Source organism: Arachis hypogaea, chromosome 12 (genome assembly GCF_003086295.3).
Source record: "Arachis hypogaea cultivar Tifrunner chromosome 12, arahy.Tifrunner.gnm2.J5K5, whole genome shotgun sequence".
In the NCBI taxonomy this organism is placed as follows: Eukaryota; Viridiplantae; Streptophyta; class Magnoliopsida; order Fabales; family Fabaceae; genus Arachis; species Arachis hypogaea.
The window spans coordinates 20,389,407-20,460,738 of NC_092047.1; the positions used below are offsets into that span (position 1 = coordinate 20,389,407).

Sequence of the window (71,332 nt, forward strand, 5' to 3'; positions counted from 1 at the left end):
TGAACATGGTGAACCAAAATTAATACACGGGGCGAACCGAAAGTTTGAAACACACTGAACCCCTGTACACTGAACCCTGAACCCATAAACCCTAAACCTTAAAACCCTAAACCCTGAAACCCTATCATCATTCTTTTGTTGTTGTTGCTGCTGTATTTTTTTGTCTTTTCCTCCTTTTCTCTCTGGTGAAGAAGCAGTAGAAGGTGAGGAAGAAGAGTTTTGAATAGTGCAGAATGAACCGAACACAGTACTCATGGTGAACCAAAATCTTAGTTATGGTGAACCGAAATCTTAATTACGGTGAAACAATTATATAGTGCTTAGGGAAGAAAACAAAACATATTGGTCTAATTTTTGTTAGACTCCTTTCTGCGGACCGAACCGAAAACATGAAAGTGATGAACCACCTCTTTAGTCCTTACCGAACCAAAAAGTTACTCACATTTACTCAGAGAAGAAGAAGAGTTTTGAATAGTGCAGAATGAACCGAACACAGTACTCATGGTGAACCGAACACAGTACTCATGGTGAACCGAAATCTTAGTTATGGTGAACCAAAATCTTAATTATGGTGAAACAATTATATAGTGCTTAGAGAAGAAAACATAACATATTGGTCTAATTTTTGTTAGACTCCTTTCTGCGGACCGAACCGAAAACATGAAAGTGATGAATCTCCTCTTTAGTACTTACCGAACCGAAAAGTTACTCACATTTACTCAGAGTTACTCACAATTACTCACAGTTACATATTATCAATTCAATTGAATTCAATTCAGATGTAGATCACTTCAGTCTATTCAATTCACTTCAAATAAAATTAAAAATTTCATTCCATTAAATTCGATTCAGAATTCAACAATCCAAACCTCATCAAATTGATGCGTTTGAGAAGAATCATCAAAATCGCACTCATTCAACTGATTTGAAGTTGATTCATTTATTGTTTCAATTCAAAAGTGCAGATCGAAGAAAAAAATGAAGAAGAAGATGAACGACAAAGATAATTGCGTTGAATCAATCCAGATCCATAATGCAGAGAAGAAAAACCCGAAAGAGGAGAACAACGAATTTAATTAGGTTGAAGGAGAAGAAGAAGAAGAAGAACGCGAAAAGAGGTGGTTAACCGGAAACCGGTCAGCTAGCCGGTTCAGTCCACCTACAAAACTGCGCTGCAAAAAATCGGCAGAAAAACTGGCCGAACCGGTGGTTAACCGACGAACCGGGCAAACCGGCTCGGTTTCAGAAAGTACCGGTTCTTCCCCGCAGCTTATGAAACGGTGTCGTTTGGCTTTTTTTTTAAAAAAAAAAGAAGGCTGAAGAAGTTCAACGCGTGATCCAATTTACCCTAAATCCCTAATCCCCCAAGATCTTCGAAGAACACTCCCAGTCTCCCACTCCCAACCCTAAGCTCGAGGCTGGAGCTTCTGCAGACGACGGACAACCGACGCCGTGAATCGAAATAGACGCCGGAGCAAGCTCACTGTTGCGGGTCGTCGCTCACCGTTGCGGGTCATCGCTCACCGTCGCGGGTCGTTTTGTTCTCTACTTCGAGGCTCGAGCTTCTGGCCTTCGATTCTCTACTTCTCTTGTGATAAGTTCTGGCCATAATTATCAAACCCGACTCGACCCAGCCGGTTCGACCAAAAATCCGGTCACCCGATCACCTGGCCGGGCCGAGCCACTCGTCGAACCGGACAAACAATGGACCCGGTAAAACCGGTTTGACCCGACCAGTTTTTTATTAGAGAAAATGACAAATAGGTCCCTGATCTTTTGCCCCGCGGACATTTTCGTCCCTGACCATTGAAAAATACTTTTAAGTCCCTGACCTTCACAAAACTTGGACGGATCAGTCCCTCACGGAGACATTTGAACGGATCAGTCCTTGACGGAGGCATTTGGGCGGAGGGACTGATCCGTCCAAGTTTTGTGAAGGTCAGGAACTTAAAAGTATTTTTCAATAATCAGGAACAAAAATGCCCGCAGAACAAAAGGTCAGGGACCTAGTTGTCCTTTTCTCTTTTTATTAAAACCGGTGACCCGGCCGGTTAATTTAACCCGGTCCGGGTCATGGTTTTTTTGTTCAAAATGCCTGAAATGGGGCGTCGTTTCACTCCAGTCCTTCACCCCCTGTTGATTTGCATGAAATGAAAGCATGAACCCTAATGGCTAATGTCCGTAATCTGAATGGAATTGGAATCCCCCTAACCCCCAGCCAGCCTTGTGTCTCTTCTCTCTCGAGCTCGACAGTCCATCACTCATGGCGGCTCACGGTGGCTCACGGCGTCACCTTCACTTCGTCACTCACTCGTCGCTCCCCTCACCTCGTCGGTCGTCACACTCAGTCTCTCACGGCCTTACCTCGTCGCGGTCTCGGTCTCTCACCTCGTCCCCTCACCTCGGTCGTCGTCGCGGTTCCGTGCACCTGCGCTCGCTTCGTCGTCTTCTTGCTTCTCAAGGTCTCTGTCTCGCACCTGGTCTCGATCTCTCCCTTCCATGCGCTCTTCGTCGCCGGTAGCAGAGGCAACAGATCCCGGTGGGCTGATCTTTGTTGTCGGCTTCTTGCTTTGAGCCTTGCCGTCAGCTTCTCCCTCGCCATCAGCTTCTCCTTCGCCGTCAACTTCCTTCGTGCAACACGATTTGGTGAGTTTCCCCTGGTCTTTCTGCTTCAATTTTGGTGCTGCATCAATGCACTTTGATTTTGTTGCTGAAAGTAATTTGTTGCTGAAAGTTGAATGTGCTGCTGAAATTTGTTACTGATTATCATGAACCTTGAATTTGTTGTTGACATGCCAAAATAATCACTTAGCTTAAGTTTGTTCATCGCCGAAAATCATTGCTGAGTTTATTGAACCTTGAATTTGGTGCTGTTTTGCAGAATAATCACTTAGTTAAGTTTTGCTTCATCTCTCTGCCCAGGTGAGTTTCAGCTTTGGCCTTGTTATTTGATGCTGAACATATCATGAATGTGGTTGTTGCTGAAAGTAAAATTTGTTGCTGGATAACTGAGTTGAGTTGAATTTGTTACTGAACCTTGTTGTTGTGTTGCTTAAAAAATGCTAAATCTTTTGTTGATGTATGTTAAGGGATAAGAGATAAGAGAGTTGGTCACTAACAAAATTAGTTTGGTACAGTTAGTTAGGGTTTGTTATTCTGATTTCTAATCTTTCTCTCTTTTCCAACTCTGTTATAAATGAAGCTCTTGCATCCCTCTAAGAGGTATGTAGAATTGATTCATTGATGGAAGAATAAGATGAAATTAATTTAGTTTGCTAGTTTGTTGTAGCTCTCTCTTCAAACTCTTCTTTCTTTGTTTCTGATGTTCTGCATAATGCAGTGTTTCTTATGGAAGATATAGATGTAAATCAAAATGAGAAAAATGTTGATCAAGCTCCAAATTTGTCCTATGAAGATATAGATGTCGATTTTAAGATCACTTGGACTTGATTTATCGATTGTGTTATCTTTTGCTTGTTCTTGTTTATTTAAATGGTGAAAGTATTTTGTACTAGAAACTAGTTTATTATCTCTTTTTGCATCATTAGTTATGTCTAAAAAATAATATTTGATTATTATTATGTTTGTAAAGACTTGCATTTTAAGTTTTAATACTTAATTTTAATTTTATTTATATAATTTGTATTTTTTTAAATTATGACCGGGTCAACCGGGTGAATCAGTGACCTACCGGTTGAACCAGTGACCTGGTGACCCAGTCATATGACCGGGTTGATTGCCGGTTCGGTTCTGATAACTATGAGTTTCTGGGTTTCTGGCTTCTGTTCGTGCTGTTTTCGTTTTTTGTTCTGGGCTTCTGTTCTTCTATTTTTTAATTTTTTAATTTTGTTTTTTATATGATTAATCAAATGTTGAATAAACTTGTTGTATGTTGAATTTGAGAATAAATTTGATGTATGTTGAATTTGAGAAGTTTGCTCTGCTCTGTTCTTCAATTTTTTTTATCTTTTCAATTCTGCTCTGTTCAATTTTTTGTTAATTTCAATTTTGCTCTCTTGAATGCCATATGAATTGTATGAACTATGAATTGATATATTGGTCTGGATTTTGGAAACCCTATCAGAGCTGCAGCCACCTTAAAAAACTTGGCTTGTTATATTGTGGTTGTACTTTACAGAAAGAGTGCATTGTAATCATGGTCCAGTGGCAAAGGCATTTCTTGCCAGTTTTTCGTCAAATTGCACACTTTGCTACCACCTCATCTCCCCAAGGTTGGTGATTTATGTTTTTAACTATTTCCTTCTTGCAAACTATGTGAAGTTGCTCATGCTTTACTCTTATTTTTTTAGGTTTTATTAAATACTTTAGAAAACCTATTTCTGTACATCGTAGGTAAGGGTCTGACGACGTTGACAGCAAGAACAATACTATTGCCCTCAATTTCAATTCGTAGCCCTGTTTATCATTCTTTCCAATCCCAGGTTTTGATTTACATTGTGACTGATCATATCACGTTATAAGCTCTCTACTTAAACTCTATTGAGAGATAGTTGGAGTTTACACGGTTCTTTTGTTTTAGGGAATTTCGGGTTCTACCTGTTTACTTTCTAAGTCATCAGATCTGGAATAAACACCAACTTCCTCCCCGTTAGCCTTAACTTCCTTTTTGGGTAGCAAAGAAGCTCAAGACCAGAAGCAGACACCTGTTAAGAAAGAAAGAGTTCAAGCAGTAATGTCAAAAATAAAGCAGGTTTGTTTTTTTTCCCTTGTGTAATTCTGTTATCTTGTATTTCTTAAGTAATTGCTCAATTTACATTATGGACATGACACAAATCTTTTGATTTCATTGGTTTTCTTTAATTTATGCTAAAGAGTACTTATCATTCAAATAGTTTAATTCCATTTCATTTTAATAAAAAAGCATGTCTATGATTTCTACTTCTGCCTCTGACTCTGTTTTGAAAATGGTACTTCTTCCAAAAGCAACAACAAACAAACCCCTTTATTAAGACAACCCTATTATGAAGTAGTCTAACAGAAAATGAGAGGACTGAGAGATGCTTCTTATAAGAGAAAAAAAAAACAATAAATATGATTGAAGCGCAGGTTTCTAGTGTCTAAAAACGTCTGAGAGAGAAACTCCTATAAAACATCAATCTTTCATCCTGAAAGGTGCTTTTAACAAAACTATTATGATTTAGACAAGGAAATTGTTCCTGCTTAACAGGTTCAGTCACTGCCATTGTGCTGACTGTATTCATTTCTACATCGATTTATCAGTTTTTGTATGTAATATTCTTTATAATAATTATTTCCATTTTATCTTGAAATAAGATTTTCGAAGATTCCTGAACTTTTGAAATGCCTTATAACCATTGGGCACTTCATGCTTGATGATATGATACACAACTCAACTCAACTCAAATGCTTGCACTAACTATGAAATGCCTTTCATGCCATTCACAATTATTGTTATATTATTATGGATAATTCAGTTTTAACAACATAATATTTGGTGCTGCAGTGATTTTGTCAATGCCAAATTGCCAATATATCGTGAATTGCTTATGGATATCATTTTTTCCCCTGTTAATATGGGTCATTCTGAAGTAACTGCTTAAAATACAATGTTAGCTAGTTCAGACTGCAGCATAGCAATAGTTTGAAAACTGAAAAGTATAACATGATCTGTTTCATCCTGAGACTATTGGTTGAGCATCTCTGAACGTGCCCATAGAGAATACCAGGTCACCAAGTCAAATGGTGCCTCTGCCTACTTTTTGAGAAACTTTCTGTGTTTCTTCAGTCAGCATAATTTTCTGGTCAATGAAAAGCCACCCTTGGATTGAATGCTATGGAAACATGATCATAATTTCTGGGTTTCTGTTTTTCTGTGGTCCAGTTAGCATATATGACTGATTACCTTATTTTTCAACGTGCTTTCTCAGAGTCCTAAGAAGGTCAACTTGGTTGCTGCTTTGGTTCGTGGTATGCTGGTTACAGATGCATTGCTGCAATTGCAAGTGACAGTAAAGCGAGCTTCAAGAACTGTATATCAGGTAATAAGTGGTATTACACTGTATTTTCATTTCTGTGTGTAGACAAAACTAAGAGTATTCAATTGCTTCTTCTAGAGCACCATACAGCATCAAGGCTAGGCTGTTGATTTATCTGTCCTCATTGGTTTCTAACCAAGAGTTCGTATTTCCTTAGAACAAGTTCAGCTGTTGGTGTAGTCGGTCATTAAGCCTTGTATCTTAGCAATATATCTGCAACTCTCTAAAGTCACAGATTCATTCATTCACAAAATAGACCATAAAGATCAACTTCTTTCTTACCTTTAGATACTTTCAGTGTTGTTGTGCTTTTTCTCTAGCTACCTTATGTCCTTCTCTATCATTTTCTACATTCTTTTGGCTTTCTGGATTGTCCAATTTTTTCTCCTCCACTTCGGTCCACAATTTCAAGGGCCTTATTGTTGTTGTTGTTGAGTTGTTTCCGTGTGGCCTCAAGGTCACGGTTTCAAGCTGTGGAATTGGCTACTTATGTAATTATCAGGTTAGGCTGTCTACATTACGCCTTTTTGGTGCGGCCTTTCTAGGATCCTGCATTAACACGAGATGCTTGTCTACAGAGCTGCCTTTATTATTATTATTATTATTACGCACTGCACTTGTAGTTTGTTTCCTACATATATTTCAGCTCCCAAATCTCATCACTTCTTCCCCTTAATATTACCATTATCTAATTCTATGGGATTGTTCCTCCTTTTCCATGATCTGTGCTGGTAAATGCAGAATTGGAAACTTATGTTTTAAAGTTATAAGCACTGCAGGGTATTACTCAAGCCCAAGGAAATGCCGTAAATAATCATGGATTGGATGCAGAGCGCCTCATTGTTGGTACGCTTCAAATTTTGCAATTGTGTAACTTAATTTGTTTAGCCACTTTGTTTAAATCCGTGCTGATGCTGTTTCATATTTCTTGCAGCCGAAGCGTTTGTTGGAAAAGGATTATTCCGGAAGAAAGTTTCTTACCATTCCAAAGGAAGAGCCGGCATCAAAGTCAAACCGGAATGCAGGCTAACAGTTGTAGTAAGAGAAATAACTGCTGAAGAAGAGGCGAAGATTGCGAGGTTGAAGGTTCACAATTTCCGCAAGCTCACGAAGCGTGAGAAACGGCTTGTGCCGCATCAGCTTATTGTGTCCAATCCTGTTTGGGGCCGCAAAAACAAATCTAGCGATCGCACTGCTGCATGAGCTTCTTAAATATTTCAGAGTTTCAAAATAGTTGTTTAATGGTTGTGGCATATTCTTGTTATCCATCTTCATGTGATAGAAATAGTTGTTAAGAAATATCCTGGCTAGTTTCACATCGAGAGTAACTCCAAATGTTAGGATATGTATGGAGAAATTTGTCTACCCCTTAATTCTAAGGTGGTTACTCCAATGAAGACATTGTGAACTGTTAGATAGTTTAATATATTTGATTGAACTATTTAACGGTTCATAATATCATTTTCACAAAAATGCTTTTATGGAAACAGCCACCTCATTCGAATAATAAAATTGTGTTTGAACAATTCCCCTCTTTTATTATTATTTCCCAATTCATCCTTCTCAAAATATCCCAGGATTCCTTTCTCTTGTCCTTTCGTTTTAACCCAAAAACCAATGGCACAAAAGGCTCTTGCTTTTATTTTGAATTATTTGTAAGGGGTACTATGTAATTTTATTGAACATGAAGTAGCAAATGGCTTTTTTATTTTTTTGTCATGGTAGCAAATGGAGAAATCTTGTTGGACCGTGATGATGGGTTTGCAAAAATACTTTTTGGATCTTTAAAGAAAGTAAAAACATTTTGGAATAGAGGAGTGAACTGACTGGCTATAGAAAGTTTCAAGATACATCTCTTTAATTTTGTTGGTTTGCATAAAAATCTGTTACTTCCTCTCTTCTCAGATTCAGCAAAACCTAAACTCTTTCACAGATTCTCTCCACTTCTATTACCACCGTCCGCCACCCTCCTCCTCCCTCACCGCCGCGCTCTCCCTTCTCACTGCTTCCTGCTTCCCCCTCTCACTCTGAAGGTCACCGCAGCACCGTCGTCGTGCACCTGAGAAACATGTTCGAGGAGAACGTTGTCATCGCGTGCCTCACCCAGCCCGAGGAGAATCGTCATGTCAGAGGAGAATCATCTTCATCGCCGTCAAGCAAGATCGTCAGAGTTAGAATCGTGTTTGTTCGTTCTCTATCGCCGTTGGCAGCCTCTTCTCTGTTGGCCGCTCTTCCTTCCGGTAAGTCAACCTCTGTGATTTTTGTGATTTTCATTTATCTTGAAGTATTTGTTAATTATTATAGCATTGTTGTGATATCTGTCATTTTATATTTCTGTGATTTTTTGTGATTTTATATTAGTTGTTGTCTATGTCCTAATGATGAAAATTCTTGCTTGTGATACCCAATTTCCGACAGATCCGGATCACTGCCAGTCATAAGATGTTACTTCCCAGTAGCCCTATAAAACTCTAGACTCGATAATATTTACTACATATAAGCCTTTCGTATTAACGGAATCGCATATGTTAACTTATTTTTATCATATAGCTTTTTTTAACAAACCTATTAACAAAACCATGAACATCTTCAGAGATATACAATATAAAATAAACACCAGACTAACAGCAAAGTCAAATAACAACAAGATTACAGAAAAGATTTCATACATATATATGTCTTAAGTTAGTTCATACAAACTTGACATGCTTAGATAGATATATATATATATACATATAGACTTATATACAACTAACAACTTTCCAGATACCTGGTTCATAAAGAAAACTCCTAAGCTGGTACCCGGGCTAAAAGAAAAGAAAATATCAAGTCCTGTCCCTCAAAAATGCTACAGAAGTGAGGAAAAGCAAAGTCTAAGGAATGAATACCATCTATCATACATTCTTTCTACCGTCGAGGCACAACTTTGCAACCATCAGCTCAAGACTAGTTTCGAGCATCTCCTGTAGGGTCCGACAACACATGCTCCTCTGGTACCTCTCTGAATATAACTCCTGTGGTGGTGATTAAGTCTGGATCTTCCATCTGTGGGGAAAGGGAAAAGGAAGGGGTGAGAACCTATATGGTTCCCAGTAAGGTGACATCGTGAAAGCGCATCTCTCTCGTGAAACCTAGAGTTTTGTCTCTATCGTAATAACTCGCTTACTAAGTCTCTCGGCTACTTCCGTATCGTGGGCTCTGACATAACTCTTTCTTGGCATCTTTCTTTGGGATGAATGCCGTTCTCACGCTATTCTCTATGACTATTATTCCTAACTCTATTATCTTATTCTAAGCTTTGAGAAGGTTACGTCATAATCTTAAAATACAAACAAGAATCAGAAAATAGAGAATTAACAAGAAGCAGATGACACATTACAGAAAGAATGAACAGTAAACAATCACAATCAAATGTGCAAACAATTTATGATGCATGCCTGTTCCTAGTGCAAGTCATGAGCTCATGCGTCAATTGTCTACCCGCAACCTGACATTACTCGGGGTGAACCCCGAATATGGTTCCTTTACTGTGTCAGTTAGACACCTTGGCATCACGGTTATCCGTGTCAGTTAGGCCTCATCATAATAACATTTTAATGTGTATCACAGTAAGAAACAGTGCTATCAGTTAGGCAAACATTTTCGCATTAGCAATCTCAGAGTATCAGTTAGGCGGACACTTTCGCATTAGCAATTTGGCACAAAGGCCCATTCAACATACAATATGCTATCAGTTAGGCAGACAACCCGTAAGGGTGGTTTTAGTGCTATTTTAGAGGAGATTATGTCCGAATTTCTATAAAAGTTCTGGAACTTAGTTAAATATAAATGTGTAAGTTGTCCCTAAGAAGGTTTAAGGTTAATGGGTGATGCGAAGGTATGTATAATTAGACGGTGGTGCGGAGGTATGTATAGTTAGGCGGTGATACAGAGGTATGTTTTATAGTGTTGGTGATGCGGAGGCATGATAAGAGAAAGTAAATGAGAAACCATGTTTGAAAGAGATAATTGAAATGAATAAGTAAATTATGAAAAGTGTATGTTGAATGGGCCTTGTGCCAAACTGCTAATGCGAAAGTGTCCGCCTAACGGATAGCCTGAGATTGCTAATGCGGGAATGTTCGCCTAACTGATAGCACTGTTCCTTACTGTGATACACATTGAAATGTTATTATAATGAGGCCTAATTGACACGGGTAACCGTGATGCCAAGGTGTCTAATTGACACAGTAAAGGGACCATATTCGGGGTTCTCTCCGAGTAACATCGGGTTGCGGGTAGACAACCGACGCATGAGCTCATGGCCTGCGCTAGGAACAGGCATGCATAATCTTGTTTGCGCATATGAACTTCTTGTGAATTATTTACTGCCAACACCAATTAATAGCACAAGAAACAGATCAACACACAAACAAATTGCAAGAAGACAAACAGCAGAATCATAGAGAAACAAGAAAAGCAAACACAATCGAATGCAAATGTGCAAACAATATGATGCATGCCTGTTCCTAGCGCAGGCCATGAGCTCATGCGTCGGTTGTCTACCCGCAACTCGACGTTACTCGGAGTGAACCTCGAATATGGTTCCTTTACTGTGTCAGTTAGACACCTTGACATCACGGTTACCCGTGTCAGTTAGGCCTCATCATAATGTGCATCACAGTAAGAAACAGTGCTATCAGTTAGGCGAACATTCCCGCATTAACAACCTTAGGCTATCCGTTAGGCGGACACTTTCGCATTAGCAGTTTGGCACAAAGGCCCATTTAAACATACAATATGCTATCAGTTAGGCGGACATTCCTGCATTAGCAGTCTTAGGCTATCAGTTAGGCGGATACTTCTGCATTAGCACTCGGCACAAAGGCCCATTCAATATAATTCTCAACTCTTATTTCATTCCTTGTTCCTCATTTTTCTTTCTTCACTATATCTCTCAATATCATTGTCTTTAATTGAAGCTATAGTATTTGCTTTAATTAATCAATTCTGCACTATTATCCAACTAATTACTAATTCATGCACAGCGGCTGAAGGAAAATTGGAATTGAATGGTTGAAGTTATTGTGGATTTGTAATGACAATTGAGGATTATTTTTTTATTTTAAATTTTTCTGTTTTTTTTTTTTCGATTTTCTTTAGCTTTTAAAATACGCGGATAACTTTGGAGACTCCGATCCCCGACGGATACCGACGCCCGATGCCCGATGCCCGATGCCCTAGGCGGGGGCGGGACCGGGGCCGGACTATGGGCTGCATTTGTTTACAGAGACAGGGACACTGAGACACAAAATCGTGTTTGACAGAAGAGACGTGGACAGAGACAATGTGTCCAGAGACACTGAATTAGTGTATTTTGTGTCCATCCTGACAGGAAGGACACATAGACACTAGCAAGGGACACAACTTATTTTTTATTTTTTCTTTCATTATTCTTGTTAATTTTTTATAATTATATTTTTTATTATTATATTTTTCATCTCAAATTTTTTGAATAAAAAAAATGAGAATAAATTGGATTTTCATAATTTGTTTTAGTTTATCACCAAACAGAATACAAGAACACAAAATTTTGTGTCTTTGTCCATTAGTGTCTTGTCCTGTCCTATTCTCAATGTCTTGTCCTGTCCTGTTCTCAGAAACAAACACAGCCATGGGGACGAGACGGAGTATGTCCCCGCCCCCCATGGGACCCATTGCCATCACTAGGTTCTACGGTGCCATTTGAGCCGCTAGTTGCATTAAAAGAAAAAAACTTGATAACGCAAAATAAGGATTCGTTATATAGGTTATAAGAGGTGCGTGTAAAACAAACGGGGTGTCGGGCGTGGAGTGAAAGCTATTTGGATACCATCTATGTAATTTTTACATGGATGTAGAGCTTTTCCCATAATAAAAAATGGTCATGAATTAAAAAATCTCTTTGTTTTTTTATGTGTTAATTTGTTTGAGAGATAAAAAATATGACAGTATTATCTATGTAAATTAGTAATTTTGGAGTTAATAAATTGTGAGTATTATATTTTTAAGAGAAAAATTTTTGAGGATCAATAATTTTTAGTATTTTTAGCTATTATTTGATCAACATAAATACTAAAATTTTTTTAATAAATAAATTTTTACTAATTCATATGTGCAAAATCTGAAAAATTTAAGTACAAACTATATTAATTTATGTGTGTAAAATTTTTGGTAAATATTGGTGTAAATTATATATTTCTTGTGTGTAAAACATTTATAAATATAGCCAATGAGTTATAGTTCAAATGATATAGTCTCCCCATACTCATCTAAGAGATTGCGGGTTCGAGTCTTCTATTTTTGATAATGTATATATATATATATATATATATATATATAGATGCAACTGTTGATCAAAAATGATAATATTTACTAACCATGTAGCATTGCTCTTTTTAATATAATAAATCAATAAATTTTTTATTTTTTATTAGATTAAATAATTTTACTATTTAAATCTTATTACAATTTTATAATTTATGCATTTAATTTATTTTATCTAGATTTCCTCTACCTTGCACGTAGATAAAACACTAATAATAGGATAAAGATTAAAGAGAGCATAACAATAGAATAATAGAATAAAATTATTAATTTCAAAAGGAATATATTAACTTTTTGAAAAGGAAAAAAATTTAGAATATTTGACTAAATTTCAAATTGTGTGTTATAACAAGTCTTAGCTCTCTGCTTCTCCCACCATTACTTGCTCTCAGATTCTGATTCTGATTCACTTTGTCTCCAATCCCAATCCCAATCCCTCTCTTCTCTCAACCACTTCTCCGCCTTCGATGTTCGCTTCAATTTCCTTTCTTTCTTTTCTTTCATGTTTCTCTGTTTCACTGCTTTTGGCGACAATTGGCGGGAACCAACTGTGGATTCCTATACCCTTTGATTCCATTCACAAGGTTAGCCTCTAAAGATTCATTCTTGGAATCTTCTAAGAAAAGGGTGCGTTTCGTTTCAATGGCTACCTATCCTCCTTCTTCCTCCTCCTTCTCGCACTTCAGTGCTTGGAACCATGTTGTTCCATCACCATCTTCCTCATGTAGCTATGGCGGGAATTCCATGGCTCCCGCCGCTTCCGCTTCGGCCATAGAGCAGACTCTGAGGCACATTCCTGGTGTAGCAGTTGAATGGAACCTTGAAGAACAAGCTATTCTTGAAGATGGACTTGCTAGGTGAGTGATTATGTTACCCTTTATTGATCATATCTATGGTTTTTTGTTTTTGGTATCATAATTAATATACGTATCTATGTTTAGAATGATTTCCTAATTTATATGCAATTTGGGATTCAAACGTTGGGTATGAAGTTGTGTTTAAACTTGGAGAGAACCAAAAATATATGCAACTTTGTAAGTTATTTTGGCTGCTTAAGATGAATATTGTTGTTTCATGTGACGATGATAGTTAATATCTGTTGAGTGGTTCAATATGTTTGACTAAATTGCGTAATATAATGCGTGTTAACATCTTAATTATCGTCTTTTGTACCCTCCAAGTTTGGATTGCATTTTGAGCTTATGTCAAATTCATTTATTTTGTTGTAGGTATGCTGGTGTTGGTTCTAACGTAACAGTCTATGCGACCATAGCACAACAGCTGCAAGATAAGACAGTTAGGGATGTGGCGCTTCGAGTTCGGTGGATGAAGGAAGTAAGCTATGTAATGTTTTTTTCTGTCAATGGTTTATGTAATTGTGATGTGAATCCCAAGAAATTATGTTGCGTGTTGACAATTTTGATGATGATGATGATCCTTTTTTTAATCAAAGATTGTTATAGAAGGCATGAGAATTTCATGAGATTGCTTTAGAATTACTTTTTGCTGGTTTTTGATTTAATTGATAAGAGCCAGTTCTATAGTGACATGCTTAGTTTATATTTTACAGAAAGAAGAAAACATTCAAAATAGCAAGAAGAGGAAGGATGATCTTAAGTTAACCAAGAAAAGTAGAAATAGAAAGGTATTGCATCACTCGATCCTCTTTTTCATTTTACCTTCTTTTTGTTTGGTTATATAGCGCTAGCTCTTTTTAGTTTTTGTTTTCAGTGGAGACACTGTTAACAAGCAGCATGCATTGTTGTTGTTATTTTGCTTATTTTTCTGAATGTTAAATAAGGGGAAATTTCACATGTTGAGTAATAGAATTACTAAGAAATAGTGTGACAAAAAGGAAGTAAACAGAATATACTTTCATAATTTTATTTTGTAGCAGTGGAAACTCAAGTTTCCCTCTTTTTTTTTTTTTGTTTCTTTTGCAGGAGAAAGTTTCAGGCCGTGCAGTGCCTTCTTCTCGCCTTATTGCTCGATCCGATGTTGCCTCATCAGTGCCACGAATGGCTACGATGAAAAGTACTGATTGTACCTCTTACAAAAGTCTGTTTCCATATCATTTTTCATTTTATTTGCCTCTAGAAATGTTCTGTATTTGCATTCCTTGCTTTAATTTTCAAGCATAAAGAACCTCCTCTGAACTTTGCTCTTTTTTGCAGCAATTGGAGGTCTAATAGGTACACTCATGGAGCAAAATGCACAGGCCTTCAACCAAATCTCAAAAAATCTTGCTTCTCGTATGGTGAGTCAAGGGTGTTTGTAACTTGTTGAACAACCTAAGGTGTCTGAATCCTATGGATAAAAAGGGTTATTAAAGCATTTTTTCTATTTAATGTTTATATCAATGTTTATGTATACTCTAATATATTCCCCTGTGAAAACTGCTGAGAGTTGTAATATAGTTTTATTTATGAGACTTAATTTTCTAGTTGATTAGTTCATCATTTCCATTCTTGTTGGCTGCAAAATTAACATATAATTTTTTTTATTCTTTTCAAATTTGTTTACAGCATGGGAAGAATATTGAGATTTTCCACCAAGTGAGAGAGAACTTCAATAAAATTATGAAAGAGTAAGTTATAAACAGCATTTTGACTATGCTTAAGACCAATGTTACTCATAAACTTTTCTGTTCTGCTTTTATTTTTCATTGCAGTTTGAATGAAACACCAGACCCAATGAGCCTAATGCCGCCCCTTCCGAAGTTGCTTGCGTTAGATGAGATGGAAAAGTTATCCAACCGCAAACCGCCATATACCTCTATTTTTCAAGAAACGGATTTCATTTTGTTATAGTATTACTGTAATTTCGAGAATAAGGTGTATGGGGATAGTTATCTTATGATGAGTTGCCATGTACTTTAGCAAAGTTAAATCATTAAAAGATTAAAATACAACTGTCTCCATGCAGTATTGAACTTTGCTCATTTATCAAACTAATTATGCTAATTTAGGGATGACAGAAATTTGGTCTAATTCTTGGTTAGACATTGTCAGTAAGACAGAAAGTGAGTTAAAAGCCAACTCAGACTTAGACTCGTTAATAGCTCAATAAATTAAGATCATGAGTTTGTGAACTTAACTTTAGTCGGAATTTTAGCTAGTATATTAAATGAGTGGAGTTTTAACTTGGATAAACTCTTATATATTGTTTATTATAATTATTTATATTAATAATATAATATGAATGTATACTTTTAATTTATAGTAATAATATATAATTTTAATTACATATACATATAATTTTTACATATAATTATAATGGATGATATAAATTATAATTGATAGATTGACAATATATATAATTGATAATTTTTTTTATATATGTTATAATTTATTTTTTTTATTTAGATTATATATATATCCGAAAAATCCAAAGATATTAAATTTATTCTGTACAGAATCTAGCAACACTAATCACAAAAGAAAAAGAAGGGGGGTGGTAGGTTGGGTAAATTTGCTAATTAATTATAGAATTTATCTATTATGCATTCACACATTAAAATTATAAAATAAAAATTTTTTATTAAAAATATAAAAAATTTAAATTTTTTATGTATTTATTTTATATTTATTATATAAAAATATTTAAAATTTTCTATTAATAATAAGTTTATTATGTGTTAGCTAAATCCTTAATTATAAAAGAGTATAATAAATTTAAAAAAACTCTTGAGATCAATAATTTTTAGTAATTTTGGTTATTATTTATCTCGCATAAACATTAAAATTGTCTTTAACAAATTAATTTTACTAATTTATGAGTATAAATTTAAAAAAAAATATGAGTACAAATTATATTAATTACTGTATATAAAATTTTAATAAATATAAATATAAATTATATATTTTTTGTATATAAAATATTTATAAATATAAATATAAATTATTATTAATTAAATATTAACAAAAAATAATAATATTTACTAGTTATGGAGCATTGTTCTCAATCTATTGCTTTACCTTTTACAATAAACAATAGAAAACTGGATCTTCACATATTAGATTCCAACTTAGCCGTTATTAACATATTTTCTCCGACGCTCCTGTTTTGTTTTAGTCTTCTAGATCAGAAAAAGGGTATTTGGGGAAACTCACCACGAAATTCGACCGTTACATCTGAATTATATTGAAAAAACCCCTAGCACCCTCTTCCTCCTATAACTTCACAAAACTTTCTTTTCCCTCACACTGTTACACTCTCAAATTCAGAATCCCTCTCTTCCTCTCTCTTCAATGGCTGATACAGAACAGAACAACACAGTAAGAAGAAACGCGTCCATAATGGAGTGGAAGCAAATGCACCCACTCCACCAAATCGCAGAGACACCAACGCACAAACTCCTACTAAAGCAATGGCTGAAAGAAGAAGAACTCATCCATGGCCGAATCGCACTGAAAGAAACCCAAATCGACTCGGTTCGCAAAGAAATCACAATGCTCCACATCTTCTTCTTCCTCTTCCACTCCCTGACCCTCATGCTCCTCTTCACATCCTCTTCCTCTGTGTCTTTCTCAGAATCTGAATCTTCTTCGTCCGCGTGCCAGCGCTGGTGGATCCCTTCGCTGTGCTCCTTCGTGTTCTCATTGGGCCTGGTTTGGGCCGTGAGGTACAAGAGCGACGTGGAGAGTCACATGGAGAAGGCGCTTCAGAGAGAGAAAGAAGACAAGATTCTTTTGGGGAAGTGCGTGGAAGAGCTGAAGAAGAAGGGTCTGGAATTCGATCTGTTGAAAGAAGTTGATGCTCTCAGAAGAGCAAAGAGTTTGAGGGTTGTTGAAGGGAAACATCAAGAGATTCGGAAATGGTCTTCCAGAGATTTCGTCTCCTTTTTCTTGTTTTCTATGGCTTGTTTGGTTCTTGCAGTTACCAAAGTTATCTTGTGCGGTTAATTAAAGCTCGGAAGAACAACCGTGGTTTGTTTTGAACTGCGATTGCTAACAGTGTTTACAATTGGGAAATGTGTGCAGAATTTACTGGTTCTGCATTTTATTTTTTGGTGTATTTTGAAAAGTATCAAGTTAAGTTGATGGAATAAATTTACCTTTTGATTTGTTGTTCTATGTTCTGATTTATATTTGGACTTTGATCTTATATGATCAAAGAAGAAAATTAGCTTTTGTAAGATAAAACAAAGCAATCTGGTGTTGTTCAAGTTTCTTATTTAGGACAGGCAGAGAGGAAATTGTAAACAAATATATGAATATAATAAATTGTAAAGAATATATGAGCAATTCACCTATTACTTGGCGACAAATTAAAGCTTATGTATAAATTGGAGAAAAATTCAGAGTACAATTTTCCTCACATAGATTCTGAATATATTTTATTACATATTTATGTACCAAAATGATAAAAAATGTGGTACATTTACTCATTTAGCCACAACATAATTTTCCAAAAATCAATAAATCATGTAATTGTAAAGATATGAAATTTATAACAAGGTGGGTGGGTCACTCGTTTCATTTTGATTTAATTTCCTCGGAATTTTGTCCTTTCTCATCAATGGCAATTGTTGGAGCTGATTGCATGGTACTAACACTATGTTCCCTCAATGTGTTTGTATCAATAGCAACTTCTAAGTCATCTTTTTCAACCTCATCTTCCTCATCCAAAGCATCAATATTGTTGTTATTATTATTCTCTGAGGAACTCAAATCACCTTCTTCAGAGAGATATGCTGATTGGTTGGATTGGCTCTCATGTAACTCTCCTTCTTCATTGTTAACTACACTCTCTTTTGGTTGCATAGTTGTTTTCTCAATCTCTAGAAGCTTTTGAATTGTTTTAGTGGCTGCATCAATGGCCCATCCATCATTATCTGCATCTCTGGAAAATAACATAATGAAACAAATTTGTTGCTCAAGGTCAAGAAGGTGTGAAGTCTAGTTTGCCTTAAATATCATGATATAACCTCTTTTGATTATTGCATGCTTATCTTTTACACAAGAAATTAAATGGAGTAGTACAAATGTAATCACAATTGCATGAAATAGAATTGAGAAGGACTTGAAAACTTAAATAATAAAGGATGAAATCAAATTAGCGCATTTGAAAATTGTTGGTCCATTTTTACATGAAGCTATATTTCCATTATTTTTTCAGTTTAAGAAACATATGTGGCCTGAGATTTTTAAGTTTAAATTTGCAAAACTATGAACAATAAATGATTCTGAATTTTTCAATCTCTGTAACTAGGAAAGCATTACTTGAAAGGGTCAAGTCCTGCAGAATTAAAGGTTGACTTCATGAGAGTGAGAAGAAGCAAAGGATCATTGGAGAAGTATCCTCCATGCATTCCAATCTCCACCAGGAACTGAACATCCATGACAAACTGTACATGGAACAATGAAATGGATGAGAACCACTTAAAATTAGAGGAAACAAATATTGATATTAGTTGTCTTCCTAATTGCCATGGCTTTAGTTCATAGCCTCTTACTATTTAAACATAACCTTATCAAAAGATTTGTTGCTACTTGCTAGATCACTTAGGCTAATATCAGATAATTAGAGAGACCTATTTTTTATTTGCGAAAACATAAATATTCTCTTGTTAAAGACAACTCTATACTCGAAACTACTGACAAATAGGAGTATTTGCTGCCTTAACCAACCATGTGTTTGTACAAAAATCTATGTTTATTATGTCTAAATAGATAGTTTTCCCATTCAAAATAAATGTTACATTTTTTAAATTCAATTTCATCCAAAATAGTTGTTCATTGAAAATCCTATACAATGTTAATTAATTTTTTTCTACTAGCAACCTTATTAAAAGATGGGGGAGAGAGAGAATAAATGGAAAGAAAAAAGTAAATATAAAAATAAAATAATAGGTGTATTTTAAAATCAATCACTAAAATTAACCAATAATATAAAATATATATTGAAATATAAATACAGATTGAAAATGAAATGAACAACACATGTATTTATACGAAAATACATTGGTGACTAATTTTAGTATACAAATAATATTTTTGTATTTTTTTAAATTTAGGTATGTATGTAATTATAACTATATATTTATTTCAAATGGATTGGAGAAAATACACTCTTTTGAGGAGAAATAGGATAAATTATATCATAGAAATTTCTTCAATGAAGACTAAAGTTGGATAAAAAATGAAGATTGTAACTATATATTTTAGAGAAGTGTGTATATTACTTATGATGTCTTTATTTTTTTGGTTATAAAATGAATAATCTTCACTCTTTTATTAAAATTTACTGTTTTCCATATAATTACCCTTATATAATATGCTATTTTGGAAACTGAAAAGCGTGCAAATTACACTTATGCATTTTCTTCTTTAGCCTGTCAGCAAATACACAAAGATTAGGCTAATGAGTTATAGCTCAAATGGCATAGTCTTCTCATACTCACTTAAGAGGTTGCGGTTCGAGTTTCCCTATCTTCGGTAAAAAATAAAATAAAAAAATACACAAAGATTGGACAGAAAAGAGGGAAATTGAAAAAAAAAAAAAAAAACCTGGTTGGTTTCTTGAGTTGCATAGATGTCTTTGTTGTTGGAAATCCAAATAAACATAGATTCCATCAGCTCTCTCAGTAAGCCTATCAACCAATTCACTTCAAACATATTCTCTTCATCAAGTCTTTCTATTTTCCTCAGTTCCAGAAATAGAACCTGCCAAGGACCAAAATATAAGGGATCTTGCATAAGCATACTAGCAAGCTGATTAAAAATTATATATATATATATATATATATATATATATACACACACACATTTGTACTATTTTTCAGTTTCAAACTTGTTTTAAGTAGGAGAACGAGAAATTCTATACACTAAGCAAAAGAACCTATGATTAGCTTCTTCGGAAATTTCCAAATAAACAACTTCAATGAAATCATTCATTGTCTCACTATGTTCAACTCTATGCATTTCAATATTTTTATTATAGAATCACTCTTTTCACACACCTTGAGAAGTCTTAGGATGTTATGTGTAAAGATAATACCTGAAAGATACCAGAGGGCATGGTATATTGGATTCTGTTATCATCAAATTGATCAACATTTTGAATAGCTGAGAAAATCTCATGGCTATGGTAAGTAGCCGATACTTGCGCAATTAATTGCTGGCAAAACACAGTTCTCAGCTTATGTGAGCTCTCTTCAAGAAACAGCATGAACTCTTCAAGTTCTTGACGCTGATCAAAATCTAAATTTTCTTCCATTTCATTAGAATCTTTGCCACCATCATTGCTGCTATATATTCCCTTAACCATGACGAAGAGAAGCTTTGTTAGCGTCGACATATTAGCCAAAATCGAAACCTGCTGCGCAACCGACTCGGCTAACTTGATTCTTGGACTAACTTGATGATCTCCTCCTCTTGTGTCATAGGTAAGAGCTCTTTCAAGAATGGTGACATACTCTGTGATGAGGTTGCTGAGTGCACCAATGATTGAATTTCCCATTTGAAGAGCAACTAAAGGAGAAATATCTTCCACAATGGCCTAACTAACATAGTCACTGAGATATATCATGTCTCATGTGCATAAATAACAAGCTTTATGGTTTTATTTTGGATGATGTTATGAGAAACTATAACAAAATAAAGTTGCACTCTTACTAACAATTATAGCTTTCAGTAATGCTAGAGAGACAATAACCCAAAGTTACTTTATTTAAATTATCATTCATAATTTCATGCATGTAACATCTATAATTACACACTTATTACACCTAAAATTATTCAATTATTCCAGTGGTAACTAAGGTCTAAGGAAAGCAAAATAAGGTAAGCAGTAATTGAGGAATGCAAAATAAGGTCATTTTGAGCTGTTTTGTGCTAATTTTCTATTGTCTCGCAAACATTGTTGTATAGCTTTTGGCCTAGCCGTAATAAGCAACTGATCCAACAAAACTACTTTTCTTTGGTACAAAGAAAAATTTGAGTTGAATCAATGTAATAAGGGCAGGGGAATATTGCCTTTATATGGTAAAAGTAATTGATAAATAATATGTGCAGTTTTAGATTTCTTACCATGTGAAGACATGAATATGATAAACACTCTTAAGAACTGTTGGCATTTATATAGACCAAAGATATAACTTTATGGCTATGGAATTCCATGGCAGTTCCTCTTTTGGTTATACATATCTGATCAAACATATCTTGCCAATGTGGCATTAACATGGTTCAAAATTTCTCATGGCAGTTACTCTTTTTGGTTAGAAAGTAGGTATTTCTCAACTTTTACATATTTTATCAAGGACAAAATTTCTAAATTTACTGGTTCATAAAGTTAGTTGACCAATAATGCACTATGCATTAGTTTCTTTTTGTCTATTTTTATTACATTAGTTTGATTCAGATACATTGATTCAAGAATATACCAAAAGTGACCGAAAAACAATGAAGGTGACAGATAAAGGGAATAGGAGAAGCAGAACATACCTGTAAAAGTGTGAGAAATTTCCGGCCGCTGGTAGTTAGCACGCAATATTCCGGTTGCTCCTCGACATCAAGATTTAAGGATCCTCCACCGAACACTCCAGAAACAAGGTATTTCTCCAGACCCCAAGAATCACTTACTGAGAAGATACCAACAACTTTCTTAAAATGGTTTACATGTGTATTCAGAACCTCTTCAATGCAGGGACATAGAAGCATCACCAAGTAAGGCTGCAAAACCAAACTTTGATCCTCCAACAAGGAACAATACAACACCGCGAACTTCACAGCTTTTATGGCATATGACAAGCTACCATTAGTCGCCGAGATCTTCTTAACATACTCGTCGAACCAAGCAACAAATGACTTTGTTTCCTCACATGACCACATCATAAGTTCTGAGGCATAAGGAGAACTCTCTCCGCATAACATCACAAAGCTCTTAGCTGCTTGTGAAATAATAGAAAACACAAACCTTGCAAGTTCTCTTATATATGCTTCATTCGAAGAAGATTTAGACCACTGCAAATCTTTCGTTCCATCCATAATCCTCGAATGGTAATATTTTAGCAACAATTCTATAGCGAGTTGAGTCTCTCCAAGCCTGCATAGCCCTGATAGCACCTTTTGTAGCTCCGGTCCAGCCATTCTATCATTCTTAGCTATCTGTATCAACCTTTGTTTCAGCATTGACATCTTCTCAGAAATCACAGAGTTGTATAAGTTTATGTCAGAATCCGAGTAGTCTTCAAACTGGATTCCTTGGTAATGTGCATCAGCAGATTCTAGAAGCTCCAAGGCTTCATCTACCTTGTTTTCTGACATGAGAAGATCAAGCTTATCTGAAACATCGGTAATGTGAGCCTCGAATTCACTACGAATTAATGAAGGTTCATTATCTATGTGATCTTCAATGTTTGAGCTTAAGGACAGTATATTTGGATATATACGGTCTATAAGATCCCTCACTAGTCTTTTATGTGAAACAAAATGGTTCTCTAGTTGCACAAGTTCATTTTCCACTCCTGTCACTTCCTCTAGAATTCTACACATATGAGAGCATATATAAATTACAGAACCTCAATAATAATAATAATAAGCAATTCAATTTTGCAATATCAGTATCTAAAAAGTACATCAACAATTATGCTCACTAATTTTTTTTTCCACTTAAATGTATATACTTTCAACAAAAGTTGTTTCTTCGGAATTCTCCACAATATATTTGGTTTCCTACGGAATCCCCAACCTGGGGTCAAGGACTAATCTGTCGCAGATCGGAACTCCATTTAAAGGTTTGCCGCTGTCCAATGAGTTGTTGCATACACAAGGCGGGATTCAAACCCTCCGATATTTGCTTAAGAGGACTAATAAGCTAACCACTAGACCAACCCAAGTTGGCTCTCTCCACAATATATTTGACGTAACCTAACACTAACAATTATTGTTATTTGTTAGAAGTAATCCCTCCTTTGCACAAGATTCAACAAGTATGCCACATTATTTTTGTGATTTTGTAGAATTGTTTAAGATGGAGCAAATATTGTGGAAAATAAAAACAAAACATTACCTAAGGAAGGAAGAATAATTAGCAAAGATGTTTTTCTGCAAATCCTCACTTGCTGCTTCCTTAAGCTCTAAAAGTTCATCACACAGATGCTTGATTCCCTAATCATCAATAAATCAAATTTTTATATTTAAAAAAGAAAAAAGGAAAAATAAAGTGATCAAGAATAACAACAGCAATTAAGTTTTGTTCTACCAACTAAGTTCAACTACATGGATCAGACCACGTTACTATATCTTATATCGACATCATAAAGATTTCGACAAAATCTAAAATTGGCACATTAAGGTTACAAAAAGCGTTTGGACAATTAAAACTACCCTTCCAGTCATGGACTCAATTTCGCGTTCATCAGAATCATGCAGTGAGAGTGCAGAAACATCAGAACTAGGCTCTGATGATGGCACAGAGTTCTGAGATTCAGGTTGGGAGTGGTCTCTGAATCTGAACCTTCTTTGTGTTTTTGATGAAGATTCCATTGAAAGCTCAAAATGAGATATTTCGGAAAATGGAGAAAATGAAAGGGAATCAAGTAACTAAGAAATCTATGAGATATATACAGTGCTTTTTATCGGTGCTTTGGTATTTCCGATTCACACACTGAAGTTTTCATTCTTTATTTTGTCGTTGATGATGTCGTTATTAGAATCAAAACTTGTACTTCAGTTATGAGTAGTATCATTGGTATCTCCACCAAATAGCAATTATCTCAAAGATATTATATAGAGGACACCAAAAAAAAAAGAGAAAGATAATTATATACTCCATCCATCTCAAAATAATTGTTGCTTTCACTTATAAGTTCATACACATTCTTTCAAAACCTTAGCTTAATTATTTCTGGTTTCTCCTATAATGGCGGCAAACAGTGGCAATCGAGATGCCGACTACTTTACAAGTGCCGCCGACAGCATCAACCTCGCACCAACACTTGCGAAAACGTTATCTATGTCCCAACAGTTTGTACCGCCGCTAGATGCTTTTCTGGCTAGGATCGTCTTTGATATCTTGACGAGGCTCCCCGTGAAGTCACTTGGGATATTCAGGTTCATATGGTGGTGAAGGTTGAGAATGAAAATATTGATGTGTAGTGGTGTGTTTGGTGATGGTAGTTTGATTTTGTAAGCCGTGGTGACAGAGGAATTGAATGAGATAATGAAAGTGAAGGAGAAAGATGACAACAAAACAAGAATATAAAAATAAAAACAATGCTAAATAACTAACAAAATTTATCATTTTTTGAGCCAACACCTAACTAACAAACGTATTCTCATACATAATATCTAACAAATATAGTGACCTTAAATTCTAAATTCTAATCTCTAGACCCTAAACCCTAATAGTATAAAAATACTATGTTGGCCTAAAGTGTTGGCTAATAATCTAATATTGATAAAAAAAAGCTAGTTCCATAACTACTAAAACGTACATTTTGAGAATAAAATTAACTCAAATTAAACTAAATATTAAAGTTGTCTCAAACTCTTGCAAAACTTCAGAAACAAAAGCATATTTTACCCCTAAAATTAATGAATACCTCCTTCCAATGCATATGTTGTGTTCTCTAATTATAATCAAACTTGTTATGGTGGCATTTCTTTTTCATGCCAACTTTGAAACATTGGGTTTATCTTGCAGTCACATAGTGGGACCTCAATCATGCTACATTGATAGAGATGCAACACTTTTCTTTATATAAATCATAAAATAAACACACAAATCATAGACATCGAATTTTGTACATAAACAATTTTCAGATTAAGAAAAGCATCTGTTTCAGCTTGTGAAATTGTGTTTTTGCAGATATTTCTTGTTCCTAACATGATTTATCAACCACAGAATAAGCCATCACCAGTTCACCACAGTGCTCATCTTCTATGATTAATAAGCAAGCATACAAGTAATAAAACAATAATGTCACTAAGCAACATCACTAACATGCACTGATGGAATTTCAATATTCAAACTATAAGAATTTTGAGGGAGCATTTTTTTCCTTTTCCAAAATGGGGCATGAATGTGGCAAGAACCAGGGCTAGATGCTCTTTTTGATCTCGAATGAATATTTGAGTTCCATGTGACACCTTCTATCATCATCTTCAAACTGTAACATAGCAAACAAAATTTTACTAAGTTCATCTATCTAGTAGTGCAAATTACACAAAAGAACTTAGACAATACAATTCTATGTGATATAAATCGTAAGCAGACAGATTGAGTTAAAAATGTACCAAATTTCCAAACAGACAGAAAAAATGTACAAGTCAAATTATATAACTAATCCCTACATAGTTGATGCCAGACTAGTTCGATGGTTGTGATGAGGGTGAAAATCTTAGGGATATGTGTTTAAGAAAACAAATTCTACTTTCATTTCACGTTTCAAAGTTTTTTAACTACAAAAAATGGCGTCTTATTTACGTTCCGCGCTTCCGCATCATTTCATGATTTTGTGATGGAAAAACTGAAACCATAATAAAACTTTGCTTTAAATGTTTCATATGGAAAATGTATTACATACAAAAAACACAGACACTGCTAATTCACTTTATAAAGCATAGCATACATGAGTGGTTTTACTTCTCATACCTTAAGTTTGGCTGAGTAAACACCCCTTGCAAGTACACCAGACGGAGTGACCTCTTCTTTCAATGCATGTTCATAAGGTTCTTTTTGAGGCGCGAACGTACCCAACATTCCTTTGCTCTGATCAACTGAAATGCCGAAGAATAATTGAATTGTCGATGCAATGCGCGAAAATTTGAATTGTACTTTATTGACCAATGTCATCTTTCGCGTAAAATATTTCTTATGAAGATAGAGGGAGCCAATAATGCAAATTGACATGAATGTCAATAAATAAAAGTTACATAATGCATTAGCTCCAGAAGCTGAATATCATGTAATTCAGCTTCCAAAAACAAATGAACTTATGTTAGCAAATATCATATGATTATTCTTTGCATTATTCTAAAAGTTAAGAGTCAGATTTATGCAGAATCATGAGATATGACTTTAATAGTTATTAGAACTTCGGTTCTTAGACAACAATTAATTACGAAAACAATAATATTCTGTTTCGAACTCAAGATTATCAAGCAAGGCTTTGACAGAGAAAAAGTTCAAACTAATACCTTGAATCCCTCCTTTCCAAACAGTGTTGAAGTATTTCAAGCCAGACACAATGTTGTGAAGAACACTAAATTTTAGCTTAAGCTGATAATGAGACCCTTCCCGGAGAGTGAATAGAACACGAGCATTTTGATTTTCATTCAATGGTAAAGGAGTCACAACTTCGCCAAAATCCTCAGAGACTATGCCAATGGAGTGGAATTTCACTTCAGGATCCACTTGACCTGTTGATAAAGTAAACAAGTTAAACAAATCCAACTGAAACTTCTGTGATTTATCAACAGTGACAATGATAATAAGCAAGATCAATAAACGAACCGTCAAAATCGCTTTCTAAGCACCCCAACAGCTTCTCCTTCCACCTCCTTAGGCTTTCATCCTCCTGCACAGCACAACCACCATTCATATCAGCAAATCACAAGCATTAACTCACTGTCTTATAAACCATGAATATATTTGAACTTACACAATGTTTTATTAAAAGAACTCTATAAAAGGGTTTGTCAAAATACATTTTTACAAACAGTCCTTCCAGTTAGCTGAACCATCTTATATACAGCTTCTGAAATGCTTCTCTCCCTTTCATCTATTCTAATTTCTACATAGTTAAGGTAGTGAACCTTCCTTTCCCCTTCAGAATTTTTCAAGAATGGTGTGACATGTTCACATATATAAAAGTAGCTCAGACAACTTTTACTTCATCACAAAAATTCTTCTAATTGAGCATTCCGCAATCCCAAAGGGTTTTTTTTTTCCCTTCAACCAAACACATTTTTCTTCAACCCAGTATTTGATTTTCGAAAAGAATACAGCAAAATTTTTTTAAAAAATGAAAAAGAAAAGAAAAAGGAAAACCTTGTCCCGTTCGATTTGGTCCTTGAGAGGAAGAAGAGGGCCAGGTTGAAAGGTGGTATTTTCATGGTGATCAGTTTCAAAGTCTTGTTCATCTTCTTCTTTCTCGTCTTCAGTTTCTTCATCTTCTTCTTCATTTGGGTGATGAGGCATTTCTTGGTTGGTTCCTGCACATGATGGTCCTGCTGCTTCCTCTGCCCTCTTACCACCTTCCATCTTTCTCTCAGTTCTTGTAACTGTAAGCACAAGTGAAGCGTGACGAGCTTTCTATTTTTTTTTTTTTTTTTTGTTCCCCTTTTCCTTTTGTATTGACTACTGTGCGTGAGATTTTCTTTTTTGTAATTTGTTTTTGTTTTCCCACAATATTCAAAAAAGGGTGCTGTCTTGGTTGTCAACCATTTCTCAACTACACTCTACACTCTACACTCGATCAAGACTCCAAATCATACACACACTTTCTATGCCTTTAAAACGCCCCCTCCTCCCTATGTCCCAAAAAAAAAAAAAAAAAGACACGCCACCTCCGGCCTCCCCCCTTCTTTTGTTTTTTTTTTTAATAGACAAAAGAAAAATGATATTTGATTGATACCATGAGAATATAGACAAATAATAATAAGTCATATGAAATTTATTTTCTACGTCAGCATCAATTTTTTTTAAAAAGATATATATTATATTATTATTTTTATTAAAATATTTTTATAATTTAATAAAAATAAAAAATATTTTTTATTTAATTTTATAAAAAGACTTAAACATATTTACTCTATTTGATTAAATAAAAATATCATTTTAAATCAATCAAATTTTAAAATTTAACTAATTCTAATGTTATATTTTCAAATAATTTAAACAACAGAATAAAAATATATCTGAGAAACAAGAAAAATCAAAAGATTGTTTTCATTTGAGTTTTAGAAACCCTCTCTTCGATCACTGTCTCTGAAGATTTTCTAGTGTTCTTCATCCTCTCAAGGTTTTCTAGTGTTCTTCTCTCCTCTTTCTATGCTCTCTCTTCTGCTGGAGCTTGATCTCTCTCATCTGTCTCACTGTAACGTCGCATTCAAGCTCTCTCCCTCTCTCCTCTCCGGTCTAGGTCGTCGCCATCTTGTGCGTTTCAGAGAGCGTTGTCGTCTTCCTGGTTCTAAAGAGCGTTGCCATCTTCTTTGCCGTCTTCCTCATTTTTCATCACCACTGTCAGCCTCTTCTTTCCGGTAATTCCCTCACTGTAATTTCTGTAATTTTAATTATTATAGCATTGGTGTGATTTTTGTAATTAGTGTAATTTAGTTTGATTTCTGTGATTTTATATTAGCTGTTGTTAATTTTGACAAAATAAAAAACTTAAAAAATTGTCCGCGGCAATCGACAAAGTTGGACATGAGCTTCATCTTGGTGGCCAGCCTTTAGTTTTATTTTGGGGGAATGATATGGTTTAGATTTCTCATCCTAATTGAATTCTTATTTTGTCAATAAAAAAGAAAAATTTTTTCTTTTGGAACAATTAAACCAATAGCTACTCTTTTAAAAATTCTTGGTAAATTCTCCGTTTGAACAATTCCTTTCTTTTGACATTAAGAACTATTTTTTTTATTTAATTGTTCTCCAATCTGAACTGCTTTTACCAAGAATTTTCAAGAGTAGTTATTGATTTAATTGTTTCAAAAAGAAGAATTCTTTTTTTTATTGATAAAATAAGAACTTAATTAGAATGAGAAATTTAAACCATATCATTTCCCCAAAATAAAACTAAAGGCTGGCCACCAAGATATCTTACATGAAGCTCATGTCCAACTTTACCGAATGTTGCGTACAATTTTTTTAAGTTTTTCATTTTGTCAAAATTAACATCAACTAATATAAAATCACCAAAATCAAACTAAATTACACTAATTACAAAAATTACATCAATGATATAATAATTAAAATCACTGAAATCACAGGAGGGAATTACCGGAAGGGAGAAGCTGACGATAGTGATGAAGAACGAGGAAGACGACGACGCTCTCTGAAACGCACAAGATCGCGACGCTCTCTGATGTTTGTATGACTGTAGAGGAGAGAGGGAGAGAGCTTGAGTGTGACGCGAGAGAGAGAAGAACACTAGAAAACCTTGACAAGATAAAGAACACTAGAAAATCTTTAGAAACGGTGATCGAAGAGAGAGTTTTTGAAACTCAGATGAAAGAATAATTTTTTTTTGTTTCTCAGATATGTTTTTATTCTGTTGTTTAAATTATTTGAAAATATAAAATTAGAATTAGTTGAATTTTAAAATTTGATTGATTTAGAAGGGTATTTTTATCTAATCGAATAAAGTATGTTTTGTTGGAATAAATTTCAATAACTCAGATCATCCACATTGAATCACCAAAAATATATTATATCATAATGCGGAAGCGTACCTGAATTTATAAACATGAATCATACGATTGGAAGAGTTTGGATCTTGTGGTTCTTTCGATCTTCCTCAACCAAAACCTTCTGTATTCCTAGGAGGCTGAACTGCAACTCTTTTTTATGGGAAAAGAGTAACAAAGGCGGCTTTGGTATATTGGGGACCGAAACCCTGAAGGTCTATTTATATTTGAGCATGGCACCCATTAAACCCTTAAGCCCAAATAAAATAGTATCTAAAGCCCAAAAGATAATATATCTAAAATCCAAAAAGATAATTATCTAAGGAACAAAAGATAATATCCGGTTTTATTCTCATTTAATTCCAAATTAAAAGTAATAATGACTTATTTAATTAGCATTTATAACAATAAATGAGATCATCATTATATAAGTCATTTAATTCGAAATAGCATAATTTGTGATTACAATTAATATATGTACTGCCCACAAATAAATTAGGAAATTAAAATAATTTCCTAACAATCTCCCACTTGGGCTATACATATATTCTTTCTTGACATAATCACACCTTATAAACTTTATGCGCGCATCTGAATGCTATTTCTCTCATTACTTTAACAATCTGGTCCGTCTCATACATTAGATATGGGACTACCGCAGCTTTTATCACATTAAATACCATGACTAAACCACGCCAATTACCATCCCAATATACTTAACAACATAGATCAAATTTGGATGAGTAATATGGAAATTACATGCCAAGTGATCTCATGCATGTCTATTTCCAGCTGGTCTAACTTTATTGAGATCAAACACAATACAAATATTGCAAAATGAACATTTCACATAACATGAAATAAACCATCAACTTAATTCTGCAGAAAAAATAACTCAATATCTGTCATAGGACATATAGCATAAACTCCCACTAAACCAAAGCATCACAAATATTGACACCCATCCGAGCAGTGTGCTCTTGAAAGACGTTAGGAGTCAATCCCTTGGTAATGGGTCTGCTAGCATATACTCTGTTCCTATATGTCCTATGGAAATCTGTTTTTCTTAAACTTTCTCCTTGACAACTAAGAACTTGATGTCTGTATGCTTCGATTTTGTCAAGCTCTTATTGTTATTGGAGTATAGTACTGCTGACTTATTGTCACAAAATATCTTTAATGGCCTTTCAATGTCATCTACTATATGAAGCTTAGTGACAAAGTTTCGCAACCATATGCCATGAAATCGGAATCAGAGTACCTAATGATCTCGAAATTTTCTGATCTCCGATAAATAAGCATGTAATTTTTTGTTCTCTTTAAATAACGCATTACGCGTTTAACAGCTATCCAATGATCCATGCCCGGATTGCTCAAGTATTTACCCAACACTCCCACTATAAATGATATATCGGGATGTGTGCAGACTTGAGCATACATTAAACTCCCTAGTGCTGATGCATAAGGCTTATCATGCATTGCTGTCCTCTCAAGATCATTTTTAGGGCATTGTTTGAGACTGAACTTGTCTCCTTTAGCTACGGGTGTGTACATTGGTCTACAAATTTTCATGCCATATCTACTTAAAATCTTTTCGATATAGTTCTTTTGTGATAATCCAAGAATACCTTGAGGGCGATCTCTTAGTATCTCGATTCCTAATACAAAAGAGGCATCACCAAGATCTTTCATTTTGAATTTGTTCGATAGAAATTTCTTAGTTTCATGCAACAAGCCTATATCGCTACTGGCAAGTAGAATGTCATCAACATGTAAGACCAAAATGATGTATTTACTCCCACTGAACTTGCGGTATACACACTCATCTATAATATTTACCTCAAAACCATGAGGTAATGACTTAATTAAACTTGTGATACCATTAACGGGAAGCTTGTTTGAGACCATAGATGAATTTTCTCCTTTTTCTATTGGATCTCCTTAATGACACTTCTTGAGGTTGTTGAGCTTGCTGTATGGGTTGGGGTTGATGAGAATTCTCATCATTTTCTTGTACTGTAGCAGTATCTCGAGCAACAACAATATTCTCATTGTTCTCTTGTACTGTAACTGGATCTACAGTAGGATTCTCATTTTGCTCTTGTACTATAACTGTATCTTGAACAACAATAGACACAAGGACCTGATCATTGTCAGTTACAGAATCCTCATCAAAAGCAACATTCCTAATATTTCCTTCCCCCCAAACTCAACATCCTCAAGAAATCTCGCATTTTCCGTCTCAAAAATAGACCTTGATGCGGGATTGTAAAACTTGTACCCTCGTGAACGCTCAGCGTAACCAACAAAGTAGCAACTAATTGTCCTTGAGTCCAATTTTCTTTCATGCGGCCTATAAGGTCGCGTCTCAACTGGACATCCCCAAATATGCAAATGCTTTATACTGGCCTTTTCCCAGTCCAAATTTCATATGGGGTTTTGTTAACTGCTTTGCTTGGCACCCTATTAAGGATGTACATTGCGGTCTTTAAGGCTTCTCCCCAGAGTGATTCAGGCAAGGAAGAATGACTAACCATACTTCTCACCATGTCCTTAAGAGTTCGGTTCCTTCGCTCTGCAACACCATTCATGCTAGATTTGCCTGGCATGGTGTATTGCGGAACAATACCACACTCCTCTAGGAAAAGAGCAAAAGGCCTGGGACGTTGCTCACCTGAACCGTCATATCTTCCGTAGTATTCACCACCACGATCAGATTTGACAGCTTTAATTTTCTTTCCAAGTTGAAGTTCAACTTCAGCTTTGAAAGACTTGAAAACATCCAAGACTTGACACTTTTCATGAATTAAATATAGATACCCATAACGAGAGTAATCATCTATGGACGTAATAAAGTACCGTTGTCCATTCCAAGAGACAGTAGGGAATGGGCCACATATATCAGTATGTATCAGTTCTAAGACATCTTTAGCTCTCTTGGCACCTAATTTCCTTTCATTTGTTCTTTTTCCCTTTATGCACTCAATGCAGACTTCAAAGTCTGCTAAATTTAGGGATCCGAGAATTCCATCCGACACGAGCCTCTGAATTCTCTGTTTAGAGATGTGACCTAGGTGTTTGTGCCATAATGATGCCGAATTCTCAGTTAGTTTTCGTTTTGTACCCGTTTGCAGTATTTCATTATTATATGAATTTAAGTCAAGCCTATATAGATTATCCACCAAATGATCAGAGCAAATATTATTTGAATTATAAAAGAGACTGACTTTATTGTCTTCGAACGAACAAAAATAACCTTATTTGTCCAAACGAGAAACAGAAACCAAATTTTGTCTAAATGACGGTACATAAAATGTCTCTAATAAATCCAAGTAAAATCCACTCGTGGAACATAATCTAAAGGTTCATATAGCTTCGACTGCAACTATATTGCCGTCTGCCACGTAGATGTATCTTTCAGCATCACTTGGCGGTCGGCTCCACAGGCAACCCTGCATAGTGACACTTACATGAGTAGTAGCAGCAGAATCTACCAACCAAGTATCAACAGGTGCATAACTTAAACTAGCCTCAGAACAAACGAAAGTAAGAATTATACCATTCTTTACACGCCATGTGGCATATTTGGTACAATCCTTCTTCATGTGTCCCACCTTCTTACAGAAGAAACAGGTTGAAACTTGATCCTGTTTCTTAGCCTTTTTTTGCTGAGAAGGCGCATCCGCAGTAGTATCACGCTTTCTTTTATACTGAGAAGATAAAGCCATGTGAGCACTGAATTTCTTAGTAAAGAATTTCTCAACATCCTTTAGGAACTGTTTGGCATCTTTATCCTCAGTAATTGAGCCCCAAAACGCCTCAGGAATTGAGCGTTTCATGATCATAATGCTCATTCGATCGGATCTCTCCCACTTCTCTATTTTAACCTCATTGAGGTTTTCCGCAGTGGAAGTGGGTTTCTCCTCTCGAAGAGCTATATCTAGATTCATACAACCGAGGACAATCTCCACGGTATCTTTCTAAACTTTAAAGTTTGAACCATTCAGCATAGGAATACTGCTAATTTGTGCAGAAACATTGGTAGCTAAAGCTATAATTTCTGGATTAGAACAAAAAGAACATGCAGTAAATATTAGTTAATTAATGGGTAAAAAATCCATATTGAGATATCCAGCACAACATTAATTTTCAATCTTTGGATAGAAAAATTAACTGTAAGTGATACTCTCATTGCAGTAATCAAATATTGTCAAAATTCCTGTCACACATTAAGCCTTTCTTTGGACCGACTTAATGCGCACATGGAAACTTAAACTTCGCAACCTATTTATTACCGCATATATTTTCTATTAATTGGCCAAATAATAACCTTCCTTTGGGCCGATTATTGACCGCATAATTAATAGAAAATAAACAAAAGTGTACAATACTTATTATTTGGCCAAACAATAAACTTCCTTTGGGCTGATTATTGTTCGCATAAATAATAAGCATTACTTTATTCTTAATTAGTTACCCAAATATGTATTTACCATCAATATGTGTATGTAATTCGGCCAAATATAGATCTTCCTTTGGACCAACTAATATTCGCATGAATTACATATCACCATATTCCTTATGTTTTGAATAAATCAATTTTCACAAAAGAGGCTACTTTGGCAGCATAATGTTCAATCAATTTTTTCTAAAACCAAATCTTTATAAAATAAGTGGGTATAATAATCCAAATTGTTACTAGTTTCCTTATGTAACAATTTAAATTTTTTTTTTTAACCGCACAAAAATTAAATCTTAAAAAAATTAAGAACGCCGACTAGCTTCGTATATATTATCGGCAACTTATGGTAACTATTTTCTCCAAAAAAAAAAAAACGAATCCATGAAACAGATTATCTACACACATATGTTGCTTTTCTCATATATCAAAGGCGCAGTACATTCACATGTACAAAATTCATTAACAAATAAATCAATACATATAAAGAAGGCACTGCAATTCATAAGGTCAATGTATACACATTAAAAACAAATAACGAATTCACCGGATTCACAAAATTGAATTCGATCCTAACAACGCAAACATGTTTTGATCCGGTGAAATAAAAAAAAAATTAATATTTTTAATGACTCAATTATGGATGGCTCTGATACCACTTGTTGGAATAAATTTCAATAACCCAAATCATTCACATTGAATCACCAAAAATATATATATCATAAGGCGGAAGCGTATCTGAATTCATAAACATGAATCATACGATTGGAAGAGTTTGGATCTTGTGGTTCTTTCGATCTTCCTCAACCAAAGTCTTCTGTATTCTTAGGAGGCTGAACTGCAACTCTTTTTGATGGGAAAAGAGTAACAAAGGCGGCTTTGATATATTGGGGACCGAAACCCTGAAGATGTATTTATATTTGAGCATGACACCCATTAAACCCTTAAACCCAAATAAAATAGTATCTAAAGCCCAAAAGATAATATATCTAAAATCCAAAAAGATAATTATCTAAAGAACAAAAGATAATATCCGATTTTATTCTCATTTAATTCCAAATCAAAAGTAATAATGACTTATTTAATTAGCATTTATAACAATAAATGAGATCATCATTATATAAGTCATTTAATTCGAAATAGCATAATTTGTGATTACAATTAATATATGTATTGCCCACAAATAAATTAGGAAATTAAAATAATTTCCTAACATGTTTAAGTCTTTTTATAAAATTAAATAAAAAAATTTTTTATTTTTATTAAATTATAAGGGTATTTTAGTAAAATTAACGATATGAAATATATTTTAAAAAAAAAAAACTGATGCTAACGTGAAAAATAAATTTCACATAACTTGTTGTTATTTGTTCATATTTTAAACGTATCGGTACGTATAAATTTATTATCGTACCGAAGCAAACACCAAAAAATTATTAGAAGTAATTATCTTTTTAACATTTAAATAAATTTTTAAGTTATTATTTTTAAATTTTTTGAAAAATATATATTAATGTTTTTTCATTTAAAATTAAAAGATAATTAAAAAAATAAATTAAAACCCATTGTCATTGTGTAAAACAAAATAAATACTTGCAGATAAATATACAATCGGTCTAAAATATTTAAAAAATTACAAAATAAATCACAAAATAACAATTAAAACAAACATTAGCTGACTTTTTAAAATTATTTTATTTATTTTAAATTTTATATCTTAAAATTGATTAATGTTAGCTTATTAAAAGTTGATTTTTTATTTTTTTATTTTTGAAATGAACTATTTGATTGCGTATTTTAAAACCTTGATTTATACATACAATTATCAATGTGTAGAGAATTGCACAAAATCCGAACAAGCAGAACATGATATGGCACTGCTGAAAGGGAGGAAAAAATGAAAAATGAAAAATTGAAAACAGTACAGTTATATATTTAAATATTTTTTGCAATCCACTCTTATCAAATTGGCTTAAACACAACAAAAACCATTTTCATCTCATCAGTGTATATAGGTCATTATCAGTAACACCAATATTTTACTAATATCTTTAATGGTTTTTATTTTTTCTAGTGCTATCATTAAATAATTTCGGTTTATTTTTTAGTTTATTTCAATTCATTTGTGAATTAATTGAAATTCACTTGATGCTGCTAAGTATTAACCAAATGTTTTATTCCTTAAATAATTTCAATTTATTTTTTAATTTAATTGAGGTTTATTTGAATTCAAAAATAAATTATATGTGTTTTTGTTGACGATTGAGTCTTTTTGATTACTTATTCAAAACCAAACTAATTTCGGTTCATTTGTGTGTTTATTGAAGTTCACGTGATGCTGGTGATAAATATTGATCAAATTTTTTATTCATTAAGTAATTTCGATTCATTTCTTAGTTTATTTGAGATTCATTTAGATCCAGAAATGAATTCGATGTGTTTGTGTTAATTGAGGTTTACTTGATGTTGCTGATAAATATTGACCAAAGTTTTTAACAAAGAAAAATAAAATTATTCTTTATCACTTTATTTAATAACATTAGATCTCATTCTATTCCATTCAATTAGTTTATATTTGAACAAGTAGTAAAAAAATTCAATCATCAATAAAAATACATCAAATTCATTTTTGAATCCAAATGAATTTTAATTAAACTAGGAAAGGAATAAAAAATTTGGTCAATATTTATCAGCAGCATCAAGTGAACTTCAATTAGCACACAAATGAACCGAAATTAGTTTAGATTTAAACAAAATAATAAAAAAACTCAATCATTAACAAAAACACATCAAATTCATTTCTGGATACAAACCAACCTCAATTAAACTAAGAAATAGCCAAAATTACTTAAGAAATAAAAAATGTGATCAATACTTATTAGCAACATCAAGTAAACTTTAATTAACACACAAATGAACCGAAATAAATTAATAAATGAACCAAAATTATTTAAAGATGGCATCAGAGAAAATCAAAACTACTAAAATGTTTGCAAAATGTTGGTATTTCGGTGACGACAGATAACGAAAAAGGAAAAGAAAAAGAAGTGGCAACATTAGAAGAGAAGAAGAATTTGCATGCGCAAATTTGGAAGAAGAAAAAGAAGAAGAAAGAGGAGGAAGAAAAAGAGAAAGAAAAGGAAAAGAAGGAGAAGGAAAAAGAGAAGAAGGTGCATAATTTAAAAAATTGTTATAATAATTTGGTTAGACTTATTAAATATTTTACTTTGAGGTAGAGCCTTATTGATCCACTCCATATTTTAGTTATGATCTTCATATAAAAGACATGTTCAGGTGAGTAACCACGTTTCTGAAAATATATTTTATGTGGAGTTTTCACATCTCGTGATGCATTTACTTAGGAAAGAGTCACTTACAAGTAAATGAGAAATAACAAGGAGAAGAAAAAGATAGCATCTAAAATTTTCAGATCTATCTAAAAACATTTTTACTCTCCCACTCACTCACCCGTGTCATGTTGCAATCTGAAAATTCATACGAGAGTGTATATTCCATTATGTCCGGATTTTAACTAACGGATTAAACGACACAGGGAGCAGGCATTACCTTCAACCAGCTGAAGACAACAATGGAGGACATGAATTTGAGTCAGTATTTGGCAATAGTGAATCATGGAAGCAATGACTACATAAACAACTATCTATTGTCAGGACTATATTCATCGAGCTTCCTCTACGACCCAAAAACATATGCTGATATACTCATACAGCAATACAAAACGATTAGAAAGGACCCAATCGAACGTTGTTGTTTTTTTTCATGAAGATGCATAACTAACAGAGTAATTAAAAGAGATGCTAGGATATATAACAGAAACTATAAAACAGTCTCTTTAACATGTTCTACATTTATTGTTTAATCTTAACACATGGAAGGTGCTACTATTCTGCAGAGTCTGCATTATTTGGGGCTGAGAAAGTTCTTGCTGGCAGGAGTTGGACCACTCGGTTGCATACCGAATCAAATATCCAGAGGCCTTTTCCCATCAGGAGTGTGCGTGGATAGATTGAGATCCTTGGTTGATGAACTGAACACACAATACAGTGGTTCATCAATTTTTGTTTATGGCAACACTTATGCAGCTCTCATGCAGATTATACAAAACCCAATTGCTTATGGTAGGAAATGTCCTTAATTATATGGTTATTAATCTAGGGAGTGTGTTTTGCTGCCTCTTAATTAATAATGCCACTCCTTTATTATTATTCCTAAATTGTCCTCAATTTCTATGAGCTTTTCTCATTACCGAAAACATAAAATAATGAAAATGGAGGGTAATTTGGACAAATTGCATAAAAAAGTGACATTATTATTTATTATTAGTGTAAACTATATTGAGTTCTCTTGGAGTTAAATGATATTGCACATGTGTGGCTAGGGGAGGTTAGTGTCATGCTTATAAGAAAAGTGATTCTCACATTTTATAAAATCTAATAACACAAAATGCCTTAAAGCTTAAACTGCAAAGGAGGTTAGTGTATATCTTTACAAATAAAAGAATATCATAATTACAGAGGCAAAAATGAGGAAATATCATGTATAGTAGTATCATTTAGTCTTAGAGAATCAACGTTCTTTTCCATTATCAATCATGGCATGATTATGTATTTTTTTCATTTACAGGTTTTGTTGTGACTGGTAGAGCATGCTGTGGAGTTGGAAGTTTTCAAGGACGGATAAGCATGAAGAAACAGAGACTAGTATGTGTTTTGGGATGCTTTTCATCCCTCAGAATCTGTGGACAAAATTCTTGCTCAAGAGCATTCAATGGATTATCCTCTGATTGCTACCCAATTAATGCGTCTCAGATGGCACTATTGTTTTTTAGCTACCTATATTTTTTATTGGACAAATCATAACTTCAATTGGTATACAAATCATAATTATTGAACAAAATTCAAAGTAATATTTTCTAAGGGTGAATTTTAGTATTGATGGAAACATAACATATTTGTGGCTGGGGATTGTTCCCATCCACAAAGCAGCATTATTTTCAGTACTCTATGTACACTGGATCAACAAATTAAAGAACCGATACATTTTTGGCGTAATCTTGATTATGCATTTATTAAGAAACTGACATCCAATCAATGTTTCATAACTCACATTTGGTAAAACCCAACAGAGCAACCATAGGAAATTAAGCTTCTCAATACGCAAATTTGAAGATCAACCAAGTTAAAAACTATTGTTATTAGTACCGCATTAAAGCAAGATCATTTCAAGATTGACATTTCAAACTAAATAAAACCAAAATAAAGTACTAAATCTGTCAGATTCTCAAATAGTCAAATATCTAGAGCACCAAAATCTGAGTTCCCAACATTGAACAGTCATTCTATAAATTGTGATTTATCTTTATCTATTTTTGGTTGTGGTTATCTCGCTGTATGAGTCTATGCATTCCAATCATCAGGTACCACTGGCTTTGGTCTCCGATTGAGACGGCGAATACTTTTCCATGAGTTTTGCAAGTTGTTCATCGAAGTTCTTCTCCATCTGCACCTCTTCCTCCCAATGCCTGCGCTTCATTGCAGCAATGCTTTCTTCATGAGCAAGCAACAACTTCTCCTTTTCAGCGACAAAGTTCTCCATTTCTTTGTCTTGGACCTCAACAAATTTCAGATATTCATCGGCCCTATATCCATAGAAAGATGAAATTCACCATAAGCCATTGGAAAATATAAACGGCACTAACAAATTAATTAGACCACATTCTTTAGTGTATCACATAAACCCTTCACTCCTCAAAACATTCATTTTTCCAGTGTCGTGAAGTTAGGTTTTCTTTCAAATCTATCCCCTTCAACCTTCCGATTTGAATAATCTTAGAGGATACTAACTTCATAAAAATTTACTTTAACACATAATAGCTATACATCAGATGCAAATGGAAAACAAATCTGCTTACTTGAGTCTTCGATCCTCTGCATTTAAAGGAGCGGTACTTGACTGCATCACCTTCTGACGTTCTTCCTGCTGCATCCTCTCAAAATCTTCTTCCCTTGCATTTCTCGTCTCATGAATTGACTTGAGCTGATCCTTGAAAAAATTTTCTTGCATATACATCTTCCAGTTGGGACACAGGATAAGATAGTCAAAAAACATAACATGAAAAAAATACGCTTTGACCTAGAGAAAATTACAGATCGCCTCGCCAGAAGAAAAAGAAATTAAGCATGAAACCAACCACGTACAAAAATCCATAAACAACAATCTCTATTCTTTTCTTTTCCTTTTTTTTGGGAGTGAGAGGAACATGTCATGCACTCTTGTAATGAACTACAAAGTAGTAATTACATATGAAACTTCTCAATAGAACAGTTCATTGCACAATTATATTTGAACCCTCAAGAAACAATCATATGCTAAACATATAACACAAGTAAAGCAAATATGCATCAAGGAACAGTTTAAACACAAGAGCCATAAGGTCTGTATGTGTGATGTTTGTATTACCTCTTCCTTGTTTTCTTCATGTTGCATTTTTGTTCTGAGCCTCACAATGCGATTTTCCTCCATTGTCCTTCGCAGCTTCTCACTCACTATACCAAATGATTCTTCCAGAGCTTTTTTATGCTTTTTCTCTTTCTCAACACGGTTCTTCAAGTAGTTAAGTAGCTGGTTGTCCTCACTCATTTGCTTGATTTGGTTTACAACCATCTCCTGGTATGATCTCAAGTCATATTTGAGCCTAGATTTACCTATAAAATTCACATGGAATCACAAAACATATAAAGAGTCAGCATAAAATTGGTTTCCATTGTACTGACTTCCATAACCTCCAATTCATAGACATCTAACAAACTGCAGAATGCGAGTATGTAGAAGAAAAAAGATCTGAAAGGGGAAATGAAACCTTGGGAATGCCTGTTAAAAACGTCCAGGTCTTCCTTAGTAGCTAAATATCCATAGAGCTGACGATTCCCACCAGGTAGATATAAAATACGACGATGAAACCATGCATCCCTATCAGTTCCTTCATCTTTAAAATGCTTGTGCAGACGCTCTGCCTCTAGATAACCACTAGCTGAGGCTTCAAATATCAAAACACTCATCCCACGATGACCTTGTGGACCATAGGAGTGTCGCGCTTTCACAGCTGCATATGTACTAAAATAATCAAGAAGCTCTTGGTTTCCCATACCTATCCACTAAATACAAAGAACAAAAACCTTGAGTTAATTCAAACTGACAAATGCTTAGGGAATTTTCGAATGGTTTTCTATATTACACTTTTAGAGTACTAGTTATGATTATTACAAGTAATAATTATTCAACAGTTGACACAAGTAAAGGTATGCACATACCTTCTCATTTTCATCCTGTTCAAGCTTTGTATTCTGTATGATAACCATTGGAGGCCAAATTATTTCATGATCTTTCTCCATATCAACTAAACCTTTCCATTTACCAAAAGCTTCCCCGGCCGGAACTACCGTAGTACCCCTTCTACGCAACTCCTCATCCAAAAGTAAAGCAAACTCTCGGTGCATCTTCATCCTTTTAGACCCTTTTGTTTTGGCATGTGTCATTAGAGGCTGCAGCCCTCTGTACCAATCAATGGCACCAGGACCATTTTGACAAGCTGGGCAGTGCCACTGCCTCTCCGGATCATTAATCTGCTCAACAGTCAGGCCATCCAAAATATCAAAGAACTTCGTGAACCATCTACACTTCTTACGTGTCTCATGGCTCTTTTGACTGGTATCTGAATCATAATCATCACTCATTAGATCATCATCAGTATCTTCCATAACATCAGACTCCTCCCCCTCATCGTCATCCTCAACATCATCATTCTTCTCAGGGTCCTCTGGTGGTGGTATTTCATCTACATGGGACTGCACAGCACCAGCTCTAGATTGCCAATTCCAACCCTGCTGCAATGGAGGCCGAATTAAAGGATTTGGAACCACATAGTTGCTTTCATATCCATAGCTAGCTGATTGGAAACTTCCGTTTCCTCTTCCGGCTGGTCTCCTATAGTTAGCATTTTGAGTTTGCTGCCAGGGATTTCCAGAAGCTCGTCCAGTTCCGTAATTTTTATTGCCTTGCTTTTGAGCCATGTCTCTGTTTCCCCGTGCTCTGGGATTAGAATTATGGGATGGAGAATTCCATTGTTTTGTAGCATTGTTTCCACCTTTGCCCTTGGGTTTCCTTGTAAATGTCTCCCACCCACCATCATCTTCTCCTGCATCCAGGGTAGTGTCAGCAACACCTTGAGCCAACTGGTCAATCGTTTGATCATATTCGGATACATTTTTCCCTTTGGACAGCGTATCATCATTGTTAACTGTAGTAGAAGGTCTTCCTCCGCCTCCTCTTGAACTCATTTTATGTGCTCTGTGTATGATTTAAAAAACTCAGTCAAGCATGATTACATTATACATAGATTTAGCAAATTTCATAAAGAATCAGCAAAAATATCAGTCAACACAGTTCAGTATTCATCATCCAGAACAGAAAAGGGAAGACCGCCCAGATATTTGAAGAAATAGAAATATTAACCTACATGACAAACACAAGTATATCTCAAAAGTCTAAAAACTGCAAGAGCATTTGTTTACTCGAACATCGCACTCCCCCAACAAAATGCATAACAACACACCATTATGAACTCAGGTCTTTCACATAATAAAGAGATGCACAATTATTAGAAGATAGTTTACAGAAGAAACAGAGTAAGGGTAAGGCTATTTTCATACAAAACCAGATACAAAACACATGAAGCTTGCCAAATGCCAATTGCCATGATGTGACAATTCATAATCCTATGCTATTGGAAATTAAAGACAATGAAAGTAACAATTAATTTCATTCTTCTGTCATATAAGGCACCGGACAGCATCCACAAATACATTCAGATAACACTTTTATTGTTTGAGTTAACAAATAAATGCATGAACTTAAAATGAAAGCAACTAGATTCTAGAACAAGGGTTTGATAATATTCATCAAGGAAGTTTCGTTTTCTTTCTTTTGGTCAATAAGAGCTTTCGAGGCGGCCATGAAAATCATTCGTCAATAAGAACACCAAATGGAAACCAAAGAAGTAGGGGGAAAGAAATAAAATTATTTAACAAAAAAACACCAGCTATGATCACATGGAACTTGAAACCCTCAATTTCACAAAGCTATAAATAACTCAATATATGGTTATGAGAAACTGAAACTGAAAAAAAAAACCCCACAAACACACAGACACAAAAAATAAAAACAGAATCCAAAAAACCAGAAACTGAAAGTGATAATGAAATGCTTCTACGAAAAAGAAAATGAGCATTCAAAAGAAACACCAACTAACAGCAAAGCGACATCGTTTCGAAGGTAAGAGTGGAATCACCAGGGATCGCTGAAATGTTAATGGCGGAAAATCGAGGAAGATTGATGGTCCAAACGCGCTACAGTGAGAGTGAGAGTGAGAGTGAGTGTCAGAAGAACAAGAGGAGACCTTATGTGAGGTCTTTGCGGACCTGAAAATTTTAATCAAGTTTGATTTATTTTATTTTATTTTGGGTACGAACGAAATAACAAACTTAGCAAAGAAGGCTGTTCAATTTTGTGTCAATTCTTTTGGGGGGTGGGGGGTAAATATATATTGTCTTTGAATTTTTTTCCACTTTTTGTCAAGTTTGTTCAACCCTTCTCTTTCTTTGGGAAAAAATATATTCTTTGAACTTAATTTGGTGATTGGTGTACATTTTTCTTTTAAAATATCATTTTAGTAGGCTAATAATGTGAAAATATAATATATTTATAGAAAATAATAATACTATTTTTATTTTTAATAATATTATTTTACATATAATTTTTTTTATTGTATATTTATATGAATTTATAAAAAAAAAACATCAAGTTATCAAAATAAAAGAGACAATATTTATTTTAAAATTTTAATTTTAGTTTGCAGTTAGTATTATATATTTTTATAAAATGTTTCATTGTTAATATTAAATTGTACTATTATTCAATTAAATTAATTTTTAGGATAACTATTTGAGCATTTAGTTAAATTGTACTAATATTAAATTGTACTATTATTCAATTAAATTAAATTTATATTATTGTAATAATATTTTTTATTTTTTAGTTGCTATAGTTTTAGGTCCAATTTAGGTAAACAGTTTAACTAAACTTCCTTTGAAAAAATAGATTAAATAATAAATGACTATATTAAAAGTAACTTATAAATAAATTATTTTGTATTTAGATTTTTAGTTTTAAAAGTGCTTATTTTATAGAAATGTGATAAAAAATAGTAGTATTATGAGAGAAGTTATTTTTTTTTAACTTCTCTATAAATTCTTAAATAGCTTCTTAAAAAGCTTTAGTTTTGAAAATTACACCAAACATTAATACTAGTATACTACTACTTTTCATAAGTTAAAAACTCAAAAAAAAAATATTTTTGAAGCTTCTCAAACAGACCCTTAATCTTTATTTTTTTGGTGACTGAACATAATACAAAGAAAAAGAACCTAAGAAAAAGAGTAGCACTCCTCTCTGATAATAATGTCTAAATTATTAGGGGGCAGAAACCACTCTAAGTACACCTATTAGTTTAAAGCAGCAGTTTTAGCCATTAAATCAGCCGCTCTGTTTGCTGTGCGCTGGATGAGCACTAAAGTAGCTGTCCAATTGCGCTGGAGTATCTCTTTAATTTTGTCAAGCATATCAGAGTCATTCCTAATCATACTGGTTGTGTCTCGTGAAACAAGAAGAAACGCATCAAGATTATCAGTTTCACATATGACCTCTTTGCACTCACAATCCCAAGCCATAACAAGCCCTCTCCAAATAGCATGAAGCTCAGAACAGAGAACACTAGAAAGAGGTATACTGGCAGAACAACCTTTTATCCAAATTCCCATGCTGTCTCTAATAATACATCCAAAGCCAGCTAATTGCTCATTTTCAAAAATGCTTGCATCGTCACTTTACAGACATTCATTGGAGGTGGTTCCCAGTTATATTGCAAAGAGGAAGGAATAATATGTTTTTGGGTGGTAACAACATTAGAGAAATCTCGAGCAACATGTTTAACTAAGTGAACAATTTTCTCCTTACTCCATGGATCATCTTGATGGAAGATGTCATTGTTCCTATCCCTCCAAATCCACCAAAAGGCCGCTGCAAAGAGAAACTCATTTTTGTTGAGGTTAGAACGAATCCAAGACACAAAATTCAAACTAGAGTCCTCAACGGTCATTCCCAAGTTTAAGCTAATCCAAATCTGACGAGCTTTTTGGCAAGTCCTAAAGCAATATTCTAGAGCAAGATAATATCTCTGACAAAAATAAGAAGTAGCAAGATCTCTTTGAAACCGATAACTAGCTATGAAAACTCCGTTGTTGAGGCAAAGTTAGAGCAGACACTTTATCTTCTCCGGTATTCTCAAGCACCAAAGCCAAAGCCAATTTTCATTATCATTCCATCCAATTTTCTTCTTCAATAGCCATTCATACCCACATTTAGTCGAGTATGTGAGAGTATTTGAGTTTGTCAAAAACCAACCTATTTTATCTCCTGCCTGCTTGATAGGATCAAAGAGTATCAAATCAAGTTTAACTTCTTCCAGAATCATTGTGCAAAGAATATCCCACCGCCAATGTCCATGGTACTAGACATCTTCTAGTTTCAAGTGAGAATAAAAAATGTGCACAAAAAGAACCAAAGGAGCTAGCGTTCCACATGGTCGCCAAGCATGATACCAAAAGGATTGAGACATCTTGCCTGTACACCAATCAAAACTATCACAAAACTTTTCTATTGTCTTATAAATCGCTCGCCAAGTGCTTGAAACATTATTAGAAAAATTGGGTGAAAAGCAAGAACTCCCAAGAAAATATTTTGCCAACATAATTTTTACCCAAAGCTTATCTTTATTATGCAGTAATTGCCAAACAAGCTTTCCTAATAAAGCAAAATTTACATATTGGGTATCTGATAAACCCATATTTTATGATATATTTTGTGCTTAATTTGAGTGATTTATCCAATCCTTCACCCACTTATTCATATTAATTGCATGGTTTTACCTCTCCTTCCTTATTATGTGATGTATATGAAAAACATGTTTCCTATGCTTTAAAACTAATTATTTTAATTACCTTTAATTCCATTCGATGCCGTGACTAGTGTGTTGAGTAGTTTCAGATCTTCTAAGGCAGGAATGACTTAAAGGATGGAAAGGAAACATACAAAAATGGAAGGAAAGCACAAAATAGAGTTTCTAAAGAAACTGGCATCCACGCGATCGCATGGACGACGCGGACGCATGCCAAGCGCGAATCAACAGCGACGCGGCCGCATGACTGATGCGACCGCGCGCCTTAAACAAAACACATATGACGCGGCCGCATGATTGACGCGACCGCGTGACAAGAAAAGCTCCAAATGACGCGACCGCGTGACCCACGCGGACGCGTGACAGAGGCCACGCACCAGAAATTGCAGAAAACGCTCCCAGCGAATTCTGAGGCCCTTTTGGCCCAAATCCAAGTCCAGAAGGCATAGACCAGAGGTTATGAAGTGAGGGAATGCATCCATTCAGAGAGAGCTCGCCAATTTAGTTACTTTCCATGATTTAGATTTAGTTTTGAGAGAGGTTCTCTCCTCTCTCTCTTAGGATTTAGGACTTCTCTTAGTTTTAGGAGTGACTCTCAATCCTAGGTTTAATGTTCCTTTACTTTAAGCTTCCCTTTCACTTTTATTCATTCCATTACTTTAGTTGATTATTTACTTTTGCAAGTTAATTTATGAATTCTTCTATGTTCCAGATTATTTGAATTAATGTTATTTGAGGTATTTCAGTTTAATATTGCTCTCTATTATTTGTGTTACTGTTATTCCCAATTTGAAGATATTTTTATTCCAGTAGATTTATTTATTTTTCCCTTTTGGTCTTGGTTAAGAAATCAGTAACTCAGGAGTTATCGTAGCTCAACATAATTGATAACTGTTATCTTTGCTAGTTGAATTGACTTTTAATAATCCCAATCTTTTCTTAGGAAATAAATAGGATTCGAAGGTCAGACTAATTAGTCTCTTGACTTTCCTTTGCTTTAGCAAAGGTTAACTAAGTGGAGTTAAGATTCAATCTTCTTTATTATTGAGAAGGATAACTAATTTGGACTTTCAATTTCTCATACCTTACCAAAAGTTTGCTTTACAGTATTTATTTATTTTAATTGCCATTTAAATTACTTATTCCTCACTCTCAACCCCGATTTACAATCTCCATAGCCAATAATAAGAACATACTTCCCTGCAGTTCCTTGAGAAGACGACCCGAGATTTGAATACTTCGGTTAACAATTTTAAAGGGGTTTGTTACTTGTGACAACCAAAACGTTTGTACGAAGGGATTTCTGTCGGTTTAGAGACTATATCTACAACGCGACTGTTTTTATGAAATTCTTTACTGGCAAAAAGCCCGACGTCAAAATGGCGCTGTTGCCAGGGAACTGCTAATGTGTGCCTTATTATTGGTTATTGTAAATATTTTTCTTTTACTTAATTCTGCTTTTCATTTTTAATTTTATTTGCTACTATGAACTCTCACCCCTCTCGCTTTGAGTTTGGTTCTAACTTTGTTGAAGGAAATAGAAGCCACAGCAGGAATATGCATCAAGGTCAGACCAATCAAGGATGGATGGAGCCAAGAGGATCTAATCAACCCTTTAGGCAACAACACCCTCCAAGATATCATGGACAACGACCATTATACAATGCACACCCAGCTGATAAATATGGTGGACAACTTTGTAACTACCAACAAGCCCCACCCCGTGCCTATAGACCACCCTCTCAACATAACCTCGAACCACCACACTCACAAGCTTCTCTTCACCATTCGCCACCGCATGATCCCTATTTACCCCAGTTCCAATCCAATCACTCCCAAGCACCACCACTTTCCTATGTATCATGTCCAAATCCATCACCCCGAGAATCAGAGGTTCGCCTCAAGGAAACAGTAAATAAACTTCAAACAACCATTCGACAACTAGAGCAAGTAGTAATTCAATTAGCTTCTAGACGTTCGAACATTCAAGGACCAACCACAGCCCCATGTGGACAATCTAATGAAGAGCGTAGCATGAAGGAGATACTAGAAACTCCAGTGGACAAGACAGAGCATGAATTCGTACTAGAACAAGTGGAAGAAGCTGTCATTGTACAAGAAGAAGAGTTGGTTGAAGATCTAGGAGATGCTGAACCTCCATGGGAGTCCAAAGCTGAGGAGAACTCCGTCAAGGACGTTACAGTTGATGCTAAGGAGAATAGTGCACAATTCCCAAGGCAAGTCGTTTATGAAGAACTAGACGGAATAACCCAGGACACAAATTCCCTTGATGATGATAGTCATAAGTCAAGCTCTCTTAGTAATGAACTTGCATCCGCAAGTGAATTCTCTGAGATCGAAGAATCTTTCCCAAATGAATACAAAGATGATGCAGAGGTAGATTTCTCTCAACCTCCAGTCTATGACTCAAGTGATGAGGAAGACATAGAAGACTTTGACCAGGACACAGATACATTTGAAGAATCTTGCAAGGAAGTGGAGGAATTCACAGAAGAGTACAAGGGAGTAGAACTTACAGAACCACCGGAAACACCTACCCCAAGGCCATTACCACCCAATACAAGCTTCAAGTGGGTACAATCCTTAGCCTTTAACTTTACTTTTTCACTTGAATACGGTTTGCTTGAAACAGATGGCCAGCTTAGAGCTCTCTGCGGCTTTAAAAGTAAGAGGGGAATGGCTCGTACTCAGAGCTGGTGCATAAGGTTCAATAAGGTTCCACGCTTCGAATCGAAGTGCACGGATTGGTCTCATGCTCAATCGAACGGATCACGGAGAACGTTTGGTCACCATGGTGAGAATCTACTTTTTAAACCGCCCGGATGGAAAAATGTAGATCAAGACGGAGGCGGATTTAAAAACAAGGCTTGGGATCATGGATTCTATTCTGACATTCGTCACCCCGGGAGCCTGAGACTCTGTTTGAAGCTGCTCAGGAGCTTTCAATGCCTAGTTTGGGACCCCAGAGGCTATTAGCATTCCAAGCATTGGTGGAGATTTTTGGATGAATTTAAACACAAGCCGCCATAACAGGAAGCTCATCTAATGTCCAACTTAAGGACTTTAACTAAAAGTGCTAGGTGGGAGACAACCCACCATGGTATGATCATTCCTTTTGCTCCTTTAATTTTATTTAGTTTTGTTTGTTTTTGAGTTTTATTTTATTTTGCTAAACCTGGAATCATGTATAGCATTCACATTAAGCATTGCATTCTGCATTGTGCATAAAAAAAAAAGGGTGCGCGACGCGACCGCATCACTCATGCGATCGCGTCATATTGCAAAAAACACTACCCACGTGACCGCGTCATCCATGCGGTCGCGCGATATGGAAATCGGCGTAAGGATCCAATGTCCAGAAAGTTGGGCTGGAATCGTGCGGCCATTGTGCGTTTTGCACAAGATGCCCACGCGATCGCGTGCCCCATGCGATCGCGTCACTTGCACACAACCAATCCCACGCGACCGCGTGAGTGACGCAATCGCGTCGCATGGATTGCACAACACCCCAAAAGGAGATAGAGAGTTGCGCTGAAACGACGCTGGATTCGTGCGTTTAGCACAATTTCCAGCGACGCGATCGCATGCCCCAGGCGATCGCATCATTCCCTCTTTTTACCCCTTCCATGCGATCGCGCGACCCACGCGATTGCGTCAGCCCCGTTTCACCCCAGCCACGCGACCGCGTGCCCCACGCAATCGCGTGGATTCAAATATACTAACCCCCAGCCACGCGAACCCTATCCATCGCCCCCCGAACCCTTCTCTTCCCTCTCTTCTCTCCAACACACCACCACCACCCAGCCACCACCACCGCCACCGCCAGACCCCGCCGCCACCTACCCACCTCCCTCCTTCCCCCTTCTTTCTTCTTCTTTCTTCTTCTTCCCCCCTAACCGCCACTGCCCACGCCGCGCCACCACCCACCACCGCCGCCGTCACCGCCGCCCTGCCCAGCAACAACCACCCACACCCCTTCCTTTCCCTACCCCCTACCCCCAGTACCCCTACTTTCCCTCCCTGCCCCCCGAACAACCGTACCCACCGCCGCACCGCCCTTCTCCGCCGCGCCAGACGCCGTCACCACCATCCCCAGCCACCTTTCTGCCCCACTCTCCTCATTCGCCTACCAGGTTCCGACGAACGCCACCCTTCTATCCTTCGTCGTTAATTCATATTTTTCCTATTTTTGTTCATCATTAGGCTAGTTAGATATGCATGTTGTAGTGGATTTTAGGATGTTAGGTAGCCTAGGATGTGGTTAGTGGATTTAGGTCTGTTTAATTGCGTTGTTCCTGTTTCTTGTTTCATTATTTTCGCAATTCTGCTGTTACTGTGATGATTGTAATATTCATATGCTGTAATTTCTTGTTTCATGTTGCTCTTTACTCTGAATTTTCATGTTTATATTTCTTATATGTAATTGCAGCTTTATTTTTGATTCATATGAACTATTTGACTGCTGTTTCTTTTCCAGGACAATCCAATTTTAGCCGAAATGCTGCCCAAATTTCTGTAAAATATTTTCATTCATGTTTTGGTTTTGGCATTTTGAAATCTGCTTTCCTCTGCTTTACCCAAACCCATTCATGAATGCCAGGGCACGCATTCTTATTCTCTTTGATTTCCTGGTTCATATATTGCATTTTCGATGTTTGATTCCAATTTTTGTTATCTCTATATCTATTTGAATCAGCATCAACCTGTTTTCCTTGTTTGGTTATGAGTTACTTATAGTTCCTACCTGTGAATCCTTGTTACTTGGAATATTTTCATTATGCCACTTACTTTAACCCACTTTTCACTAATTCCCTAATTTTAACTTTCTAAACTCTTTTTTAATTCTAACCAACCTAACCTTTCAAACTTCTCTTCTGATTTTCTTTCACTTTCTTTTAACCTTCTAACCATGGCATAATGATAATTTTTCTATTTAACATGAATTCAATTACATTTTGGATTGTGAATTCTTCTTTTCGGACTTTTAACTCCTATACAATCCTTAATGCACATTTACTTAACTCATTTTCCTTATCCTATTGCTTCTTTGCCACTTTGTGTTTTCTTTTACTATTTGCCTATTTGTTTTCCTATTTTTATTATATCCTGGTTTTCTTTTTTTTTTCTTTTTCAGGATGTCAGATTCCCAGAGAAAAGGAAAAGGAAAGGCTACCACGGACAAACATAAAAGAGGAGAATCATCTATGTCTATCATAGATCTAATGCATGATGCCTCCTGGCGGGAGAAACACTTTACCCCGCAGGAGAAGGCTGACCAACTTCTTCCTGCCACTGATCCAATAAAATTTGCAACCGATACTGTGAGCTAAAGTATCCGGTGTTTGCAACCTCCAGGAACCTATACCTGGAAAGGACCTTGAAGATCCCAGAAGAACTCCAATAATACACCTCTGACCAGATCAAACAAAGAGGCTGGTTCTTCATGGAGAGACCTCTGACTGAGGTCAATGCATCTTGGGTTAGAGAATTCTACTGCAATTACTTAAAGACCTCCCTAGATGCAGTGAACCTCAGAGGGAAGCAGATTCTGGTCACTGAAGATGCAATTGAAGATGTTCTGAAGCTTCTGCCTAAATCTGATCAGCCGGATGGTTATCAGAAAGCTGAGGAAGACATGCGCTTTATGAAGTTTGATTGGGATGCAGTCAAGGCGAGGATTGCCCTTGACCCGACCGTTCCTTGGATCATGGGTCAGAACACCACGATGCCCAAGGGAATCAAGCGGGCGTACTTGAATGATGAGGCTCGGCTATGGCATCAGATACTTAGCAACTTCATTATGCCGAGTACTCATGAGACGGATATACCAGCCGCTATGATCACCCTCCTTTGGTGTGTGATGGAGGGTAAGGACTTGTACCTGCCACGCTTTATCCGGTTCTACATGGCCAGGGTCCACGTCCGAGGCACTCTTCCTTTTCCCTATTTGGTTACACAGCTGGGCCGTCGAGCTGACGTGCCTTGGGAGGATACCGATGATAGGCCACCTGCTGCAGAATGCAAGAAGATTATCCCGCACAGCAGGAACTTTCTGGCCTTGGGCTATAGACCTCCAGTCCTTACTGCTCCTGGTGACACTGCCACACCATTTGCCGGCCCCTCTTCCTCTACAGCTACACCTGCCACCACCACTGCACCTCCACCTGCCCCAGAGCCCATCTATCATCTAGTGCACCGCCTGTTTTGACGGCTTGACCAGATGGAGCATCGCAACAAGCGACAATATGAGCACCTGAAACTGATGATACGTGATGAGCGGATAATTCATACGCTTTTTGGCATTGTTTTTAGTATGTTTTTAGTATATTTTAGTTAGTTTTTATTATGTTTTTATTAGTTTTTAAATAAAAATCACTTTTCTGGACTTTACTATGAGTTTGTGTGTTTTTCTGTGATTTCAGGTATTTTCTGGCTGAAATTGAGGGACCTAAGCAAAAATCTGATTCAGAGGCTGAAAAAGGACTGCAGATGCTGTTGGATTCTGACCTCTCTGCACTCAAAGTGAATTTTCTAGAGCTACAAAAGCCCAATTGGCGCGCTCTCAATTGCGTTGGAAATTAGACATCCTGGGCTTTCCACCAATATGTAATAGTCCATATTTTTTCCGAGATTTGATGGTCCAAACAGGCGTTCCAAGTCAGCTCAAGAATTCTGGCGTTTAACTCCAAAACTGGCACAAAAGCTGGAGTTAAACACCCAAACTGGCACAAAAGCTGGCGTTTAACTCCAAGAAAAATCTCTACACATGGAGGCTTCAATGCTCAGCCCAAGCACACACCAAGTGGGCCCGGAAGAAGATTTCTACATTAATTTCTGATTTCTGTAAACCCTAGGCTACTAGTTCTCTATAAATAGGACCTTTTGCTATTGTATTTTCACACCTTTTCATATAATTTTGATCTTTGAGAGTCTTATGCACGTTTGGAGGCTGGCCTCATGGCCATGCCTAGACCTTGTTCTTATGTATTCTCAACGGTGGAGTTTCTACACACCATAGATTAAGGTGTGGAGCTTTGCTGTTCTTCATGAATTAATACAAGTACTATTGTTTTTCTATTCAACTCAAGTCTATTTCTTCTCTAAGATATTCATTCGTTCTTCAACTTGATGAATGTGATGATCCGTGACACTCATCATCATTCTCACCTATGAACACGTGTCTGACAACCACCTCTGTTCTACTAGCAATGGCTTGAATGCGTATCTCTTGGGTTTCTGATCTAAGATTGGAACCTTCGTGGTATAGGCTAGAATTATTGGCGGCCATTCCTGAGATCCAGAACATCTAAACCTTGTCTGTGGTATTCTGAGTAGGATCTGGGAAGGGATGACTGTGACGAGCTTCAAACTCGCGATTGTGGGGCGTGTGACAGACGCAAAAGGATCAATGGATCCTATTCCGACATGATCGAGAACCGACAGCTGATTAGCCGATGTTGTGACAGAGCATCAGGACCATTTTCACTGAGAGGATGGGATGTAGCCATTGACAACGGTGATGCCCAACATAAAGCTTGCCATGGAAAGGAGTATGAATGATTGGAAGAAGGCAATAGGAAAGCAGAGGTTCAAGGGGAACAAAGCATCTTCATACGCTTATCTGAAATCCACCAATGAATTACATAAGTATCTCTATCTTTATTTTATGTTTATTTTCATTACCTTAAACTCCATAACCATTTGAATCCGTCTGACTAAGATTTACAAGATGACCATAGCTTGCTTCAAGCCGACAATCTCCGTGGGATCGACCCTTACTCACGTAAGGTTTATTACTTGGACGACCCAGTGCACTTGCTGGTTAGTTGTGCGGAATTGTGACAAAGTGTGATTCCCGTTTGAGAGCTCCAATTCTATTGGCGCCATTGTTGATGATCACAATTTCGTGCACCAAGTTTTTGGCACCGTTGCCGGGGATTGTTCGAGTTTGGACAACTGACGGTTCACCTTGTTGCTTAGATTAGGTATCTTTTCTTCAGAATTTTTAAGAATGAATTCTAGAGCTTCAAGGTAATGTTCTTATCATCACAAAAGCTGATTGATTCTCATCAATTTAGCTATTGAATGTAATGTCCTGCTGAAGCTTAGCCAAACATGTCTAATCCTTTTTAGACTGAAGCTTTAGACTAACATTGCATGATTCCTGGAATTCTTATTAAAAGTTTTGATTCTCTTTATTTTCTTTTCTACATAATTTTTGAAAAAATACAAAAAAATTTTAAAATCATAAAACCAAAAATATTTTATGTTTCTTGTTTGAGTCTATTGTCTAATTTTAAGTTTGGTGTCAATTGCATGTTTCTGTTCTTCTTGCATTTTTCGAATTCATGCATGTTCTTCATTGATCTTCAAGTTGTTCTTGATGATTTCATTGCTCTGATCTTTAAATTCTCTTGTTTTGTGTGTTTTGTGGTTTCTCATATGCATTCTCAATTTGTTAGTGTCTTTTATATGAAAATTTTTAAGTTTGGTGTCCTGCATGCATTATTTATTTTATCTTAGTTGCATTCTTATTATTTTTCATCATTAAAAATTCAAAAATATTTTCAAAATTGTGTCTTTTCAAGTCAATAATACAGAGAATTGAAGATTCAGAACATTCAGCAGAGGAATCAAACAGAAAAAGCTGGGTGTTCAAAACGCCCAGTGAAGAAGGAAAACTGGCGTTTAAACGCCAGCCAGGGTACCTGGCTGGGCGTTTAACGCCCAAAAAGGTAGAGATTTGGTCGTTAAACGCCAGAATGGGCACCATTCTGGTCGTTTAACGCCAAGATGACACTAGAGGGAAGATTTTGTTTTTAATTCACATTTTTTTCAAGTTTTCATAATTTTTCAAAATCAAATCTTTTTCAAATCATATCTTTTCAATCATATCTCATTCAAAATTAATTTCTTTCCATTTTATATTTATTTTTACTATTTTCAAAAATCCTTGCTTCAATTCAAGATTTACTTCAAAAATTTTCAAGTTGTTACTTGCCTATTAAGAAAGGATCAAATTTTAAATTTTAGAATCATATCTTTTAATTTCTTATTAGTCAAGTAATCAACTTTAGTTTTAAAATTTTCTTTTTTTAATTTGATTTTCAATCATATCTTTTCAATCATATCTTTTCAATCACATCTTTTTCAAAATTAATTTTCAATCATATCTTTTTAAATTCTGATTTCAAAATCTTTTTCAAAAATCACTTAATTTCTTTCCCAAACTTAATTTTCGAAAATCTCAATCAAATTTTCAAAATTTTCTTTTTATTATTTCAAAATATTTTTAATTTATTTTCGAAAATTCTCCCCCTCTTTTCACATCCTTCTATTTAAGGGACTAACACTCCTCCTCAAGGTGCAATTCGAACCCTATTTCTTTAATAAGTTTGAATTCTCTCATCTCTACCTCCTCCTTCTATTCTTCTTTTCCTCTGACACCTCAAGGAATCTCTATACTGTGACATAGAGGATTCCCTACTTTCTTGTTCTCTTCTCTTTCATATGAGCAGGAACAAAGATAAAGGCATACTTGTTCAAGCTGATCCTGAACCTGAAAGGACCTTGAAGAGAAAGCTAAGAGAAGCAAAAGTACAATTCTCTCTAGAGGGCCTAACAGAGCTTTTCAAGGAAGAAGAAACCATGGCAGCCGAAAACAACAATGCCAACAATGCAAGGGAGGTGCTTGGTAACTTTACTGCACTTACTCCTGACTTCTATGGGAGAAGCATCTCAATCCCTACCATTGGAGCAAACAACTTTGAGCTTAAGCCTCAATTAGTTTCTCTAATGCAACAGAATTGTAAGTTTCATGGACTTCCATTGGAAGATCCTCATCAGTTCTTAGCTGAATTCTTGCAAATCTGTGACACTGTCAAGACCAATGGGGTTAACCCTGAAGTCTACAGACTTATGCTCTTTCCTTTTGCTGTAAGAGACAGAGCTAGGACATGGTTGGATTCACAACCTAAAGAAAGCCTGAACTCTTGGGAAAAGCTAGTTAATGCCTTCTTGGCAAAGTTTTTTCCACCTCAAAAATTGAGCAAGCTTAGAGTGGAAGTCCAAACCTTCAGACAGAAGGAAGGTGAATCCCTCTATGAAGCTTGGGAGAGATACAAGCAATTGATCAGAATGTGCCCTTCTGACATGCTTTCAGAATGGAGCATCATAGGAATCTTCTATGATGGTCTGTCTGAACTATCCAAGATGTCATTGGATAGCTCTGCTGGAGGATCTCTTCATCTGAAGAAGACGCCTGCAAAAGCTCAAGAACTCATTGAAATGGTTGCAAATAACCAATTCATGTACACCTCTGAAAGGAATCATGTGAATAATGGGATAGCTCAGAAGAAAGGAGTTCTTGAGATTGATACTCTGAATGTCATATTGGCTCAGAATAAAATATTGACCCAACAAGTCAATATGATTTCTCAGAGTCTGTCTGGAATGCAAGCAGCAACAGGCAGTACTAAGGAAGCTTCCTCTGAAGAAGAAGCTTATGATCCTGAGAATCCAGCAATGGAAGAGGTGAATTACATGGGAAAACCCTATGGAAACACCTATAACCCTTCATGGAGAAATCATCCAAATCTCTCATGGAAGGATCAACAGAGACCTCAACAAGGTTTCAACAACAATAATGGTGGAAGAAACAGGTTTAGCAATAGCAAGCCTTTTCCATCATCTTCTCAGCAACAGACAGAGAATTCTAAGCAGAGTCCCTCTGACTTAACAACCATTATCTCTGATCTAATCAAAACCACTCAAAGTTTCATGACTGAAACAAGGTCCTCCATTAGAAATTTGGAGGCACAAGTGGGTCAGTTGAGTAAGAAAATTACTGAACTCCCTCCTAGCACTCTCCCTAGCAATACAGAAGAGAATCCAAAAAGAGAGTGCAAGGCCATAACCACATCCCACATGGCCGAAAATGGAGAGGAGGAAGAGGCAGTGATTCCCACTGAGGAAGACCTCAATGGACGTCCACTGACCTCCAAGGAGTTCCCTAATGAGGAACCATGGGAATCTGAGGCTCACACTGAGACCATATAGATTCCATTGAATTTACTTCTGCCATTCATGAGCTCTGATGAGTATTCTTCCTCTGAAGAGGATGAAGATGTTACTGAAGAGCAAGTTGCTAAGTACCTTGGAGCAATCATGAAGCTAAATGCCAAGTTGTTTGGTAATGAGACTTGGGAGAATGAACCTACATTGCTCATCAAAGAACTGAATGACTTGACTAGGCAGAGATTATCTCAAAAGAGACAGGACCTTGGAAAGTTCTCAATCCCTTGTACCATAGGCACCATGACCTTTGAGAAGGCTCTGTGTGACCTAGGATCAAGCATAAACATTATGCCTCTCTCTGTAATGGAGAAGCTAGGGATCATTGAGGTACAAGCTGCTAAAATCTCACTAGAGATGGCTGACAATTCAAAGAAACAGGCTTATGGACTTGTAGAAGATGTCTTGGTAAAGGTTGAAGGCCACTACATCCCTGCTGACTTCATAATCCTAAAGACTGGGAAGTGCATGGATGAATCCATCATCCTTGGCAGACCCTTCCTAGCCACAGTAAAAGCTGTGATTGATGTTGACAGAGTAGAATTAATCATTCAAGTGAATGAAGACTCCCTTGTGTTTAAACCTTAAGGATATCCCTCTGTCACCATGGAGAGGAAGCATGAAGAACTTCTCTCAATACAGAGTCAAACAGAGCCCCCACAGTCAAACTCTAAGTTTGGTGTTGAACCTCCACATTCAAACTCTAAGTTTGGTGTTGGGAGGTTCCAACATTGCTCTGAATATCTGTGAGGCTCCATGAGAGCCATTGTCAAGCTATTGACATTAAAGAAGCACTTGTTGGGAGGCAACCCAATTTTTACTTATCTATGTTAAATTTCTATTTTCTATTGTTATTTTATGTTTTCTGTAGGTTGATGATCATGTGAAGTCACAAAAACAATTGAAAAATCAAAAACAAAGTGAAAAATAGAATGAAAATCAGAACACCCTAGAGGAGATAGTTACTGGCGTTTAAACGCCAGTAAAGGTAGCAGAATGGACGTTAAACGCCCAGTCTGGCACCATTCTGGGTGTTTAACGCCAGAAATGGGCACCAGGCTGGCGTTTAACGCCAGGAATGGGCAAGAAGCTGGCGTTAAACGCCAGAAATGGGCAGCAGCCTGGCGTTTAACGCCAGGATTGGCAGAAAGGGGCGTTTTGCACGCCACTTAGTGCAGGGATGAGATATCCTTGACACCTCAGGATCTGTGGACCCCACAGGATCCCCACCTACCCCACCACTCTCTCTCTTCTTCACCCATTCACCAATCACCTCAATAACTCTTCCCCAAAAACCACTCACCTATCAAATCCCACCATTCTCTTCACCACTCACATCCATCCTTCATAAAACCCCACCTACCTCACCATTCAAATTCAAACCACTTTCCCTCCCAAACCCACCCTCTATAGCCGAACCATACACACCCCTCTCACCCCTATATAAACCCATCTTCACTCCTTCATTTTCACACAACCTAAACAACACTTCTCCCCCTTGGCCGAATCACAAAGCCCACTCCATCTCCTCTATACTTCTTTTGCTCGAGGACGAGCAACCTTCTAAGTTTGGTGTGGTAAAAGCTAAATCTTTTTATTTTTCCATAACCATTTATGGCACCAAAGGCCGGAGAAACCTCTAGAAAGAGGAAAGGGAAGGCAAAAGCTTCCACCTCCGAGTCATGGGAGATGGAGAGATTCCTCTCAAGGGTGCATTAAGACCACTTCTATGAAGTTGTGCCCAAGAAGAAAGTGATCCCCGAGGTCCCTTTCAAACTCAAAAAGAATGAGTATCCGAAGACGAGGTTGGGAAGTTCTCACCAACCCCATTCAACAAGTCGGAATCTTAATGGTTCAAGAGTTCTATGCCAATGCATGGATCACCAAGAACCATGATCAAAGTGTGAACCCGGACCCTAAGAATTGGCTTACAATGGTCCGAGGGAAATACTTGGATTTTAGTCCGGAAAATGTAAGGTTGGCATTCAACTTGCCTATGATGCAAGGAGATGCACACCCCTACACTAGAAGGGTCAACTTTGATCAAAGGTTGGACCAAGTCCTCATGGACATATGTGAGGAGGGTGCTCAATGGAAGAGAGATTCAAGAGGGATGCCGGTTCAACTAAGAAGGCATGACCTTAAGCCCGTGGCTAGGGGATGGTTGAAGTTCATCCAACGCTCAATCATTCCCACTAGCAACCGGTCCGAAGCTACTATAGACCGGGCTATCATGATACATAGCATCATGATTGGAGAGGAAGTGGAAGTTCATGAGGTTATATCCCAAGAACTCTACAAAGTGGCGGATAAGTCCTCTCCTTTGGCAAGGTTAGCCTTTCCTCATCTCAGTTGTCACCTTTGTAATTCGGTTGGAATTGACATAGAGGGAGACATTCTCATTGATGAGGACAAGCCCATCACTAAGAAAAGGATGGAGCAAACAAGAGAACCTCATCAAGAGCATGAGGAAATTCCTCATCATGAAATCCCTGAGATACCTCAAGGGATGCATTTTCCTCCACAAAACTATTGGGAGCAAATCAACACATCCCTAGGAGAATTAAGTTCCAACATGGGACAACTAAGCGTGGAGCACCAAGAGCATTCCATCCTCCTCCATGGAATTAGAGAAGACCAAAGAACCATGAGAGAGGAGCAACAAAGGCAAGGAAGAGACATTGAGGAGCTCAAGCACTCCATAAGATCTTCAAGAGGAAGAACAAGCCATCACTAAGGTGGACCCGTTCTTTAATTTCCTTATTCTTTATTTTCTGTTTTTCGAAAATTGTGCTTTATGTTTATTTATGTTTGTGTCTTTATTACATGATCATTAGTGTCTAAGTGTCTATGCCTCAAAGCTATGAAAATGAATCCATCACCTTTCTTAAATGAAAAATGTTTTTAATTGAAAAAGAAAAAGAAGTGCATGAATTTCAAATTTTAAAACAGTTTAATTATTTTGATATGGTGGCAATACTATTGTTTTTCTGAATGAATGCTTGAACAGTGCATATTTTTGAATTTGATTGTTTATGAATGTTAAAATTGTTGGCTCTTGAAAGAATGAAAGGAAAAGGAGAAATGTTATCTGATGATCTGAAAAATCATAAAATTGATTCTTGAAGCAAGAAAAAGCAGTGAAAGGCTTGCAAAAAAAAAAAAAAAAGAAAAAAGAGAAGGGCAAAAAAAAAAGAAAGAAAGAAAGAAAAAGAAAAGCAAGCAGAAAAAGACAATACCCCTTTAAACCAAAAGGTAAGGGTGATAGAAAGGATCCAAGGCTTTGAGTATCAGTGGAAAGGAGGGCCCACAGGAATAAACTCCTAGCCTAAGCGGCTAAACCAAGCTGTCCCTAACCATGTGCTTGTGGCGTGAAGGTGTCAAGTGAAAACTTGAGACTGAGCGGTTAAAGTCGAGGTCCAAAGCAAAAAGAAGAGTGTGCTTAAGAACCCTGGACACCTCTAATTAGGGACTCTAGCAAAGATGAGTCACAATCTAAAAAGGTTCACCCAGTTATGTGTCTGTGGCATTTATGTAACCGGTGGTAATACTGGAAAACAAAGTGCTTAGGGCCACGGCCAAGACTCATAAAGTAGCTGTGTTCAAGAATCAACATACTTAACTAGGAGAATCAATAACACTATCTGGATTCTGAGTTCCTATAGATGCCAATCATTCTGAACTTCAAGGGATAAAGTGAGATGCCAAAACTGTTCAGAAGCAAAAAGCTAAAAGCCCCGCTCATCTAATTAATACTGATCTTCATAGATGTTTTTGGAATTCATTGTATATTCTCTTCTTTTTATCTTATTTGATTTTTAGTTGCTTGGGGACAAGCAACAATTTAAGTTTGGTGTTGTGATGAGCGGATAATTCATACGCTTTTTGGCATTGTTTTTAGTATGTTTTTAGTATATTTTAGTTAGTTTTTATTATGTTTTTATTAGTTTTTAAATAAAAATCACTTTTCTGGACTTTACTATGAGTTTGTGTGTTTTTCTGTGATTTCAGGTATTTTCTGGCTGAAATTGAGGGACCTGAGCAAAAATCTGATTCAGAGGCTGAAAAAGGACTGCAGATGCTGTTGGATTCTGACCTCCCTGCACTCAAAGTGAATTTTCTGGAGCTATAGAAGCCCAATTGGCGCGCTCTCAATTGCGTTGGAAAGTAGACATCCTGGGCTTTCCAGCAATATATAATAGTCCATACTTTGTTCGAGATTTGATGGCCCAAACAGGCGTTCCAAGTCAGCTCAAGAATTCTGGCGTTTAACTCCAAAACTGGCACAAAAGCTGGAGTTAAACGCCCAAACTGGCACAAAAGCTGGCGTTTAACTCCAAGAAAAGTCTCTACACATGGAAGCTTCAATGCTCAGCCCAAGCACACACCAAGTGGACCCGGAAGAAGATTTCTGCATTAATTTCTGATTTCTGTAAACCCTAGGCTACTAGTTCTCTATAAATAGGACCTTTTGCTATTGTATTTTCACACCTTTTCATATACTTTTGATCTTTGAGAGTCTTATGCATGTTTGGAGGCTGGCCTCACGGCCATGCCTAGACCTTGTTCTTATGTATTCTCAACGGTGGAGTTTCTACACACCATAGATTAAGGTGTGGAGCTCTGCTGTTCTTCATGAATTAATACAAGTACTATTGTTTTTCTATTCAACTCAAGTCTATTTCTTCTCCAAGATATTCATTCGTTCTTCAACTTGATGAATGTGATGATCCGTGACACTCATCATCATTCTCACCTATGAACACGTGCCTGACAACCACCTCTGTTCTACTAGCAATGGCTTGAATGCGTATCTCTTGGGTTTCTGATCTAAGATTGGAACCTTCGTGGTATAGGCTAGAATTATTGGCGGCCATTCCTGAGATCCGGAACGTCTAAACCTTGTCTGTGGTATTCTGAGTAGGATCTGGGAAGGGATGACTGTGACGAGCTTCAAACTCGCGATTGTGGGGCGTGTGACAGACGCAAAAGGATCAATGGATCCTATTCAGACATGATCGAGAACCGACAGCTGATTAGCCGATGTTGTGACAGAGCATCAGAACCATTTTCACTGAGAGGACGGGATGTAGCCATTGACAATGGTGATGCCCAACATAAAGCTTGCCATGGAAAGGAGTATGAATGATTGGAAGAAGGCAATAGGAAAGCAGAGGTTCAAGGGGAACAAAGCATCTTCATACGCTTATCTGAAATCCACCAATGAATTACATAAGTATCTCTATCTTTATTTTATGTTTATTTTCATTACCTTAAACTTCATAACCATTTGAATCCACCTGACTGAGATTTACAAGATGACCATAGCTTGCTTCAAGCCGACAATCTCCGTGGGATCGACCCTTACTCACGTAAGGTTTATTACTTGGACGACTCAGTGCACTTGCTGGTTAGTTGTGCGGAATTGTGACAAAGTGTGATTCACATTTGAGAGCTCCAATTCTATTGGCGCCATTATTGATGATCACAATTTCGTGCACCAATACGCTCTGGCGACATCCCCTCCGAGCCTGACACACCATCCAAGGCATCTGAGGAGGAGGCAGATGCGCCCGAGGCTGCACCCCATCCACAGCAGGAGGCAGCGCAAGCAGGCCCCCAGCAGGCAACATCACATCAGGAGGCTCCACCTCAGATTTAGGCTGTAGACCCCGAGATCCATATCCAGTCAGCACCTCCTCTGCAACAGGCTGATTATCAGACCACCACCACAGAGACCCCAGCTACCCACCATTCCAGTGTGACACCCCTTCACACCCTGCTTGAGTGAGCATCGGGGACGATGCTACATTTTAAGTGTGGGGAGGTCGCCATCTCTGGCGTTCTTTTTTTGGTGAACCACTACATACTCTTTTTATTTATTTTGCTATTTTTCTATATTTTTCTTTTTATTTCTATTTTGCAGTACTTATACATTGCTATTTTCATGTATTTATACTCTATTTCTGCATTTTGCATTTTTAGTTCATATTTTAGCCACTTAGTTTAGTTGCAATTCTAACTTATTAGTTATAGAAATTGTGGATTGATTAGTATAGTTTACCCTTTTTAGCATAAGATAACTCGGAATAGATTGAAAAGAAAAAGGAAGTAAACTAGAGACTTTAACAGAATCAAAACAACCCACACCTTGTATATATAGCATTACATGTTAGTTAGTTAACAACATTTCATCAAGGAGAAACACTAGAACTTTAAAGCCACCTTAAGTTTTACATTGAGAATAATGAGAATTTTTTACTAAACCTGCATGACATACATAACTGATAAATGATTTTTGAGCTAGAGAACACACAGCCTGTGAGTTTTAAGCTTAATTGTATGGTTACATTCAAACCATAATATTTTATTCCTGTCTGTTCCGCCCTTCTTGTTTATTCTGGTGTTCTTTACTTTGTTTTAATCTATATGTCCGATTATAGAATAGAAATACATACCAAGAGAGTGATTGAGGCCATTATTTGATTTTAGCTCACTTATCCCAAAATAGCCTACCCTTTACATCACCCTTGTTAGCCCCTTGAGCCTTTAAACCCCCTTTTATTCTATCAGCCACATTACTAGCCTTAAGCAGAAAGACAAAATAAAAATCCCAAGTTGAATCCTTGGTTAGCTTAAGATAGGAAGTATGTATGGTTTAAATGTGGGAAAACATATTGGGAACATGGATGATAAAAACAAAAGGTAGAAAAGTTGAAAAGAATAAAATAACTCAAATAAAAAGTTTTGGGAAGCATGCTCATGTAAAATCAAAATAATTGAATTACCATGTGCATTAAAAAAAAGTGTTATGAATAAAGGGGATACAAAAAGAATTCCCCAATTATGAAATAAAGCAATGCACATGGGATAAAAATAAATATTGAGATATGAGCATGTAACATCAAAAGTGAGAAAATATGGAAAATAGGTAAAGAAGCTTTGATTTAGAAAGTATGTATGTTAGGTGAGATCTTAGTCTAATTAAGGATTCACTTATTAGCTCACTTAGCCTTATACATATACCCTTACCTTTACCTTGGCCCCATTACAACCTTACTTAAGACCTCATGATTTTTGGTATGACTATATTCTATGATTGTTGATTGGTTAGATGAAGAACAAAGTTATAGAAAGTAAGAATAAAAAGAAGAATAGAGTGATTAACCCAAGAAACACTGAGTGATTAGAGAGTAAACACAAAATCCAGTGAGGGTTCAATAGCTCATTAACATTTATCTCTGTTTAAATTATTAATTGTCCTGCAAGTTTTTAAAATGTTTTTCTCTCCCATCTCAATTGTAAAGGCACTTCATCACTATCTACGGCTTGGCTATATATATACATGACTCCTTGAGAATGTGAATTAATTTAACTACATGCAAGCTTTATATTCAAGTGAATAAAAATTAGAATTGCATAATGCATCATTCATCTAGGTAGTTGCATTTAGATTAGATTGCATTACATGACATTCCATCACTTTAACCTTACTTTTTACCTTGGATTTAGCATGAGGACATGCTATTGTTTAAGTGTGGGGAGGTTGATAAACCCATATTTTATGATATATTTTGTGCTTAATTTGAGTGATTTATCCATTCCTTCACCCACTTATTCATATTAATTGCATGGTTTTACTTCTCCTTCCTTATTATGTGATGTATGTGAAAAACACGTTTCCTATGCTTTAAAACTAATTATTTTAATTATCTTTAATTCCATTCGATGTTGTGACTAGTGTGTTGAGTAGTTTCAGATCTTCTAAGGCAGGAATGACTTAAAGGATGGAAAGGAAACATACAAAAATGGAAGGAAAGCACAAAACGGAGTTTTTAAAGAAACTGGCATCCACGCGATCGCATGGACGACGCGGACGCATGCCAAGCGCGAATCAATAGCGACGCGGCCGCATGACTGATGCGACTGCGCGCCTTAAGCAAAACACATATGACGCGGCCGCATGACTGACGCGACCGCGTGACAAGAAAAGCTCCAAATGACGCGAGCACGTGACCCACGCGGACGCGTGACAGAGGCCACGCACCAGAAATTGCAGAAAACGCTCCCAGCGAATTCTGAGGCCCTTTTTGGCCCAAATTCAAGTCCAGAAGGCATAGACCAGAGGTTATGAAGTGAGGGAATGCATCCATTCAGAGAGAGCTCGCCAATCTAGTTACTTTCCATGATTTAGATTTAGTTTTGAGAGAGGTTCTCTCCTCTCTCTCTCTTAGGATTTAGGACTTCTCTTAGTTTTAGGAGTGACTCTCAATCCTAGGTTTAATGTTCCTTTACTTTAAGCTTCCCTTTCACTTTTATTCATTCCATTACTTTAGTTGATTATTTACTTTTGCAAGTTAATTTATGAATTCTTCTATGTTCCAGATTATTTGAATTAATGTTATTTGAGGTATTTTAGTTTAATATTGCTCTCTATTATTTGTGTTACTGTTATTCCCAATTTGAAGATATTTTTATTCCAGTAGATTTATTTATTTTCCCCTTTTGGTCTTGGTTAAGAAATCAGTAACTCAGGAGTTATCTTAGCTCAACATAATTGATAACTGTTATCTTTGCTAGTTGAATTGACTTTTAATAATCCCAATCTTTTCTTAGGAAATAAATAGGATTCGAAGGTCAGACTAATTAGTCTCTTGACTTTCCTTCACTTTAGCAAAGGTTAACTAAGTGGAGTTAAGATTCAATCTTCTTTAAGTGCGGAGGGAGAGAACGGTGCAATTGCCCCAGACCAAGTCTCATCCCCCTACTCCAAAGGGCTTCACACTTTGGGAGTTCCTTCTACTTGACCAGCTTATTCGGATTTGAATTACCAGCCCCCTATAGGTATTGTCTTCCAATCAGTGGGTTCATGTCGCACAGAAAGCGAGACCTAAGAAGGAGGCTGTAGGAGAGAGAGAGTCCAGCATAACTGAAATCATCTAAGCTGATCTTTTTATTTTTATAGTTTTCTCTTTTCTCCTACCTTCCGAAGAATAACACATCTACATTAACACTCTCTAATTTTCTGAAAGGTAACTATCTCAATTTCATATATCATTAGCTATCAAGCCAAGAAGCAAGCCAAGCAAGGTATGAAATCGCTCGACGGGACTGACGGCGAGGAATTGAATTATTGAGAAGGATAACTAATTTGGACTTCCAATTTCTCATACCTTACCAAAAGTTTGTTTTACAGTATTTATTTATTTTAATTGCCATTTAAATTATTTGTCATACTTATTCCTCACTCTCAACCCCAATTTACAATCTCCATAGCCAATAATAAGAACATACTTCCCTGCAGTTCCTTGAGAAGATGACCCGAGGTTTGAATACTTCGGTTAACAATTTTAAAGGAGTTTGTTACTTGTGACAACCAAAACGTTTGTACGAAGGGATTTCTGTCGGTTTAGAGACTATATCTACAACGCGACTGTTTTTATGAAATTCTTTACTGGCAAAAAGGCCGACGTCAGTATCTCTAATTGCTAAGCCTCCATATTTTCTTGGAGTGACAACTTTGCTCCACTTGACCAAATTTACCCTTAATCTTTATTTAATAATGCTTCCTTAATATTTTTGCTTATGAAACTTATATTATTCACTTTAGAATAATTTATGCTTTATTGTGTAGTTTTTTTAGTCGTTTTGTCTCGTTATTAATAATAATAATTCAATGTAATTCAACAAATAAAAATAAAAAATAATAATAATTAAAATAATTAAATTAGTTGAAATAATAAATAAATAGATTAGTTACTTCTAATACATTTAACATAGAGCTCTAACACATTTAAGAAAGAGAATGTGGTGCAAAAACTAGTTGATAGTAGTATAGAAAAAGTTATTAATTTAAAATTGAAAATTTGAATGGTTATAATTATAAATCATCAAAATCAATCTAAATAATAAAATATATCAATTTTTATTTATAGAAATATTTTTTACATACAAGTTATTTTTCGATATAAGTTTATAGAAATCTCTTTAATCTAATTCACTTCACGCGCCACTATCTAACCAAATTTTCAATCAACGGACGAATATATAACTGCCTTTTTTGAAAGGATTTCGTTTTCTTTTTTGAATTTTATCAGCGTTTTCGATCTACGTTCTCTTACATCTCTGCGTTTTTCTTCCTTCGTTCTTTGCGTTCTCTTGCTTTAGTTTTCATGATTTTTTTCGTTCTATACATTTTTGAAATCAAGCTCTGAAATTAGTTTTGAACAGTTATCTTTGTTGAAGATAATGAATTATTCAAGTTCAGATTGTCAATTGAACTAGAGCGAAGTAGATTATTGTTTTGAATCCAATGAAGTAGCTGAGGTGTGGTTCGATTCTAGTAGTTGATGATTCTGTAAGTGAATAATGTTTTTGTTTGTGAAAATTATTGTTCATCATTGATGGTTTAAATTGAATATGTTCCATTTCTCGTTTTGGTGTATATCTGAACTCTTTTCGGTGTATTATTGGTTCAGACTTTTAATTGAACGAGGGTGAATTGTATTATTATTTTGAATCAAATCAAGTAGTGAGGTGATTTGAATCTAGATAATGTAGTTTGTTAGTAGTTTATGATTCTGTAGTTGAATCATTTAGGATCTATTTGATGATGAGTTCTGAATCTGATTTTATTATTTTTTATGATGAACTTCAATGATGCTAGCTTTTAATATGGTGTATTGTGAACTATTTTTTATCTATTTTGCAGTTTCTATACGACGTTGATGAGCAGCTTGTTCCAAAGGTTGAGATGACTTTTAACACGCTTGAAAATGCTATAAAATTCTATAAAGATTATTCGAAAATTGTAGGTGTTTCTACAAGAATTCGGAGCACAAATAAGAAGAAAAATAAAATTAAAAACCAATTGATTATATGTAGTAGAGAGAGAAAATGAAAATCGAACATATCTCCAACTAAGAAGATAAATCCCTCAGTTGGATTAAATTGTCCTGCAAGAATTTATAAAAACATATTGAAGGACGTTAGTGTTTGGATCATTTCGAAGGTTATGTTTCATCATTCACATCGCTGTTGTCCAAATCAAGCAGAGATCTTAAACAACACAGGGAATTAAGCATGTCCGTACGACGTACAATAGAGAATAACGAGGAAGTTGGAATCAGACCAAGCAAAACATACCAATCATTTGTCGCAGCAGCGGGGTCATCGTGAATTAAGTTTTATTAAAAAAGATGTGAGAAATTACATCATAAGAGAAGTATAGAATGTTTCGGAACTAGAGGATGCAAAAGAATTTGGGAAATACTTATTAAGAATGAAAGTGAAGAATCAGAATTTTTTTTCGAGCTTGAATTTGAGGTTGATCAATCGATTAAGATTGCTTTTTGGGCCAACACAAGAAGCAGGGCTGCCTATGAGTATTTTGGAGATGTTATTTCATTCGATATTATTTACAATACAAACAGGTAATATGCTGTTCTGGTTTATATGTATTTGGTACCATTTTCGGTGTATAGAGATATTATTTTAGTGTATTAATGATTTTGTTTCTGTGTCGTTGTATTCAGGTATAATTTGGTTTTTGGTTCTTTTGTTGGGGTGAATCACCACGGTCAGTCAACACTATTGGGATGTGCTTTGATGAAAAATGAAGATACTTAATCATTCAAATGATTATGTGAATGTTAGTTTCATTGCATGGTAGGAAATGTTCCGAAAGGCATTCTTATCGATCAATGTGTATCGATCCAAAGGGCTATTGAGGCTTGTATGCCCACAATAATTCAATGGTGGTGTATTTGCCATATCATGAAGAAGATCCCAAGTAAATTAAATGGCTACAAACGACACAAAAAAAATGAACACGAGATGAGTCATGTTGTTCGAAACTCTCTTACAAAAGAATCATTTGATAGGAATTGGAATGATTTTCTGATGAAGTATGGTCTTGGGGACAACAAATGGCTTTCAGGTAATGTTTTTTTCAAGATTAACTGATGTTGTTAATTTTAGTATGTGTTTTTCTTGTGCTGTAGAGGTGTCAAATTGTATGTTTTTCGGTGTATTTTAGTTCTGATTAGGTGTTTATTTAGAGCTTTTCGAAGATCGTCATTTATGGATTCTAGTTTATCTCGATCACTACTTCTGGACCAGGATGAGAAGTACACAAAGGAGTAAAAGCATGCATGCTTTCTTAAACAAGTTTATTGCGCGCACCAGCTTACTTATCCAATTCGTCAAACAGTATGATAATTGCCTAGGAAGTAGAGAGCAAAGAGAAAGAGAATTGGATGCTGCAAATTTTCATACCGTCATACCGTGTGCAACAAAATCCTCAATAGAAGCTCAGTTTCAATATGTGTATACTCTTGAGAAGTTCAGAAAAGTCCAAGCACAATTCAGAGGAAAGGTGAATTGCATCACAATATCAACGCACTCCGCTCTAGGCTATACGGTATATGAAGTTGTAGAACAGGTTTCTAACTCAACATTTAACAAGTTTGCGGTTACATACGATAGGATATCAGCTGAAGTTAAATGTCAGTGCTTATTATTCGAGTCAAGAGGGATATTGTGCCGTCATTCTCTGAGCGTCCTAAGCTTTGAGCGAGTGAATAAAGTGTCACCAAGATATATATTAGAACGATGGAGCAAGAATGTAAAGAGGAGGCACATACATATCAAGAGCGGCCACGATGAGTTTTTGTTGGAGCCAATAAGCAAGAGATTTGACAATTTGGTGTTTCGGTCACAAAATATCTGTAAATTTGCATCAGAATTTGAGAAGTTGACTGCGATTCTGCACCGCGCTTACGATAATGTTATGGTTGAGATGCAAGAATACAAAGCCAAAAGAAAAAAAAATGTTCGTTATCTCACGAAGATGCTTCCTTCGAAGATATTAACGAGCTTCAAAGCCTCCACACGTGAGAACAAGAGGATGTCCTAAAAATAGACTGGGATCAAAGACCGAAAAATAGATTGCAAATGCTTCAAAGAAAAAGAAAGCGAAAGCTCTAAGTGAGGTAAAAGTGATGTTCTTTAAACAGGGGGAATTGAGTTTATTTTTGTTTGTTATTAGTTTTGCTAATATAAGATTTATTTTTTGCAGTTGAACCCTTTTTATGGTGGTTCACTACTGTAGTCAAATTCCAACCAATATCATGGACATGTTATGAATTATCAGTTCAGAGATTTAGTAGCATAGGATAGTTTTTCCGGTGTAGTGTGACACTATTTAACTGTATTGCAAAACAATTTCTATGTATTCTGCATGCTCTTCTTTTTGATATTTTCTTATTTTGTTCCATTTTCTCATATTGTTGTTTGTTTCAAAATTAGTGTCTTCAACTATCTGAAGGGATCTGTTTTTTTAAATATACAATACATAGACAATTCAATATTTAAGGAGAGTAACGATTCAAATTACAGAATTCTCATATCTTCTGGTTATAATTTATAGAAAAATATGTATGCACGTTTTTTGATGTATTTCAAATAGTTTTTGGTGTATTCGTAAAGGAATTTGGTGTATTAGACAATTTAATCTTGTTTTCCTGGATTTTTTTGAACCTGGATTCATTCAGATTAACAGCATTTCAATACAGCATAGACAGTTTCATAGAAGTTTATTTTTGCAAAGAATATTTATAAAAAGCTTGGATTAAATATTCACAAAGATAGAAAATATGTTCTTAAACAGACAATTTAGTACACAATTTTTAACAGTCTACAACATTCAAACTATTCACTGTCGATATCTTCTGAACGCAATTCACAATAAGTCCTCAATAATGCCACAGATGGCTTGGACAATCTTATGGCTTCACAATCTTGAATGGCTTTATCTCTGAGTCAATTGATTTCATCAAATAGAATCAGTAACGCATATTCAACTCCTAAATGATCCACTTCTTCTTACAGTTTAAAAAATTTAATTTTATTAAACTCTGTTAATTTAGTAATATAGAGTTATCTATTTTTAAAGATAGTTACCTGTGTCCAA

At 35.8% G+C, this 71,332-nt stretch overlaps 6 protein-coding genes, 1 non-coding gene and 1 pseudogene across 11 annotated transcripts; 4 read left to right on the forward strand and 4 right to left on the reverse strand.

The window, feature by feature from the left end:
- Window positions 1-2,964: 2,964 nt before the first annotated feature.
- On the forward strand, window positions 2,965-7,543 carry LOC112727088 (uncharacterized; annotated as a pseudogene).
- A 5,164-nt stretch (window positions 7,544-12,707) lies between these two features.
- LOC112729176 (uncharacterized) lies at window positions 12,708-15,270 on the forward strand. 4 transcript variants are annotated; one of them, XM_025779517.3, is made up of 7 exons: window positions 12,708-13,219; window positions 13,592-13,706; window positions 13,933-14,007; window positions 14,306-14,420; window positions 14,537-14,619; window positions 14,888-14,949; window positions 15,034-15,270. In XM_025779517.3, exons 1-7 carry the CDS (start codon window positions 13,005-13,007, stop codon window positions 15,170-15,172), a joined length of 804 nt encoding a protein of 267 aa, XP_025635302.1. In that variant the 5' UTR covers window positions 12,708-13,004; the 3' UTR covers window positions 15,173-15,270. The 4 variants fall into 4 exon arrangements, with proteins under 4 accessions (XP_025635302.1, XP_025635304.1, XP_025635303.1 ...); XM_025779519.3 differs by having other exon boundaries at window positions 14,306-14,396; XM_025779518.3 differs by having other exon boundaries at window positions 13,592-13,697.
- A 1,253-nt stretch (window positions 15,271-16,523) lies between these two features.
- On the forward strand, window positions 16,524-17,435 carry LOC112727091 (uncharacterized). Its single transcript, XM_025776717.3, has one exon. The coding sequence runs from the start codon at window positions 16,613-16,615 to the stop codon at window positions 17,264-17,266; it is 654 nt and encodes a 217-aa protein (XP_025632502.1). The 5' UTR covers window positions 16,524-16,612; the 3' UTR covers window positions 17,267-17,435.
- A 196-nt stretch (window positions 17,436-17,631) lies between these two features.
- Window positions 17,632-23,851, reverse strand: LOC112727092 (exocyst complex component EXO84B-like). Its single transcript, XM_072208195.1, has 7 exons — window positions 23,693-23,851; window positions 23,376-23,473; window positions 21,809-22,850; window positions 20,364-20,864; window positions 19,874-20,029; window positions 18,587-18,711; window positions 17,632-18,206 (listed from the first exon to the last, which is right to left on the reverse strand). The coding sequence occupies exons 1-7, from the start codon at window positions 23,849-23,851 to the stop codon at window positions 17,840-17,842; spliced, it is 2,448 nt and encodes an 815-aa protein (XP_072064296.1). The 3' UTR covers window positions 17,632-17,839.
- A 1,255-nt stretch (window positions 23,852-25,106) lies between these two features.
- Window positions 25,107-27,929, reverse strand: LOC112727090 (rho GDP-dissociation inhibitor 1). Its single transcript, XM_025776716.3, has 5 exons — window positions 27,360-27,929; window positions 26,823-26,886; window positions 26,507-26,728; window positions 25,962-26,086; window positions 25,107-25,476 (listed from the first exon to the last, which is right to left on the reverse strand). Exons 1-5 carry the CDS (start codon window positions 27,570-27,572, stop codon window positions 25,408-25,410), a joined length of 693 nt encoding a protein of 230 aa, XP_025632501.1. The 5' UTR covers window positions 27,573-27,929; the 3' UTR covers window positions 25,107-25,407.
- Window positions 27,930-37,764: 9,835 nt separating this feature from the next.
- Window positions 37,765-38,331, forward strand: LOC112729810 (GDSL esterase/lipase At1g71250-like). The gene is made up of 2 exons (XM_025779958.1): window positions 37,765-37,939; window positions 38,072-38,331. Exons 1-2 carry the CDS (start codon window positions 37,765-37,767, stop codon window positions 38,329-38,331), a joined length of 435 nt encoding a protein of 144 aa, XP_025635743.1.
- A 1,026-nt stretch (window positions 38,332-39,357) lies between these two features.
- Window positions 39,358-43,766, reverse strand: LOC112727093 (protein SUPPRESSOR OF GENE SILENCING 3). Of its 2 annotated transcripts, none has more exons than XM_025776719.3 (6): window positions 43,543-43,766; window positions 41,507-42,542; window positions 41,056-41,350; window positions 40,656-40,900; window positions 40,108-40,265; window positions 39,358-39,834 (listed from the first exon to the last, which is right to left on the reverse strand). In XM_025776719.3, the coding sequence occupies exons 2-6, from the start codon at window positions 42,530-42,532 to the stop codon at window positions 39,609-39,611; spliced, it is 1,950 nt and encodes a 649-aa protein (XP_025632504.1). In that variant the 5' UTR covers window positions 42,533-42,542; window positions 43,543-43,766; the 3' UTR covers window positions 39,358-39,608. The 2 variants fall into 2 exon arrangements, with proteins under 2 accessions (XP_025632504.1, XP_025632505.1); XM_025776720.3 differs by having other exon boundaries at window positions 43,504-43,765.
- Window positions 43,767-56,337: 12,571 nt separating this feature from the next.
- On the reverse strand, window positions 56,338-56,445 carry LOC112732071 (small nucleolar RNA R71). The gene has a single exon (XR_003167810.1). It is a non-coding gene; the product is annotated as a small nucleolar RNA R71 (small nucleolar RNA).
- Between the last annotated feature and the right edge of the window lie 14,887 nt (window positions 56,446-71,332).

Bases quoted from the DNA above. Each gene is read 5' to 3' on its own strand.
- LOC112727092 (XM_072208195.1), bottom strand. From the start codon at position 23,851: ATGGAATCTTCATCAAAAACACAAAGAAGGTTCAGATTCAGAGACCAC. The intron at 22,851-23,375 runs GTAATGTTTTGT...TCATATGTGTAG, and splicing joins AATTATTCTTCCTTCCTTAG to AATTCTAGAGGAAGTGACAG. The intron at 18,712-19,873 runs GTTTTTTTTTTT...TTCCATGTACAG, and splicing joins CAACTCAAGAAACCAACCAG to TTTGTCATGGATGTTCAGTT.
- LOC112727091 (XM_025776717.3), top strand. From the start codon at position 16,613: ATGGCTGATACAGAACAGAACAACACAGTAAGAAGAAACGCGTCCATA.
- LOC112727090 (XM_025776716.3), bottom strand. From the start codon at position 27,572: ATGGAAGGTGGTAAGAGGGCAGAGGAAGCAGCAGGACCATCATGTGCA. The intron at 26,887-27,359 runs GTTTTCCTTTTT...TGTGCTGTGCAG, and splicing joins ACCAAATCGAACGGGACAAG to GAGGATGAAAGCCTAAGGAG. The intron at 26,729-26,822 runs GTTCGTTTATTG...CTTTATCAACAG, and splicing joins CTTAGAAAGCGATTTTGACG to GTCAAGTGGATCCTGAAGTG.
- LOC112729810 (XM_025779958.1), top strand. From the start codon at position 37,765: ATGGAGGACATGAATTTGAGTCAGTATTTGGCAATAGTGAATCATGGA. The intron at 37,940-38,071 runs GTTGTTGTTTTT...AACACATGGAAG, and splicing joins TAGAAAGGACCCAATCGAAC to GTGCTACTATTCTGCAGAGT.
- LOC112727093 (XM_025776719.3), bottom strand. From the start codon at position 42,532: ATGAGTTCAAGAGGAGGCGGAGGAAGACCTTCTACTACAGTTAACAAT. The intron at 41,351-41,506 runs GTATGTGCATAC...CTTTGTATTTAG, and splicing joins AACAGGATGAAAATGAGAAG to TGGATAGGTATGGGAAACCA. The intron at 39,835-40,107 runs GTAAGCAGATTT...CTATGGATATAG, and splicing joins GCAGAGGATCGAAGACTCAA to GGCCGATGAATATCTGAAAT.
- LOC112729176 (XM_025779517.3), top strand. From the start codon at position 13,005: ATGGCTACCTATCCTCCTTCTTCCTCCTCCTTCTCGCACTTCAGTGCT. The intron at 13,707-13,932 runs GTAATGTTTTTT...TATATTTTACAG, and splicing joins GGATGAAGGAAGTAAGCTAT to AAAGAAGAAAACATTCAAAA. The intron at 14,008-14,305 runs GTATTGCATCAC...TTTCTTTTGCAG, and splicing joins AGAAAAGTAGAAATAGAAAG to GAGAAAGTTTCAGGCCGTGC.